At 47.3% G+C, this 50,989-nt stretch overlaps 1 protein-coding gene across 1 annotated transcript; it reads right to left on the bottom strand.

Annotated features, from left to right (window-relative positions):
* Positions 1 to 10,224: 10,224 nt before the first annotated feature.
* Positions 10,225 to 28,478, bottom strand: LOC142766797 (ixochymostatin-like). Its single transcript, XM_075868018.1, has 2 exons — positions 28,272 to 28,478; positions 10,225 to 10,658 (listed from the first exon to the last, which is right to left on the bottom strand). Exons 1-2 carry the CDS (start codon positions 28,351 to 28,353, stop codon positions 10,447 to 10,449), a joined length of 294 nt encoding a protein of 97 aa, XP_075724133.1. The 5' UTR covers positions 28,354 to 28,478; the 3' UTR covers positions 10,225 to 10,446.
* Positions 28,479 to 50,989: the final 22,511 nt, after the last annotated feature.

The raw sequence follows: 50,989 nt of genomic DNA, 5'->3' as shown, positions 1-50,989 counted from the left end.
GCAATACACCTTCACGCACCTAATATATATATATACATGTGCGTAATGCGCGCACGTAAGGTTGTGCGACTGCCTTCTCGACTAAAAAAATTACTGTAGGCTGAACACTGACGAAGCACCGAATGAAATGCAGCCGTGGTAGGTAAATCCCAGAATATATCAAGTCGCACCAGAAAGAAAAGGCAATTCAAAACAGCCTGCTTGTGGAATAAGGCGCAAGAGAATCTACAGATTTTCAAGGAAAACAGCTGCTTACATTTAGAAAAGTTGTAATGTTGACAATTTTTATTTCTAAACATGTTGTTCTACGAACTAGAAAGATAGCGCAGAACTCATTTGCACTATACAGTTTTAGTTCCGGGGCAAGCGGCTGCTGATCGTAAGCAGCTGCGTATTTCGTCCGCGTTCTTCGTGGACGTGGCTTCCAGCACAAAGGAATGCAAAAGTTCTTGGGTTCTCCGCGGGATCAATATTTCTAGGTGGTCCTTGACAATGCACACCACCACTCCCTGTGCGTGCTGTCCGAAGAAGTTATTCAGCAGCAAGGGCCCTCTCTTTCTTTTTTACTTTCTCCTTATACGCAGTTTTTTAGCCATTAGACATACAGCACACGTACGTGTTTAAAAGAACTGTCAGGCTGTTAGACAGCAGCTATTTGCCCTGAAAACACTTCAAATGCATTTGGAAAAATAAATAAAAATAGGAAATAGCTAGAAAAGAGAATGCGCGCTCGTCATTTTATGAGCGACCTCTCTTAATTGCGACGTCGTCGTCCGACGAGACCAAGGGCCAAGGGTGGTTAGTTCTCTCTGATTGCAGAACAGGTGCAGCATTGTTCTTCCATTTCTCTGATCGTTGCCAGTGCTTTATGCCTCCCGGTTTATGCCTATCATTAGCCGATTCTGCCGAATTTTCACTGAGTTTCAGCTTGTATTATCCACGAGCACGTACATACTTGCATTAAGTCGGGTAAGATTAGTTTTTTTTTTTGGTAGACGATCCTCCCTCTATCCTTGATTTATTGTATAATCATCCTCCCCCTCTTCGTCGAGAACTCTTATTGCATGGTTTTATATCGACTAGCTCCTTTGTGCCATGTGCGTGGCAGAGAAGAAGCAATGTCAGGGTCGCTGCGCACCTACCGCCGACGGGTGGCGAAACATACTCAGAAACTCTCCCATTGTGTTCGCGACGGTTGAGAAGACCGTAAGGAAAAAGCACACGCAGGTGCAGTCTAGCCCGGCGCGCTGCGTTGGCGGAGGTTTGGAAGATCAAATCGCGAGCCTGCGCTGCTTTCCGCGTACAGTGAATGTTATGGGATTCAACATCACTGCCGAATGCTATACGTACGTAAAATAAGGTGTGTTTCAACTGCAAAGGTCAGACGATAACATTCAAGTGTCCAACGTGGCTGCAGAGAATATGGCGAAGCTGATATGTGTACTGTGTGGGCTATAATCGAACTAGTGGAGGCAAAAATGTTGTAGGCCCATGTGCTCAGATTTGGGTGCACGTTAAAGAACCCCAGGTGGTCGAAATTTCCGGAGCCCTTTACTACGGCGTCTCTCATAATCATATGGTGGTTTTGGGACGTTAAACCCCACAAATCAAATATAATCGAACTAGACCACGTATTTTCACGAAAACTTCGCGTCTCGGAAGAATAAATCATATTTATGGCGTCACGTACGGTTCGGTATACTCCTTTATGCACGAAACATACGAAGTGATTTGTGTTCGTTTCTTGCTGAAGCGTTAACATGAGACAGCCGAACAGAGCAGAGTCTGCCTACTGATCATCCTCGACAGGACGCTCCTGAATTACGCTAGGCGGCGCGACAGTCTATATCCGTCACGTGGCACCGCTCGGAGTGTTCGTTTGTTCACAATCGCTTGCGGCAATCATCTTTACTCTCGATACAGTGGCTACTCTCGAAGCGCGGACTCCTTGGAGCACAGGGCATCCGTTTCGACTGATAAGAAATAGTCCTTCTGTGCGCGCTGTGGCAGTGAACAACTTTGTTCAAACCAGCAGATTGAGTCGTGGGCCTAAGTAGCGCCAGGGGTGTTGGAGAGACTATGTCTTTCAGCTGCCTCCCGTGCTCGCTAGATGGCCCACATTTGATGTTCCTTATTTGAGCTGCTCTCCACCGTGCCTGAAGCTGTTATGAGAAGACTGCATGTGCGTCCTGTATCTGTGCACATTCCCATAAAATATGCTCATGCTACATAACTTACACGAGTCATCTGGATAAAGGTCGGGGTAGACGCGATATCGGTGCACTGGTTTGGGAAATGTTCTGATTTGAAGTCGCCTCCAGTCAATCTCTTGAGATCTCTCTAATTTGGAGCTAGGAGGTGGAAATCTGCGCCTCGACTTTTAGTAGAGTTTGATAATGTCACAGAACCTAAACATTCTATCTATCTCCCACTCCTTCTCCTGCCCGGTATCTCGTGGGAAGCTCCATCGCGAGCGCGGTAAGTGAGACCTCGCGCGGTGCGGTGAGCTTCCTCGTTGAGATAGGAAACGGTGGACTCCCATGGGGTGTGGGCTGGGAAACCTTTTTTCTCGATTTCCTCGCATGATATGAGCTTAGCCTTCCGGGGGAGTATGTTAGTTGCCTCGGGAGATATTCTACCTCGCGCGCATAGTCGCGGATGGCTGACTGAATGATGATGATGAGTGTGGCTGTGCTTCCGAGGGCGTTATCGGTAAACATTCAATCGTCCGTCTGCTGAACGCGTCTGTCTGTCCGTCTGTCTAGTGAACACTCGAAGTACCTCCTCTAGCGGACATTCCAAGTACTAAACGAGAAATGGCTACCTCCAACTATATACATCGAGGACACTCAACCCACGGCTTAAGGAGCTTCGCCCCTAAATAAATTGACTGCTTGCGCTGCACAACTGTTTACTGGCCAGGCCATCCCGTATATGTAGGCACTGGATCGCGCGTTCGAAATTCTGTGAAGGGCTTTTTTACTTGACGCTTTGCTTGACTCGAGTAGATGCGACGGAAGCAACATTGACTTCAGCCAGTAGTGGGGCGCGAACCAGCATCAACGTCCCTCCACGCGCTGAAAGCAACGCTTTTCCTTCATTCAATAACTAAGAATAATATAGATGAAATAACAATTAAGCATTCCCAAGTCATACCCATCACTCATCCGAAACCCTATACCACTCTGTGACGCATTTACTCGAGTTTCTGCCGCGGGAAGATGAGAGCAGCTTTTTTTTTTTTTTCATTCGGTGCGATTTTTTCGTAATGTTGAACGAATGGTACCACTGGATACGCACGCAGTGCTTTCCCTGTATTTGAGTGTATTCCCTTTCTTCGAGTTTCTCCTATACTACTTTCCTTATATCCATCAGTAATAAACTGCGCAAACCTTTATTCCCTTATATTTTAGCTATCCTAACCGCCATCCATTTACATCCCGGCTATTGTTGCCTAAACATCTGGAAAAAGGTTACTTGCGGATGCACTGTTAATGTCCGCGAAGTATCGCCTCTAAATAGTAGTTCACAGTCACAATTCAGGGACCGTGCTCACAAAAATGCCTTGCGTAATATTTTCATAAGAGAAGATTTTATCCAATCTGGATGCCGGACATGTTATTAGTGTGTATAGGGTTTCCACGCTGAGGCTAGCCCGAGAACCTTTCAGGGAACAAGCGGAGACCGACAGGTACCTCGTTTATTCCTTTAAGCCTCGGCCGCAACTGCCACCCGCGTCATTGTCCTGTTCTTTCTGATGTCGGCGCGCTCCCACGAATGAAACCTCTTGATCAATAGGAAAGCTCACTCACTAAAGCTAATTTTCATGAATTCTGGTCTAGAATTTATACGTTGAGACCGTTTGCCACTTCCTTTAGCTAAAACATGTACTTGTCTGTCTTCACAACTACTTTGCTAGCGGATATCCTGTACGAAATAATGAAAGCCATCAAGTTATGCGAAAATTGCCTAATTATTTTTTTGCGGCACCAGTATATGCACTCAATATTTACTGCGTTAATTTTTCATTTACGTTGAGTGCTTTTATTTCACTAACTTTGTTTAAGCAGCACGGCAGGTGTCTCGGCGGACGCGCAATTAGAGTACTGAATAGTGATTACAGAGCACAATTAATGCAGAGTGCTTGCATTCATTTTAGGCTGAGAAGATGCCTACCCACTCTTTAGCTCACAAGGTGGCGGCATCGCGACGTCTAGTGCATCGTCTCGAAATAGTGAGCGGCGTGACACGCTGTGAATCATTCACGGCCGAGCCGTGACCCACTCGACAGGTTTCTCTGAAAGCTCAACGTGCTTTCGGCACGGACTTGGGTCTCCTTCTTAACAAGAAATAACGTCTAGCACTTCGAAAGAACATAAAAAGCTGTTTTTATTTTTTTTCATCTACCCTGTCGTATACGCTTGAAACAGCTGTGGTAGACGCAAAGAAAACTCATTACTGGCCGCAAGCGACGTCTTTCAGCCTTCCCGGGCTCTGAATGTGCAAGCGTGCACCTAGATTACCATATTCACCGCTTCCAGATTACACACAAAAAAGAATAAAGATAATCACCGCCATATCTACAACTTGAATGATGTCACGGGAGCTTGCTCGGATGTGCACCAGAGGTTTCTTGGCGAGACCATTTCTGTAGGAAAGCTTATTGACGAGCAGCCGCATGATTTGTACGTTGAAGGCAGCTTTGTTGGGCTACTTCCGTGGCCCGCACTGCACAGTGTTGGTCAAGTCGATCAGCACGTTAGCCATCTTCCCCTTTATGCCATACTGACCGCTGCCATGAGTTGAATGCATCATAAATTGCAGACGTGAAGCTATCACGTGTTTTTTGAAGCGATTGCGACCGGGCAGAGGAGTGGGCTTTCATTTCATTTCATTTATTTATACTGTTAGCCCAGAAGTGGGCCGTTACAGGGTGGAAGTACAAACAATTATTTGCGAAAAAGAAGTACCGTACAGGTCTCGAGATAATTTCTCGGTATTATTGTGACCAGCAACTCGAAGTTATACATAACAAGAAATGGAACACACATGCGATGCAATACATACGCGCAGAACAGCACATGACGCATTTGAGGCGGCACTTTTGCACCGCGCTGAAGATTTGAAAGACAACTACTGCAGAATCATGCAGCAAAAAAAAACATTTGTCACTGCTATTCAGAAAATAAACGTTTTAGATTCTGTTCAAATGATGTAAGCGAGGAACAACCAATTATAGACTCTGGCAGCATATTCCAATCTTCAATAGCACGTGGAAAGTAACTGAACTTAAAGCAATCGTTACGTGGGACTAGGGGTGGTATGTACATATTATGGCGATGTCTGGAGTGTTCTTGTGTGTTGACCTGGAAGTAATCTGAATAGTTTAGTTTAAAATGATTATGAATTAACTGGAAGAGGAATTTCAGACGCTCAATCCTCGTCCTAAGTTCAGGACTATCCAGTCCAGCTTTTTTACAGAGTTCAGTAGGAGGATGATGTCGGCGATATTTATTAAAAATAAATATCGCACCAAGTCGCTGTATTTTTGTTATTTTATTGCAGTTTGTCTTTGTGTAAGGGTCCCAGACAATTTTAGAATATTCGATAATAGGTCTGACAAGGGTTTTGTAAGCAAGACACTTTATATCAGATGGGGCGGTATAAAGGCTACGTCTAAGGCTATACAATGCCTTGGTAGTCCTGGAGCATACATTATCGATATGAGTGTTCCACCGGAGGTCGGGCGTGAACCATAACCCAAGATATTTATAGTTTTGTACACGCTTGAGGAAAGCATTGCCAATCTGGTAGTTGTAATCTAGAGGTGCTTTCTTTCTAGTTATAGTCATAAAGACTGTTTTTTCTGTGTTCAAACTCATTTGCCATTCTTCGCACCAATCCTTTATTCTTTGAAGATTGTTGTTTAGATTAACTTGGTCATGTTCAGTCTCGATTCTGCTATAAACAACACAGTCATCGGCAAACAACCTTATCGGGACCGTAACGCGGTTTGGTAGGTCATTTATATATAACAAAAATAAAAGGGGACCCAGCACGCTCCCCTGGGGAACTCCGGAATTCACTGCAACTGCTCTAGACTGTTTATTTTTTATTTGAACAAACTGCTGACGGCAGCTGAGATAGGATGAAAACCATTTTGTCAAGTGATTATTTTGAAACGTTTTGTCAATTTTAAACAGGAGCTTTGAGTGCGACACTTTATCAAATGCCTTTGCGAAATCCAAATAAACCACATCAGTTTGACCACGCAAATTGATTGTTTTTGAAAGATCATGAACAAATTCGATTAACTGTGTTGTTGTAGATAAGCCTCGGCGGAAGCCATGCTGCTTCGAAAATAATAGATTGTGCGTATCAAGATAGGACATCAGGCTTGAGTGGAAATCGGTGCCCGTGCGTATACTCTTCGTAACAACTTGTCACGTGCAGCTGTGCCTACGAAGCGACGAGAACGAAGTGGACGCAGTCGCGAGTAGGCGAGCGCACGGGCCATAAAAAACCAGTGCCTTGGGTGGCGGCGTGCCATCTTGTGAGAATCGTTGGAATCGTCGGATAGGCGACCAGAACAGCCAACTTGAGCGATGACCGGAGAAGTGCGCACTAGCGACACTAGTGCACACGCCGGCCGCCGATGCCGGACAAGGCGCGAGCAATAGAAGCTTGTCGACCGAGCTCCTAAAAAGCGGATGAAAAGGGACGAGGACCGGTAAACTTTACTCGTCTAAAAGCATGTGCGAAATGCAGGGGTCGCGAGTTGCAACCTGATTGTTGAAATATGCTCACATGCTCGTGTTCCAGCTTTCTTGATTCCTGATAAGGCACTGCAATGTCAAGTTTGGATATATTGTTACAATGGAAGATGTTTATTTGAAAATGAGCTGATGAAAAGGGGCTGAACGGCTGCCACCCGGCATTCGATCCACACGCAAGACAAGCGCTCTCCGTCCTCCTGTTCTATTCGTCCTCCCTGTCGTGTTAGCGAGCAGTATTAGGATTTACATTGGCTTTAGTGCTCATCGTCACTGTAGCAATACATCTGCGCACTGCCGGAACTCTCAAGTCTCTGTCGGTGCAACATATACTTACGTCCATGGACATCGGTAAAATTTTGTCTAGGAGTGCTGCCACTCCACTTAGACGTTTATAGTTAACAGTGCCTCTCGCTAAGTCATTCTCCTTTCGAATCGAATTGGCTGACGACCCTTTTGTGGTAACTGCAGTGGTAGCGAGGAGACATGCCAGCACATCTTCTTCGACTCTCGCCGCTGTAACGCGCTTAAGAAACCACTTGCAGTCACTCTAGCTCGCATGTATGACAGACCAAGAACTGCAGAAGCCACTCCGGAATTTCGCTCTGAGAGGTTATCACGGACGAATGCCACTAACGTAGTGATCAACTTCTTTAAGACATCGGACTTGCACCCGCGAATTTATTTATAACCTGATTCACTGTGAGGTGTTTCACATTGCCGCTCCCCTTCTTTCTTTCTTTTAATTCTCCTAATCACCATTGTGGGACAGTCCTTCTAACTAGTTAACTTGTCTTTACTTGTCTGTGCAAACCCGTGTTGATTCAAGGTGGTAGAGGGGGAGTGCTGGTGTAGCGCGGCATGGTGGGGGCAGGTGTATTTTTTGCACCCTCCTGATGACGCCCATGTTTGCATCACTTCTTTTCCCGCATACAGTTGCTACGCCACTATTCATAGCTTAGCTTACAGTTGATATGCATGACGAGGCGCTGCCGATTCATGTACTATTTGCGGCTAGTGGCATGCAAATTATATGAATAACACGAATGAGTGAGTTGTGCAATATTGAACCGTAAGCAGCAGCTAAGCTTTCGGGAGTTATGAGAATATAAACCTGTCGCAACTCACCCGAAATGCAAATATGATTTTCCAGTGATTGATCAATTAATCTGACCACTATGTGGGAGCTAGCGGTTGTATGCATGATTTCATCAGGTTTACCCAAAAAGAAAGCACCAAAATTAATCTTTCGCAGTTGTTTCGTGCAGAAACGTGTAGACGTTTGTTGTCCGCCGGGTATTGTAGCGACTACTCTGCTTGGCTTCTGACCGGAAGATCGCGAGTTCGATCCCAGCCGTTCTAGTCGCAACTTGATGGTGCTGAAATCGTAGAAATCCGTGAGTCGGGTGATGTCAGTGCACGTTAAAGAATATTGGTAGAAATTTTCGGAGCCCTCCAGTACGGCATCTCTCATAATTATATGGTTGTTTGGGATGTTGTATTCTGGACATTTGTAGATGTAGTTTATTTCCCTTCATTAACCTTGCTCTAAAATACTGGCTTGATGACAACTGATCCGCCGATTTGAAACCATATGCAGAAATTCTAGTAATCATACACAGGGCAGTTCGATTTCACACGAATGACATATCGAGTCCGTGCCCCATAGTTTGTGTTTTAGAAAAGTGTTACGAGGCGAGCCCCGGCTTTGGGTGAACTGAGTAGTCCTACTAGGCACGTCGACTACACCGTCATGGCTAAAGAATAATTTCTCCTCTAGCATAATTACTGCACTTCTGTTCCAGCGATGTCATGCGGAGGTGCCAGCTACAGTGCCGTCACGTGCATGTCATACGGCAGCTTTTGTTGGAACGCACGTAGAGTACGTTATTTTGGCGTGTCCTGCAGTAGCACACTTTGTTCATACTATGCGTGTATAGAACAAAGCTTTAATGGCGTAGGAAGCTTCGTGTTCTCTAATAATAAAACTTAGCCGCGTATCTGTTTGGTTCACTGCAAAAAACTTCGAAAGGCGATAATTTTCTGTCTGCCGGCGCTGCGTTAGAGTACGCCGATGTCCCACCTCGAGGCGGGCGAGGAGGACCTCTAGGCACTACGCTGGTGAGATATGGGTGCAATCTGGCAATAATGCCATGAAACGAAAGTATTTTAGAACGAAGAGCAACTGTTAAGTAGCCACAACGCGTATTGTTTCAACGATGAAACACTAGCTTTTTTGCTCATACCGTCGCATCGTCGGCGCATTGTATTGTCAGCTCTGTCGTTTTTATAATTACGTATATATGCATTTTATAAATACTAACGTACTGATTTCGCACCTCAAATGTGCGTACTATTTGTTTTTAATGAAAATATTCACTAGTATGAAAGCAGATAGAATAAGATGATTGTGCATTTAGCAAGGGGTTAATCTTTCGTCGGATGGCTGAATCTTGTGACATATAAAATGGCCGAATCTTGTGGCAACATAAAGGTGGACCGACCGACCGACCTATAGACGGATAGATAGATAGATAGATAGATAGATAGATAGATAGATAGATAGATAGATAGATAGATAGATAGATAGATAGATAGATAGATAGATAGATAGATAGATAGATAGATAGACAGACAGACAGACAGACAGACAGACAGACAGACAGACAGACAGACAGACAGGTAGGTAGATAGATAGATAGATAGAAAGATAGATAGATAGATAGATAGATAGATAGATAGATAGATAGATAGATAGATAGATAGATAGATAGATAGATAGATAGATAGATAGATAGATAGATAGATAGACAGACAGACAGACAGACAGACAGACAGACAGACAGACCAATAGATAGATAGATAGATAGATAGATAGATAGATAGATAGATAGATAGATAGATAGATAGATAGATAGATAGATAGATAGATAGATAGATAGATAGATAGATAGATAGATAGATAGATAGATAGACAGACAGACAGACAGATAGATAGATAGATAGATAGATAGATAGATAGATAGATAGATAGATAGATAGATAGATAGATAGATAGATAGATAGATAGATAGATAGATAGATAGATAGATAGATAGATAGATAGATAGATAGATAGATAGATAGATAGATAGATAGATAGATAGATAGATAGATAGATAGATAGATAGATAGATAGATAGATAGATAGATAGATAGATAGATAGATAGATAGATAGATAGTCGCCGAAGTTAGCTAGGAAATGCTTCGTATTCAAAATGATTTTGGCGCATCTAGGCAGAGGGGACCTTTCTGAATTATGCAAATATCCCACTGGTTTTAATGCTGCAATGAACACAATGAAACCAAGGTGCACTGTACAACTAACGCAAGAGAGCGGTGTTTTTCGCAGTATGTTCACTGGGAGCTTCAAAAGAAAGGAAGCCAAACACAAATGCTCAGTAGAGCGGAGACGAAGTGGAAAATGTGTATTTTCGTACAATGTAATTATGACAATACAGATGTGGCCGTTTCGTTTAAAAATGAGCTGCATCATGTTTAATGAGAACATAGTTTAACAATCAGTAGTTTTCATGCAGCTCAGAGCTCTAGCGTACAAAACGTCAGCCAACGAGGAAGTGTTGAGGTGTTTACAAGCGACGCTGCATAGCGTAACTGTAAAGGAGGCGTAGCTTATTCTCTTTGGCAGTGGTCCCAGTTGACGCAGTTTCCGTTGCCGTTCCTGAAGTATCCTTCTCCACAGTAGCAGCCGCTCGTACAGTGATTGCACTCGCCGCCTGAAATGGGGTCCTCGCAGCTGAGCTCGCGGCAGTCGTTGCCCGAGCAGTCCTGCCACACCTCCCAACCAGGACAGGCCTTCGGATTAACCGTGGTTTCTCGGTCCTCTGCGGAGAGAGAGAAAAGACAGTGTGTATTCATGGATTCATTGTCATTGTAAAAATTGTACAGTGGTAAGGGCCAAGAAAAACGCTGCTCTAGGCAGCTTGAGCAGCTCTTGGCCCTCGTTTTCTACGGTGGTAGCAGGGTGGTGAAGGTAGCAAAAGTAACGTGCTTGAGTTAACATACAGGCTTACGTCAGCAATGAATAACAATTACGCTATAGAATTAAAACGAACAAGAAAAAATAAAACATAATGTACAGCACTTAAGTATAGGTGCGCGTCAAGAAACTATCACTTTCGGACAATGCAAACTGATTACATGATTAAGCACACTCTTCACAAAGGCAGTGGTAACTTTTAGCAAGAACAATAAATAAATAAATAGGCTGAGAGGGTGACTGAATAAACGAAGCTCGTTGACACGGCGTAATATTTGATGTATTAAAACCAGCAATTTCAAGTGCATTAAGCAATATTGGTAATCAGTTTTTTAACATTTTCATGCCATAATGTATCCTAAAAACATGTTGGATGAGTGGGTGGAATGACGGTAAAGTGATTATATTTAAAGTTTGTAGCACTTTCGGGGCTCTGGCTGCCGTATGATGTCATCGCGTGGCGCTACACAAATGAAATGTATGGTAAAGCAAGGCCGTAGCCAAAAAGTAGCGCACTGCCCCCCCCCCCCCCCCACCGGAAAAAAATTTTTGCTACGCGTGATTGCTTACCACTTATGTGCATGATGAAATGATGTATCCTAGGTATACACGTTGGAGGTGATGCATAAGTGACACGAAATTCACTATTTCCGGATGTCATTAAAACTTCTCATCAATATTTGTTTTATTGGTGCTATAGAGTGTTGAAAATTCTAGAAGCGCGTCACCATTACTGTATGGACATTTAATTACGTTTTCAGCATATTCGGAACATCACGAGAGAGGGGGATTGAAAAGTTCGATTCCCTCTGAAAATGGTGACTGTAGTGTAGTTTATGATCACGATATCGAGTCACCTCCAGCGTGTAACTGTATATAAACAGCTCGGCCATGAACTGACTGGGAAGATTAAACGGATCGTTGCCGAGACCCGCGGGGAACTTTTCCTAAATGGGTGCATAAGCAAAGAGACGATGGAATCACTCATACTGCTAAGTTCTGTTGCAGGGAGGTGCACACACCAAATAACACCAGTCGTTAAATAGTTTCGGATATTGGCACGGCTATTGAACATCTTTCAGGCTGCGTTAACCTTCTTACCAAAGGAATTCCCACCTCCTTTTCCTCGTATCTCCGATACACTAGGCAATTTTTCAGAGAAACTGTTGATCTTTACGTCTCCAACAAAGCGCTATTAGTTACTCCAGGCTTAGCTTCTCTCTACACTAATATACCGCATTATAACGACATTCAGTCCGTAGTACGTGCATATGACGAATCTTCAATAGACAAGCCTATTGACAGCTAAACTCTGGCATCCCTTTTAAAACTAATTCTGCAACTAAATAACCTCGAATTTAATCAAACCCACCATGTACAGACGAGTGGTACCTTGATGGGCACCAAGATAGAACCGAATTACGACAATATATTTATGGGCACGCTGGAAGACAGCTTTCTTGCCACATGTGCCCTAATACCGTTTTACTATTAGCGCTTTATTGACAATATTGTGTAGTATGGAGTCACGGGGAACTGAACTTTTGTGTTTTTAGGTAAGATTTAACGATTTTTAACCATCAATATCCTTCTCGCTCGTCTACTCAGCCTCAAACAAACTTTCCGGACGTCAGAGTATGCATATCAGGTGATAGACCGACGAAAAAGATTTACTGAAAACCAACTGACAGACACCGCTACGTTCACTTTGAAAATAGCCATGGACGGCACCTACTGTATACCCAGGCGCTCCGTTTGTAAAGATTGTGCTCCGCTCAATATGACTTCGGAGATATTTGTGACAAACACAAGGATGCGCAAATAAAACCAAAGTACCCGTCTCGGATAGCTGACGATGTCATTAAACGTGCAAGTGCAATGGACAGGAGTGAGCTCTTTTTCTCCAACAAGCCTGCTAAAGAGTGTCCATCTAGAAACCTAATATGAACGCATTCTGCATCAGCAGCAAACGTTAACCACATCCTACATAGGCGCCACAACATTCTCATGCAGAGCGACCGTCTCAAAAACAAATTTTTGGAATAGCCACGTGTAGTCGGTCGATAAACTTGCACAATATGCTGACTTCCACTGCACTAACTCTCCTGCCAATTTAGGTTGCCAACCATGTGGAAAACCACGTTGCAAGGTGTACGTGCCCATAATCACCTGTATTTCAGCCCAGACTTCAGGGTCAAATTTCAGCATTTAAATTAAATGGGACTATGATAGCGATACAAGTAACCGTGTGTACCTACTTGAGTGCTCAGCCTGTAAGCTTCAGCACACAGACTAGACAGCGACACCATTAAAACTGGGGTTTAATGATCACAATGCACATGTCATAACATTTCCTAACCTACCCATATCTAAGCACCTGAATACGACCGGTCACTCTCTCGATGACCTAACAGCAACCATATTAGAATCTGGTTTTCAATCTCCCCACTAACTAGAAGCACGCGAATTTTTATTACTTTATTTATTTCTTTATTTAGAAATACCCTGCTTTGCCCAAAGGCGTGTAAGCGGGGGGGTTACAGCTTTGAAAAAACAAGTATTCGTTATGACAGCACACTTGGTCACAAGACAATTGATTCCACTCTTGTACAGTACGAACAAAAAGAGAATTAGCATAAAGGTTCGTTCTAGTCCGGTATTCTTGAATCTTAAGGTCATGATCAGACCTTCTAGACAGATAATGCGGTGGTTTAAGTTAAGTGTCTTTATTGATGCCAATCTTCTTATGGTATATCTGAAATAACAATTTCAAACGCAGTTTTCTTCTGCGAGAGGAGAGCGCTTCCCATCCCAGCTCGTATTTCATTTCAGTACAGCTGTCACCTCGCTTCTACCGACTGAGAACGAACCTTGCCGCTCTGTTCTGTATTTTCTCGATCAGATCAATCAAGGACTTTTGGCGCGGATCCCACACACAACATGCATATTCCAAAATTGGGCGGGCAAATGAAATATACGCAGTACTTTTTAGGACAGCAGGGGAGGATCTCAGTTTTCGTTGAATGAAATTTAGGGCTCTGGCAGCTTTTGCAACTACAGCATGCACATGCGCATTCCATGAACAGTCGCTCGTAAGTGTTATACCCAAGTATTTATACATTGATTGCTGATCAATGACGTCACCGTTCAAAAAGTAACGCGCTTCATCTTTTTTTTAGTAAAAGACACGTGCACACATTTTTTCACATTAAGTTGCATTTTCCACTTATCACACCATTGCACAATTCGGTTAAGGTCAGCCTGCAATTCAATGCGATCCTGTTCATTTTTTATTTTTCTGTACACAACTGAGTCGTCAGCAAATAAACGTATTCGAGAAGTAATGCCATCAGGAATATCATTAATGTAAACTAAAAACAGTAGCGGCACTAAAACGGACCCTTGAGGGACACCCGATGTTACTTCCACCGTAGAAGAAGTACTACCATTGAGAAAGACACATTGTCGACGCTGTGATAGATAACAGGCTATCCAATTCAGTACTTTCTTATCAATATTTGCCCTTTCGAGTTTGCGAAGAAGCAAGGGATGGCACACGGTGTCAAACGCCTTTATGAAATCTAAGAAAACACAGTCTGTTTGACCGTTGTCATCAACCTCGGACAATTTATGGTAGAACTCAATGAGCTGTGTTGTGCAAGAGAAGCCTCTGCGGAAACCATGTTGATCATCAACTAATAATTTATGTTGAATTAAGTGTTTCATTATGTTTTTATAGAATCGTTCCTCATATACAGATTTAAGGCATTTTCATGTGGCATTAATCGAAGTGCAAGAAGTTTGACGTTCCTGGGCACAAGTTAAGCTATGGGAGGACGATGTCACGCACAAGGCTCAATTCTGTTTGATTGATTGATTGATTGATTGATTGATTGATATGTGGGGTTTAACGTCTGAAAACTACCATTAGATTGTGAGAGACGCCTTAGTTGAGGGCTCCAGAAATTTTAACTACCTGGGGCTCTTTAACGTGCACCCAAATATCTGAGCACACGGGCGTACAGCTTTTTCGCCTCCATCGAAAATGCAGCCGCCGCAGCCGGGATTCAATCCCGTGACCGGCCAAGGCTCAATTCTATATCACATGTTTGCTGCGTTCATCAGCTATCAGCCTGTCACCTACGTTTTTAATATATATCATTCTCATCAGTGCCACGTATCCCAGTCTCACTTAGGTGTTGGTTTTATTCAATGTTTCATTATCACCATTGCCACCCAATTAAGTTATGTTTTCTTTATATTGCTGTTCTCCTTGTCTTACACCTGTTTCTTGTTAGCTCATTGAGTTGCTTTAACACATTGATGTTAAACGTCTTTGCTGTACATAATCACTCATCTTATTACGTTGTTCTTTCCGTGACTGTGAAAAAATACCCTTTATTGCTGCGCTGACTTCGCCGTACATTATCATTTTGTGATATAGTCCCGTTAATATCACATCGTGCGGTTGCTCGTGTTGATTTGTGTGCCACGTTGATATAAGTGCTATATTAGATAATAAATAGACACGTGATGGGGGCCCCCAGTGAATATAAGCAGTAAATTTCATGTCTGCCTTGTATTCCCTAACGATGGCCATACACGAGCCGAAACGTAGAAAGTTTTCGTACATTTGTCCGTTCAAGCCAATTTTTATTACTGAATACACAAGAGACACTGCCCGTAAAAAGTTATCTTTTTCATACACTTTTGCGCCTTAACATTCAAATTACTTCAGATATTCTCCCCTATGCTCTCCTTGGCACAATTGTCTCAGTTCTTACTAAAATTGTTTCCGAGAAAGAAAACGAGCCTCTAAACATACACTTCTTTCCTTAATTAATAGCCATGGTCTTGTTCTGGCAGACTTAGTGTCTTCAGGTGGTATGCCAGGGATCGTTGATCAGCTGCCAGCTCGTAATAAGATGTAATAGGGACTGTAATTTTCACATTCTGTTTTACTATTTTTGTAAATCGGCACTACTTTTGCTACTTTCCAGTCAGAGGGAAGCATACCAGACAACAAAGACTGCCTGGAGATGTGAAACAGAGTGATCCTTGAAATAGAAACGGTATTTTTAATATCTTGGCATTTATTTCGTCATTGCATATGTTTCAGCGCTATTTAGACGAAGACCATAGGAGACACACAGAACATGGACGAGTGTCTCCAATGGTCTTCGTCTAAATTGCGCTGAAGCATATCTAATTATGTACCAACTTGCCCAGGTCAAAGTGTTAGTCCATCAACTCCGCATGATGAAGATATTTTCAGATTGTTTATTTGTGAAGCAATGCCCTTGATCGTAATGTCATTTGGTGCCATGTAGCTTTAATCGAAATCTGGTACAAAGGGTACTGTTTGATATCTTTATTTGGGAATACCGACGTGAAAAAAATTGAAAATTGTAGGACACTTTCTCTCAGAAAGAGCGACTGCATTATCCTTGTGCAAGACAATTTGGCAATTTGGCAAGGCAATGGGCCTTTTCCGGCTAAGTAGTCTGTGCATGCGCGCCGGCCTCGAGGAGGCACGCGCACTGCACGCGCCATAATTTTTGGGGCGTGTGGACCAAGTGGACCAAGTGACATACGTGTGGACCAAGTGACATCTGGTGCCGCAAGCATGCAAGTGTTTTTCCCAAAGAGAGGTGTGAACGCGGGCCTCAGAGAGTGCCAGCCGGCATGCGGAGGGCAATTTCGGAGTCCAAGAGCCACCAGTTTTGATTTCGGTTATCTCCACTTGGGGTCTGTTCGTACTAGGGAAAGGCCCATTCGTGTCCATCGGTTACGCCACCGATGGCGGCGGAGGTGGCTATGCCGCCCTACAGGCACGAAAGAACTGCTCTCTAAAACAAATACAGGACGGTTGGCGTCAACTATACTAACTGGTTTTAATGTGCTAGTATTAGTCTTGTTCAGTGCGCAACAAGAAAAATAAAACTCAACTAACCCAACTATTCCCTCGCTCAAGTAAGTTTTTGTGGTTTGACTCAGAGCAAGTTTGGTGGTATTCGTTGAACGCAATCCGTGCACCTTTGGATCTTTTCATTGTGTCTATCAAATACAGTCCGGAGTCATGTAAGGAAACTACGAAATAGACGTGGCAGTAAACACATAGGCCGGATGGAGGGGAGGGGGAAAGTTGTAGCACCTTTTAGAGGTCCTTTCTAACCTGTGTGAGCCAAGGCCCCCACTGCCTCCCCCCTCCCGGTTCCGGAGCCCCTGCTTCCGTACGTGCGTCCGTGAATCTGTCCGTCCATTCTGTCTGTCATTTATACATGTCGGGGATTTCAGTGTAGGCATTGTGGACGTTAAGAACTACCTTCCCTTGAACATCAACATTCACTTTATGGATCTGCAGTAATCTTTTACGTCGAAACCGACTATATAGACCTTGAAAAAGCAATCACGTAAGCGCGTTAAAGATATGTTCCAGCCTGATACAGTTATTTCTAACTGACTTGAACCTTTCTCGGATTTTAGGAAGTGCGGACGCAACGAGGAAGAGAAAGAATTCCGCAGCAGCACCTGTGCAGAGACCACTTGCCTGAAGCCTATTATAGAGTCAGCATGGACTTTTGACTGCCACTTATCGTGAGTGTGCCGCAAGGGCTTCTTTTGGAATAGCCAGGATGTTTGCGTAACCAGGAACGAGTGCCCAGGGGCTTCACAGAACGAACATTGGCTCATCGTCTAAACACTGGCCTGTGGATGGACACTTATGTGCTTAAATATTCTTCATTCTGAATGTTCTCCTATTTCTTCTGATGATGATGATGAAAAACATTTCTTATAAAAGAGAGAGGTACGGGGCCAAAGCATGACCCCGCTACATGGTCGGCGTCCTTAGTCCGGGACACCGCATGACGAGGCCCCTACTCGCGCCCGTCTCACCAGAGCCCGTTGAGACTCTAGTGATGAGCAGTTGAGGAGAGCAGTCTCCCATGCCTCTCGGGAAGGGGTAGGGGAAGGGGGTAGGTGGGGATTTTTCGGACATGCCCACACCATGTGGAAGATATCACACGTCTCCCCACAGTGTGGGCACCGCCCATCTGTGTTCACATCGAAATGTTTTAGGATTGCAGGACAGAGTAGAGTACCTGTCTGCAGGCGCCTTAGAGTTCACTCTTCCGCCTTACTCAGCCCCCTTGTAGGAGCCAGGTAAAGGCGGTGAGTGTCGCGATAATAGGTCAGAATTTCTTTGAACCGCAGCAGCGGTGTATTGGCCTCCGAGTCATAAGAGCCAAGGTGAGGAGCCCGGTGGGTAAGCGCTCGGGCGGCCGCGTCAGCGGCCTCATTACCTCGTAAGCCCTGATGGCCAGGAGCCCATACGATGCGTTTCGGGGCTGGATCAGCGAGAGCCCGTTTTAGAATTTGGCTGGCTAGGGGGGGATATCTCTCCTACCAAGTAAGGAGCACATGCTTTCCGGGAGTCCATGAAGATAACTTTCGAGTCTGGGTCCGCAGCAGCAAGCGCTATCGCGACTTCCTCAGCGCGCTCTGGATTTTGTGCTCGGAACGAGAGCCCATTGACATGTTTTTCCCGGTGAACTACACAGGCCGTGTAAAATCCCGTGGGCGAAGGCCCTGCTGTATCTACGTAGAATACACCAGGTCGGGAGCCGTGTTGCCTCTCAAGCGTCCGAGCCCGCGCCTGTCTTCTGCTTTCGTGCGTGTGCTTATCCATGTTACTGGGGAGTGTAGAGACCGAGAGCATATGCCGCCACAGTTCCGGAATACGCTCCGCCTCCTCTGCAGTACAAGTGTGCTGTATATGTAAGCGGTTCAGCAGGTGGCGCCCGGGAGCCGTCTGCATGAACCGCGTATATTGATTCATAAGGTGGGCCTCCCGCAACTCCTGGTAGGAGTTGAGCACACCTAACGCCCTCAGTTTGGCGTTGGAAGTGGCCACCGGGAGATACAAAGCTCGTTTAGTAGCCTTACGAATGATGGCATCTATTCTTTCGTCTTCTTGCTTGTTAGTGCGAAGGTATGGGATGGCGTAGAGGATCCGGCTAGTCACGAAGACATGGGCGAGCCGAAGCGCGTCCCTGCCCCGCAGACCACCCCGCTTGTTGGAAACGCGGTGGATCATGCGCCCTACCTGTTCGCCTATTCTCTTGAGTTTCGCTATAGTGGAGTCCGGTCTGAGTCTGTGGTGAATGAACAGGCCCAGAATCCGGAGCTTCTCCACCTCTCTGATGGGAACCCCAGAAAGGGAGATGTGTATGGCTGACTTATCTCTTGGTTTCGCTCTAACGTGCAGAAGCTCTGATTTGTTTGGAGCACATTGGAGTCCACAATCGTTGGTATACGCCTCGACTATGGATTCGGCCTGCTGAAGGCGTTCCTGCATTTCACCAAGGCTCCCTTCAGTGGTCCAGATTGTAATATCATCGGCATATACTGCGTGATGTGTGCCTTCCACCCTGGCCAATTCGCTTGGAAGGCGCATCATAGCAATGTAGAAAAGGAGCGGTGATAACACTGCTCCCTGAGGGGTGCCCCGTGTTCTCATAATGTACGGGCCATATTCCTAGTCCTCGATCCGAAGAAGTGCTTGGCGTTTAGAGAGAAAATCTTTGACATATGCAAAGGCCTTAGCCCCGCAATCGGTGGAACTCAAGTTAGCCAGGATGCTGCTGTGTTTAAAATTGTCGAAAGCCCCCTTCAGATCAAGGGCGAGGATGGCTTTATCCTTGTGTTGCATAGTTATGGGCTGTATGACTGTTCTGTGGAGCTGGAGAAGGACGTCCTGTGCAGACATGTGTGGGCGGAACCCAAACATGGTGTCTGCAAAGAAGCCCTTGCCCTCAAGGTATGGGGAGAGGCGATCCCATACCATCGTCTTCATAAGCTTGCCCGCGCACGAAGTCAGTGATATGGGCCTCAGATTTTCCGTATTCATGGCCTTGCCTGCTTTGAGGATAAAAGTCACAAGTGACATTTTCCATTCGGAAGGGAGCGCACGGCCGTCCCAGATCTCGTTCATGTATTCCAATAAATGGAGGTAGGCTGTTTCAGGGAGGTTCGCCAACAGCTTTACTGTTATGCGGTCCAGCCCCGGAGCCGTACCTCTGCGCATTTTAGCTAAAGCCGCTTTAAGGTCATGCAACTCAAAACGGGCATCGAGTTGGTGATTAGGCTTACCAGAGTACGTGTACGCCGGCCCAGGCGGGTCCTCCGTACGACAGAGATACCTATCGCACAGAGCATCCGCAAGCTTTGCCGGAGTGCCTTGGTACCCCTGCAGAGCTCGCCGGAGCTGCTTCTGCGCCTCCCCTCTCGTTTGAGAGGGGTCTATGAGACTGCGAAAGAGACGCCATGTCCCCTTCGAGCTCATCTGACGAGCTGCGGCGTCGCAGCGGGCTATCCAATTTGAATCTGAGAGTTGGGCAGCATACGCTGCAGCCTGTTCCGTGAGTTGGGCTATGCGGATACGTAATTTGCGATTAGTCTTCTGCTTTTTCCAACGTTTTGTTAAGCTTCGGCGCGCCTCCCAAAAGTGTAGGAGATGAGTGTCAACTGCGGGGATTTCTTCGTTGGTTTGGAGGGTGGTAACAAGTCTTTTCTGAATGTTGTTTACGTGTTGAGCCCATTCTGCATAGCCTCCAGAAAATAGTACGGGAGGGATAGTCTGATTGCGAAATTGGGTCCAATCGGTCAACTTGGCTTGACCGCATTTTTTATGAGCTGACTTTTCCAGGAGTGTGACCCGGAGAAGGCAGTGATCACTGCCTAGAGAATCACCCAAATTCTCCCAGGTGGCATCCTTAGCATTTCTTACGAGAGAAAGGTCCGGACACGTGTCACGGGTTACCGAGTTCCCCACTCGAGTGGGGTACCCCGGATCCGTGAGCAGCGTGAGGCAAAGGCTGGAGATAAGCTCCGCCAGCTTACGTCCTCTGGTCTTCTCGTAGTGATAGCCCCAGTGAAGGCTGGGAGCATTGAAGTCTCCCACGATCACTAAGGGGTCCTTGTCTGCCAACTTGATCGCCCGGAGGAAGATTTCGCTAAAAGTTACGCGTAACTTATGCGGGGGGTTGTATATATTTAGGATGTGTATTGACTGGTCGCGACGTCTGAGAGGCAGTACTCTGACCTTTGTGTATTCTTGTTCAGTACTTAAGTTTAAATCGACCTGAATCGCGGTATACGCTTGTTCACCAGGATGCATGACGAGGGCCCCCCCTTGAAAGTGCTATAGCCAGAGAATTTAACGTCCAAACCGGGCTCCTGCAAAGCAAGCAAGGCGGGCATGTTTCCGAGGGACTGCAAGTAGAGCTGGAGGTGCGACTGTTTTTTCCAGGCTCTAAAACCCCTGCAGTTCCATTGTATAATCTCAAATTTTTGTAGATATTTAGCTTGTTTGTTAGATCGGCTAGCCATCTTTTAGTATTTATTTACGGTGCAGAGGACCGGTCCGGACCTGGAGCCGGCCCCGGAAAGCCTTCTTCTGCTGCCTGACGGGAGGCCGGCTTGCGTTTAACCTGCGGGGAGTCGCTATGAGTGGTGTTTTTAATTTGGGCGATAACCCAGGGCTGCACGGCTTTAAGGACTGAGTTAGAGACCTGCGCCACAATTTCGGGAAGTGCTTGCGTTAAGGCTGCCGTGAAAATGTCCTAAAAGGACTCGCGGACCGCCGACATGATTTGAGTGGGGAGGGCTGCCACGCTCGCCTCTAATTGCTCGGTTTTACGCTCTAGGGATTCGATGCGACCGATGGATTCGGTAATGGAAGCTGGTCCAACTACCGTATCCGCGTCCTGCCGCAAGACGCTAGTGAGGCGGGATGTGACGGAAGAGCCGTCATCCCCGTCCTCTGCCTCGGCTTCCTGCATTGGCTCGGATGACCCGACCTGCTTGGCTTCTAATTCTTGAATTTCGCATTTCTTCTGAAGCTTCTCGTATCTATTCTAGATGGCGTCTGAAACAAACAAACAAAAAAACGCCAGGCCTGCGGGGTAGGCGCAGCACAGTAACAGTGAAAGCTAGAAAAGCGACCTTTCAGAGCCTTTTCAAAACACTCATTGGGTAACTACTGCAAGCAAACTTGCTTCGTACCCACTAGGGCATCTATAATAAACTTTTGGGTAGTAGGCCGGCATTTGCTATGCTATTTTTCGTGATTGTTCTGAGAAGCGTGGTATGCGCTAAACACGCACTTGCCAGGAATTTTGTGCCAATTGTTCGTGCAGTGGCTGACGACGATGAGGAATTATTACTTAAGTGCATATGCGCCACATTTGACAGGGAAACAAGAACAAGCTTTTGTAATGGGCTGGAGCATTGGACGGCCCCCTCGTTACGCTATTCGCATTGTGCCACGACTGGTTGTTCGTGCGCTGTTGTAAAACGCTTTATAAGTCGCATTAACGCGATTGCTTTTTCGACATCAAGCCTGCCTAAGGCAAGTTTGACAGTAAGCCACAAGCACCGGCGTAACTCACTGGTAGAATATTGGCCTGGCACCCAGCGGACCCGGTTTCAAGCCAGACTGTGTCATTAATGCAAAGTTTTTTTTTTATTTCACGCGATGTGGTTACGGACTCCGGCAGCAGCGGCGGACAACATGCAACAGCGCGTGACCTGAAAAGTGGTCTCATAACTCCTTTCGCTGTAAAAAAAGTCGCAGCTTTGCCGCAAAGGTGCATGAAGCAATGAACGTGATAGCAACGAAGTACAAAGTCATACGCAGAATGGCAAGCACATCGAAATGTGCCCCACGTTTCTTATGCACAAATAACACACGAAACGTTTTTACAGGTACAGATGAATGCAAATAAGCGTCCCGGTTGTTACGTCGCTGTGTTTGAAAAGCACGCTCTATTCGCAAACGGAGACTGCGCGACGATTGCAGTGACTTTTGTGCACCCGGTAGCTACAGCAGAATAATTCCGGTGGAAGCTTAAGGACAGCCAAGAAATAAGATGCTCCCAACCGCGAGATAAGGGCGCACGAATGTGCGTTCAGGGGCTTTAAGACCTCCCACCCACTCCTCTCCGCGAGGCAAAATATGTGGGGGAGATGAGGGCACGCGCTGCTGCGCGCTCAATGCGCCATCTTGTTGTTAATGCTGAAAACACAATAGTTCTCCTCCACGATGCCCATCACCAGCGGTAGGCGGTAGATATAAATAGCTTCCCATTTGCATGTTGAAGGACGTGCTCCGTTGTGGCTCGGTGGTTAACGCCTCTCACTCACGACGTAGAGGTTCCGAGTTTGATTCCGCGTGCCGGAGTATTTATCTAGACTTTTTTTTCTTTCTTGAGTTTTCATAAATATATATTCATATCGAAAAGTTAATTCGAGCACGAAAACTTGACACGATCACTCACACACGCAAACACCCATGCATCAAACACACAAAGCGCCCACTTCCAACTGATTTATTCATAGCTCGAAGGCTTGAACATATACAGGACACATTGTGCGCGCACACACCATATAAGGCCAACAGCATACATTATAAAACATACAGTGCGTGTGTGAGTGATCGTATCAAGTTTTCGCGCTCGAATTAACTTTTCGAAATGCTCTACGAACTAGCCCAACAACAAGTTATTTTATATATACATATACGGTGAATGATGTCGACACCGACGCCGGTGGCAAAATCCCGTCGAGAGTGTCGACCAACCAACCATCGTACTCGCACTGTAGACTGCAATAGCTTCAATTTTCTTTCACGTTCCTCGTAGTGGGTCAGGGGTAACGATACTCTACCGCTTTCGTGACGGTCGAAGGTTTGATCTTGGCCGTCGTGATCGCATTTAGGAGGACGCGAAACGGTCAAAAAGTAAAACATGAAACTACGCTTAAAATTCACTAGGGGAGACTCTGATGCTGCGGTCGCTCAGTGACCGCAGCATCAGAGGTCACTCTGATGAATTACAGGTATGATATAGATTTGTCTAGTTTTTAAAGTTGCGGGCGGTGAACCGTTCTTGTGGCATTGTTTATAGCTGTGTTTTTATTTAGTTTTGAATCAAGAAACAAACCGTTTTGAGCTTCATGAGCTGATTTGAGATGGTGACCCTAAAAAGTGGAGGTGATGAAGCCCAACAGCCGAACATGTGGCGATTGTTGTTTCCTGGCCAAGCAGCTTCGAGCCACGCGAAGCCTGAAGGAACGTAAAGTACGAAAACCAGGCAAATCCATGAACTACCCATAATTTTAATGCTCACTGAAGCGCCATGCGTTGCAGCTTCAATAGACACTAGTGCCAGAGTTGCCTCTAGTGTATGATGTTACGGGGAAATAACTTTACTTTATAAAACGAGGAATAAACTCGGTGGTGGACAAGATGGCGCCCAGTTGGCTCACAGATCTGACAACATCGTCCTCCTCTTTGTCTTCTTCGTCGTTCTCATCCTACCGTTACATGATTTCCCCGGCGGCTGGAGCACCGACCCGGTGCGAATCAGGAGGCACTGGAGTAATACGGTTTGAGTCGCGTAACATGCACTACGTCAGTGTGAGGGTGAATGATGGCGGGGTCCGTAGGGGTGATTTCGTATGTGACGTCAGTTACTTGGCGTAAGATACGGTAGGGACCTGAATAGCGTGGGAGTAACTTCTCCGAAAGTCCAACGCGGCGTGAGGGGAACCATAACAGAACGAGATCTCCGGGTGTGAAGTGGACGTCACGATGGCGGGCGTCGTATACGCTCTTCTGATTGTCCTGAGAGTCCAGTAAGCGTCGTCGAGCAACTTGGCGTGCCGCTTGGGCCTTCATTATTGCATCACGAGCGTACTGAGACTTGTCATTTAGTCCGGCCGGCAGGAGGGTGTCGAAAGGTAGCGCAGGGTCACGGCCGAACAACAGAAAAAAAGGAGAGAACCCAGCGGTGTCGTGTCTGGAAGAATTGTACGCGAATGTTACAAACGGTAACGTAGTGTCCCAGTCGCGGTGATCGGTGGAGACATACATGGAGAGCATGTCGGTGAGAGTGCGATTGAGGCGCTCCGTTAGACCATTTGTTTGTGGATGGTAAGCAGTCGAGAGCTTGTGTTTAGTGGCGCAGGAGCGGAGGAGGTCATCAACCACTTTGGAAAGGAAGTAGCTGCCTCGGTCGGTAAGGAGTTGTCGAGGGGCGCCATGATGTAAGATGACGTCCTCCAAAAGGAAATCGGCCACGTCAGTTGCACAGCTGGTTGGAAGGGCCCGTGTGATCGCGTATCGGGTAGCATAATCGGTTGCTACTGCAATCCACCGATTACCCGCAGCTGACGTAGGAAAAGGGCCAAGCAGGTCCACGCCAACACGGTAGAATGGGTCTCGTGGGATGTGCAGTGGCTGAAGACGTCCGGCCGGAGGGACATTTGGTTTTTTCCGTCGTTGACAAGGGTCGCAGGCTGCAATATAACGGCAGACGTCGCGGTACATGCCAGGCCAGAAGAAGCGCCGGCGAACTCTGTCGTAGGTCCGTGACACGTCGAGGTGACCCGCTGTAGGTGCATCATGAAGCTGGGCGAGAACAGTGTGACGCAATTGAATGGGAACGACGAGTAGTCTTTCGGGGCCGTCAGGACGCATATTGCAACGGTACAATACACCATCATGTATTTCAAACATTCGAAGGGAAGGGTCGGGCCTCACCGATGTGAGCCTTCGGATAATACCGTCCAAGAAAGTATCTCGTCGCTGCTCGATTCCAATGTCATGAAACGCGGATAGAGAGAAAACGTCGACAGGAAGGGTGGTTTTAGAGGAGTCGCCGTCTGGAGGGTCGACAGGATACCGGGACAAGCAGTCCGCATCTTGATGCAGGCGGCCGGTTTTATACAGGACTGAGTAATCAAATTCTTGAAGGCGCAGCGCCCAACGGCCAAGACGGCCTGAAGGGTCTTTAAGGGACGAAAGCCAGCACAAGGCGTGGTGATCTGTGATTACTGTGAATGGCCGGCCGTACAAATAGGGACGAAATTTACCGACTGCCCAAACAAGTGCCAAACATTCCCGTTCAGTTATTGAATATTTTCTTTCAGCAGGCGAAAGAAGGCGGCTGGCATAAGCAACAACACGGTCTCGTCCTTGTTGTTTCTGGGCGAGGACTGCACCGATGCCATAGCCACTTGCGTCTGTACGAACTTCTGTTGGAGATGAGATATCAAAGTGGGCGAGGATAGGCGGAGACGTAAGCAGACGTAAGCAGACGTAAGGAGACGTAAGCAGATATTTGGGAAACTCTATGACCAGTTTCCCTTGTGACAAGCAGGTTTAGCCTTTTTTTTTTCTTGAGTTGCTTATAAAATTTCACAGTGTTTGTAACTTTTTTTTTTGGTGTCAGTTCCTAGCAAATGCAGTTCTTTCAGTGGGAATCACGTTCCCGAATAGCGTGTTTCTCGACGACTCTGTGTAACTGAGTATCGAAATCAAGCTGGGGGAACAGGCAAGTGACGCCCATCATGGTAACGCCCATCATGCACTGGCATACGTGCGTTTTGCGGATAAACATCTGCTTTCTTTCGCTGTGAAGAACAAACAAAGTGATTTTGGGAATTCCTTTTTGTCGATAAGTGCCATTTTTATTATAAATTTCAATATGTTCAACAGTGGTGAAATTCATCAAATTACTCCCTTTTCTAGGCTTCTTGGATAATGTCGTTCTGCTTATCTTGTGCTTTATGGTGATGATTATAGTTATCTAGATAGAAATTCACTACTCTGGAGGCAATACACGTTTACATCTCGGATGCTATACAATTTTTCGTTATACCCAGCTGGTAATGCGGCAACCCTGTTGCCTTCACGGCAGCTGTCAGCCATGCCTATCAGACCCGGACTGGTGCAGAAATTATTTTTTTCTTTACTTTGTTGTTTCCGGTGATGTTCAGCATTCAGTGGCACTTAGGAACCTGCCAGTAACAGATGTAACTGCGTGGGAAGATATAGCATCCTGCATTTAGGGCAGCTCGCGTACACGTGTGGAACTTTTTGTGGCACTTTTTGGAGAATCGGCTTGTCGTTCATCCGTTGATCTCCAGTGGCAGTCGATACAGGCCTCAAAGAAGGCGGTGGATGGACGACGAGCCGTTCACCTAAAGGAATCTAGACTGAAAGGAATGATTGTTAAAAAATGCGCAAGTGAAGCTGACCCTATAGTACTTGAACTAGTACGCCTGGTGAGTTCAGGCATTTCCTACATAAGATATTCAATCATTAATTTTTGTTCAACAAAGCGACTTTTTGACAAGTAAATACAAATTCTAAACTGCAGTGCTCGTATTTTGGTCATTCATGTAGTTAGCTTTCGTTTCCCGCTTATTTCCCCACCTTCTGGTATCCACTCCGCGCTGCTAAATCACCGCATAGCGTTGCTCTAAACTGCCACCCCAGACAACGAAACGGTGAAGCAATGTGTGGTTTATATTCATTAATTATTAGACGACACTCTGAATTTATGCTGAAGTTAGATATATATACATTATTGCACTGTACCGAAATTAACAGACATTGACTACCGAATTACTCCTCACAATAGCAGCTGGCATAACGTCAACTCAGAAACACGCTTGCCTGCCGTAGTGGTCTACTGTTCATGGTGCTTGGCCGCTGATCTGAAGCTGTGGGATCGAATCTCTGCCCAGATCAATGCATTTCTATGGAGGCTGTAAGCTGGAGGCCCGTGCACTTATACGGTAAAAAACCCCAGGTGGCGCAAAATTTTTTAGCACTGCACAACCGCCTCACCCATATCCGTAAAGAATTCTTAGTGTTACCTTCCATGAGCATCCACTTCATTGTTCTGACCACCGCAAAATGCAGCCGAGAAATCAAGAAAGAAATTGAGTTCACGCTGTTTACAGGATATTCTTCCTTATGCTGAAGTGAACTAGATGTACTTCCCCTGAAGTAACGGATACGTGACCTTCTCATCGCACGTCACTACAAAAGCCTTCAATGACAAATCTCTCAAAAAGGCGAGAAGAATCACCCCATAGAAAATATTTCAAGTACATGCGATGAAAGATTATTGGAGTGGAACTCGTAATATTAAACTGTTAAAATGCAGTAAGACATATCTTTGTAGCGTTCAATCCCTGAGGTTTGGCGAGATAAATACAGCACTGCACCGACGAAAACAAAACTGTATTTACGTGAGGGTCACTGGAAAACGCAGATGACTTAGTGGAAAGTGTAAGCAGTGCTTTCGAACATGCAGTGCTGCTGAAGAGAAAAACAAACAAAAACAATCGAATCAGTCCATTGTCCACAACTGCGATTTTACTTCTTCATCGTGGCCTCCACATTGAAAGCCCAGTGAAACTCGCTATCTAGTAAATGCATCTCTGACCTACTTGTGAACAACGCAAGGTTACAGTGCAGCCACCCTGAATAAAGGAAGCTTATAATATTCAGTTTGATTCGTTTTCTCAAAGGGATTACAGTGGTGCAAAAAAGACGGGCGCACGTGTTCGAAAGCAAGAGTTATAAACAGTTGTCACTTACCTTTTGAAGCCTTGGGTGCGGCCAGGGTTATGGACACTATCGCGACCATCGCGAACAACACCGTCATCGTGAGATTGCTCATCGCTTCCTTGGTGGCGATAAACGCGCAAGCCGAACTCAATATGAGGAGCGGTGAAAAGACGCGTCGACAGTTGCTCCCCTTAGAAGAAGCTGTCTGCGAAAAACTGGCTCCCAACTTTTGCCGCGGTTTCTTCGATTAGACCCCTTGACCCATTTAAGGTCATGTAAGAGAGAAGACCGGCCCGATTGCGAAAAATCCGGACGTATTGCAGTTCTCTCCGTTACTTGTGAATTTCGGTTTCATATCCTGACCTCGCGTAGACAAAAAAACTTGTTTTGGGCATCTCGCAGCCCTCCCTTCCGCCATCATCCGACCGGTCTTCCCTAGCATCTGGGCGCCTCTTTGAGATGCAGCACGGAGCCAACTTTCGTTTGCTGCGTGCCACCCAGCAGGATAAACCTGCTTTCTTTGAGTGTCTGCGTAACGTCTCGAGCCGGAATAGGACGTGATGCTATGTGATCCATAGTCAGAGGCGTCCCAACACAAGCGAAGCGTGTTATGATACTTTGATAGCCGCGGTGTCACTGCACGCGAAAAACCTGGTGCTCGTGAACGTGAAGGAATGTGGCCCCACGTGCGTGTTTGTGTACGCCGTTTTCCTAGCTGATGCTCTTTTGATCGTGCGTCATTTCTGAAGTGACATTCCGCCTTTTTATCGAGGTTACTTGTGGTTACTCGTAGCCACATCTTATTGTTGCCTGGATGCACGACCATCGTTGTCGCCTCCATTAACTGAAGCACTGCGCTGCGGAGCGCGTTGATCACCACCTGTAGAAAGAGAAAAGTTACGGGGAACATTGCGCGGTGCGAAAAAAATAAAGAAGGTAGGTAGTAGGCAGACCCACAAAGTCCTCCTTTGGGCTAATCGTACAAGTTTAACATAATATTTCACGTCTGTGCGCACTTTCAATCGTTTAATTTTTTTTTTATTTCGTGGAGCAGCCTCAAGTTGCATCTCACTAAAGTTTTTACAGTTTATTGTTTCCGACCACCTGTTCTGGTTGTGTTGTCTTCTGTGCCTCCTTTAGTGTGCCCCGTGTTACGCCTATGCAGCGCAATCTTCCGCAGCCTGAGCAGATAAGGCACGCTTGCGGCAAGTGTCATTTGCCCACATTTTTCTGATGGGGCAACACCTTCTGGCTTATCCACGTTAAACCTTTAGTTAATGCTCTTGAGGGATTGCAAATGTTGCATTGCGTTTTGAAATAAATAAATATGACGACACGTGTACGTTATGTACTCACTTGCCACCCAATTTGCAAATTTCTAAATTATGCTGTGTAGCATATCGATCGAGAAAAGAGGATCGTCACGAAAATATATGTAAGTATATGTAAATATATGTAAATATATGTACGTCACGAAATATATCGTCTCAGCATATGTCTTTTAGGCGCAGGAAGAGAATAATTTCACATCTGAAGGAAATTCAAGAAGCGCCCATGCACAGTGATATTTCAATGATTACAGCGAGTAGCTAAAATTTTTTTTGTATGGGTAAGTTTTGTTTTTCCTGTCTTTAATAGGTGGCGTTCGAAAAAAAAAAGTGGCAGCAACTACAGCGTTTTATCGTTTTACACTTACCAATACACTTACTCACTCATTATAGACGTTCGCGAGTGCTTGATTATGAAGGCTAGTTCACCATAAAAATCGCCATAACGTTTTGGTCCTTGTGGCCCGTTTTCTATACTCGCTTATTCGACATGGGGTAATGAAAAAACTTGCGCTTTACATCAGAAGCAAATGCAACTAATTCTGTCCATCTTAGAAAGTCTGAATATATTACAAAAACAGACATTATTTTTCGACAAATTCTTCATGAATGGCCGTGATCGATCCACGTACATTACAATAGGGGAAGTCGTTCTGTTATATTTTGGTTCTTGATCACAAAATTTGGTCATACAAAACTTCCATGACCCGCATACGTTATTCCGGCAGAAGTGAACATAGGAGTAAAAAACTATGATTATGAGTAATCACCATGTGCGTAACCGCTTCACCTTCACTCACTCATTGCTCGTCTGATCGCATCGTGCTTAACGCGACAGGACGTGTTCATTCGAGCCATCCTCGGCAAATATGCCGAGCGGATGCACAGTCTCCGAACGCAAACGTGACACTTGGCTTGACGCTGTTTGCTCTGCCAGAAGAGAAGAAAGAAAACTGGCTCTTCTCGAAAAACTAGCCGACGATTGATATCAACAATGTGAAACGAGTAACTGGCCCAGCATGTCTATTTTGTACTACAAAGATGACTCTCTGGCAGCGAAGCAATATTTTTTTTTTATCTATGAGCATCAGAATGTCAACTTCACGTTTAGGTGCTCTCGACGGCATTGCCACATTTTTTTTTTCACACGTGCCACCCACTGAATATAAAACGAAGAGCCAAATCTGAGAATTTTTGAAAATTCGAGGATCTAGTCTCGAGCTGATGTATGGGGGACACCTTGCACTGGCTCAGCTTCTTTTATTTAAAGGTACAGCAGTCAGCACCTTTAACTTAAACGCTATGACGCGTGGCCTCGACTCGCTTGAACTGAGGTCAGCGCCACCAAGCGTTGAAAGTGCTTTGCTTGCTGCAGTTAACAATAAATCGAGCGCATGTTGGTTTCACTAGTAAATTTCTGTTTCCAGTCTGCCTGACAGGCCGATCCCATGCACTCACGTGGCATCCACCACGTTTCGCTCGGGGCTTCATAATCGCCCATAGCGTTTGTTGTCGTACACTTATCTCGACAATGAACCATTTCGCGCGACAGCCTATGCACCTTTCGAGTGCTTTCGCAGCTGATTATCAAAAGAAATGACATGCATGAAAAGTAGAGCAAATGCACGTTAATGACGTTTGTAGAAGTTGCACAATAAATAAATCTGAAATGCGGTGACATTGTTCATGTTCGGATTCATTAATTTTGATTGATTTGTGGGGTTTAACGTCCCAAAACCACTTCTGATTATGAGAGACGCCGTAGTGGAAGGCTCCGGAAATTTTGACCACCTGGGGTTCTTTAACGTGCACCCAAATCTGAGTACACGGGCCTACAACATTTCCGCCTCCAAGGGATTCATTAATTTTGAAACAGCGTGAATTCAACTGTTCTCGCAATTTACAATGTGCCTTTTTGTTTGGTTCACGCTGCGCCGGAGATGTGGTTTTGGATCGCAATGTTTGTGCGTGTTCTCAGCAAGGAAAACGCGTGGATACAACGCTAAGAAAGCCATTTTCATGCGTAGTAATCAGATAAAAGCTTGAATTACCATCTTATAAAATAGGATACCGACTCTCTAAATAAACAAAAAAGCACTTATCATAAATTGAATATACTAACAATGAACCGAAGCAGCGTAAATGTGCACACAAAATAACTTGTCGCCCCGTCACGTCTTCCTGAGGCTGTTGAACCAACACCGTGTCGATCCAAGAGGCTATTTTTGAAAATAAAAGTTTCAACAAGGGTAGCTATTTTTTTGATACTTGACCATATATTTGTTTAGTCCCGCCGTGGTGGTCTATGATACTCGGCTGCTGAAGCGCAGGTCGCGGGATCGAATCCCAGTTGTGGCGGCTGCATTTCTGGTGGAAGCGGAAATGATGTAGGCCCGTGTGCTCATATTTGGGTGAATGTTAAAGAACCCCAGGTGGTCCAACTTTTCGGAGCCCTTCACTACGGCGTCTCTCATAATTACGTGGTGGTTTTGGGAAGTTAAACACCACATATCGATCAATCGACCATATATTTAATGGCAACCCTAAATATTGTTACACGCGCAAATCTTGCGCTCCAAGACCACATCTTCCGTTCAGCGTGAACCGAGCAGGAAGGCACTCTTTAAATGGCGAGAGCGGTTCAATTCAAGCCGCCGGAGAAAATATGATTCTGAGCTTGTATAACGCCATCGCATATCAGATTTATTTGTTTGCAAATTTTACAAACGCCATGAACGTGCGTTTGCTGTGCTTCTTATACTTGTGATGATTTCTTTAGAGCAACAGCTGTGAATTCAAACTCAAAAGGTGCGTAAGCTGTCGCATCAATGGTTCATTTTGTAGATAAGTGTGCGACAACGAACGCCATGGGCGTGCACGATCACGTAGCCATGAGCGAAACGTGGCGAACGTGGGATGCCAAGTGAATGCATTCGACCCACCGGTAAGGCAGACTGGAAACAGAGTATTACTGGTGAAACCGACGCGCACTCCATCTATCGTTAACTGCACCAAACATAGTATTTTCAACACTTGGTGGCACTGACCTCACTTCAAGCGAGCTGAGGCCACGCGCCGGAGCGTTCGAGTTAAAGGCGCTGACAGCTGTGCGGTTGATAATAACATGCGTCGATTTCCACTAGGATTTCGCCCAACATAGACTTGTCTACTTCGAAAAACCAAGGGCTGCCGAAATATGCAGTTTACAATCGTTTCAAGTCACCTCGGAGGAAAGGAAGCAAACAGAAAGGCAGAAGGCAGGGATGTTAACCAGGAAGACTTCTGGTTGGCTACCGTATACACTAGGGGATTATATATATCGGCGTTCAAAGTTAAGCTTTATGGTTTTATTTTTCAAAATTAGGCGCTGGAATGCCCGTGAAAACCACTTGTGCAAATAAGTTAAGTGTCCAGGGGGCGGAAAGTTAGGTGATAATTATCGCTGTTAGCAGCCCAATTACCTTAAATTTAATAATTATTTTTTTACTGGCTGTGGTAGTTGGGATGTTTATATTGAAAAAAAGAAATGTGGACAGTGGTGTTTGTACACAGTTTCAGTTTGAAGATTTTTTCTAGCACGCCTGTGCTCCGAGATATCCGGCTCCAAAGTTTAATTGTCTGTCGCGTGAGTACACATGCAAGAGGGAGAGGGTCCGCACAAAGTTCCTCCTAAAGTGAGGCATCTGTTGCGTACGGTGTTTAGTGTGTGAAGAGAGTGGAAGAGTAGGCATACATGATAACAATTACTCTTGCCCTCTCGGCCAGCGAAATAAAAAGTTGAAAAACCCTTGCAACCAGTATCTTAACACGGAACTGCAAAGCATCTAAATGTAGTGGCAGATACTATGGTGGCTTCTAGCCACCATACATATACCATGCGAAGAGAATGGTGTGAGCGTAGAATTTGGATGCCAGTGCGCGTGCGTAATAATGACTAGAGAAGCGTGCATGGTCATTGCCTGGGCTTCACGAATGGCGTGACTGCTGATGTCCGAGTACTGTAACTTTTATAAAAACAAGTGCAACAAGTTCACCAATAATACCTGTTGTGTTCCAAGCACCCCTGTGTCACGAGCGAGCCTCCGAACCCGCGAAGGACCGGATGCTGAAACTGCTTCCAGATGTTGACTCCTCCCCATTCCCCGCTCGGCGCAAACGAGCCACCGTTCGTTTCCCCCGGCAGTTCGGCCGCCGCCTCCATCCGAATAGGAATAAACTTGTTTTTAACCGTTCCAGGCTGTCTGAGCTTTTTGGACTAGCGCGACCAACGCGTACGTCTATGGGCCGACGACAACACCGGACATAACAGTGGCGACGAGGAAGTGAATTTGGACCAACGCTACGCAACGATATTGACAAGCTACAAGCTATGCCTACGCACGGGCTCCCAAATCGGCTACCCGAATTGAACAGCTCATCATGGTCATCGTGGTTTGGACACCTGCAATTTTACTTCGAGGCTAACAACATCACTGATGCAGCAATGAAGAGGGACTTGCCATCGTTTACGCAGCAGATCACTTTCGGCAGTACATTACCGACAGGAAAGTGACTTTCATAACAGATCACCGGCCCTTATTGGGTATTATGGGTCCCCAGAAGTCAATGCCACAGACATTGTCGCCGCGAATGACACGATGGTGCATCAAGATGTCGGCGTATGATTACGAACTCGTACATCGAACTGGGAAGAAACACCAAAACGCCGACGCACTAAGCCGCCTGCTGCTAGACACCACAATAGATGAACCACCCCCGCCGGGTGATATACTCATGTTCGAGGCGCTGCCAAACCCTCCGCTAACAGCTGACACGGTAGCAGCATCAACGCAGGAGTGCACTGTCTTGAAGGAAGTCTACGCAGCTATACAAGAAGGCAACGTGCAGAAGCTAAAGGGTGAACACTTCAACGCTTACCGCAAGCAAACTGCGGAGTTGAGCACTCATCGCGGTTGCGTCACCTTGGGATCAAGAGTTGTAATTCCAGCGACACTTCGCGAACAGGCCATGTCGCTTGTCCACGCAAGTCGTCGAGGCATTGCTGCCATGAAACGTGCGCCAGAAGTTATATGTGGTGGCCTGGTATCGACCATGATATAGAATTAACAGTTTACGATTGCCAGCTTTGCCAAGGCAACCACAGAAGCCCGCCAAGAGCCCCTATTCCTGAATGGGAAAGACCAGACACGCCTTGGCACACCCTGCACATTGATTTTGCTGGACCTATCGAAGGGTGTTTGTTCCTGGTGGTTGTAGACGCATACACCAAGTGGCTGGAGGTAAAACAAATGGCTACAACGACATCGGCAGCAGTTATCGACACTCTGCGGTCGTTGTTTGCAACGTTTGGCCTACCGCGCAAGGTGGTCTCGGACAACGGCACTCCGTTTGTGTCCACGGAGACTCTCAAGTTTTACAGCGACAACGGCGTCTCGTCTGTTACATCAGCTCCTTACCACCCGGCTACGAACGGACAAGCCGAGCGCTACGTGGCTGAGCTAAAGCCCGCCCTTAATAAAGACCAGACTGGGACAATGCAACGCCGCATCGCGCGCTTTCTCTTCAGACAGCACAACACTGTTCAAAGCACTACTGATCAAACGCCAGCGAAATTGATGTTCGGACGAGAAATGAGAACCCAGCTGACAGCAATTGTCCCGGAGCCCTCAGCGAAAGCACCGTTGGAGGAAGAAAAGCTCCCGCATAGCAGGAAAATTGAAAGTGGACAGCGCATATACGCCCGCCAGTTCCACAGAAAGCCCGGCTGGGTTGAAGCGACGGCACTCAAACGCATAGGTTTGCGGTCATGGCTCGTCGATATTGGTGGACAGGCCACACGCCGCCACCTTAATCAGCTACGCCGTTCAGGTAATTTGCCAAGGGAACCTCCCATTCAAGCAGCCACTTCGACGGAAGCTTCGTTCCACTTAGCCTGGCATCTCGCACCAGATGAATCGGCGCCGCCGCTCGCCGGCCCTGAACACAAGGGAAACGACACCCAGCGAGCGGAGGCTTCTCTTCCTAGTGCGTCCAGAGCAGTGGTGGTGGTGGTAGTGGTTAGAAGAAAGAGGAAAAAGGCACCTAATTTCTGTCTGCCTTCAGGCGACACGGCGCAGTGCCTTATAGGGGTGGGGGGAAGGAGTGATGAAAAGAATAGAAGGAAAATAGACGAAGAAGAAGACAGGGAAGCAACAGAAAAAGAAGGAGATAGGAAAGTGGGGATCCGGTCGAAGCAGTCCAAGGGCGGGGTGCCACAATGCGAGAGCTACACGGTGTCAGGAGACCGCGGAGGGCGAACCAGTCGGCGGGAGCTTCGCTGGCGTCGGATATCGCGAGGGCACAACCGTCCAGCTTGAAATCCTGCGAGCGAATCCCCAGAGCGTCCACGCGCCCACGGCGGCCCCCAGATCGCTTCCAAGTGACAATCTAAGGAGGGAGGAGATGTTGTCTTCCAAGCAACCCTGTGTCACGAGCGAGCCTCCGAACCCGCGAAGGACCGGATGCTGAAACTGCTTCCAGATGTTGACTCCTCCCCTTCCCCCCGCTCGGCGCAAACGAGCCACCGTTTGTTTCCCCCGGCAGTTCGGCCGCCGCCTCCATCCGAATAGGAATAAACTTGTTTATAACCGTTCGAGGCTGTCTGAGCTTTTTGGACTACCGCGACCAACGCGTACGTCTATGGGCCGACGACTACACCGGACATAACAATACCTTAAACAGATTTTTCCTTGCTAACGCTTACTTCCTGCTGCTACATAAGCCTATTTCGGTCATGAGCAAATCTCATCGAAACTCTTCACATCTCAAGACGTCAATGCCCCAAAAAGTGTTCGAAATGCCTGCCCGGCAGGCATTTTGAACGCAAAGAAAGAATCACCTTCGCGTCGACTCGATGACTCGGTGCACTACTTTAGCAGGATTACTCGCACAGGCAGATGTTATTCTGTCTTTCATGTCATTAACATCACTGGGCTCTGTTACGTAAACTCGATATTTAACGTAGCCCTAAAGAAAAAAGTCCAGTGGGGAAAGGTCAAAAGATCTCAGTGGCCAAAACGTCGCTCCTGTGGTGGTGCTGTGGTGGTGCTCTATCGTGCTGTGGTGGTGCTCTATCGTGCTGAAACCATACATGGTGCAGGTTATTCAGAAAAAGACTGCAGGCAAGGTCATCAAAGGCAGCACCTAATATTTCTTCTGTGTACATCTTCCCGTTCAAGTTGTACTAAAAAAAGTGAGATCCGATGAACCTGTTCCCAACTATTGCGCGCCACACATTCACACTCAGACGAACTTGATGCTTGTGCTGCCTTAGCCAGTGTGAGTTTTCTTGTGCCCAATAATGGATGTTGTGAAGATTAACACTTACATTTCGGCAAAACCGAGCTTCATCAGTTCGAATTATTCTGTGCAAAGAGTCATTTTCTTGGTCAGTTTAGATGAGGCCTGTTGTGACTCGCGTCCGTAGGCGCCTTGCTGTCCCTGAAAAGCAGAGCCGAGCAGCGTTCACACGCCCGGAACCCCCGTTTTCTCGGAACGAGCGTCCAGCAGCGGGGAGCGACAAAAAGATTGGAAGACGGTCCGTGATCCAACGTCCCTACAAGCATTTCCTCCTATGGCTTGTTAGCGAGACGGCAAAGCAGACCGACCGCGCAGGTCGTGTTTAAGAAATTGAAATCTCTACTCCTTGGCTGCCCTTTCATGGAAAAACAGCAGCAGCCACCCAACCGCTGATTCGTTCCGGGAACGAACCCATCTACGCTCTCCTCAGTGAACCTAGGCTCGGATGAGCATTGCGTTGGGAGATGCGATAACTATTCGGCGGACCGTGTGTTGTGATGATGGCCTGTGGGTGGTGTTTTGTGTGTGGGTGATTAATGTTCCAATCAAGGAGGAGGAGCTCGACAGGGCTTTAAACGACGTTGTGGAGTGCTGGACGTCGCTCTGAATCATGTAACGGTTCAACCACCACGCTCGTAGTTTCTGAATCTCCTAACCTCTCTATGCTGTAAATAGATGTAAATAGTGCCATAACCTGTTTGTTTTTCGTATCCCCATTTTGTCAGCTTTTGTTTCCTCCAACCGAAGTTACGCCACGCTACCACATGAGACCGGGTAGACCCCGGTCCGAAACAACTGGTGATCAGCGCTGAGATTCGAAGCGACCACTGGTGAACAGCACTGGGATTCGCAACAGGCCCCAATTTCATAAGTCAACTCGCCGTTCAAAGTCCGCCTCATTGAGGTCACGATGAAAGTAAACGTGATATGGGTGTAACTTGTGCTTTCTTAGAACATTTGTGACTGTTCAGTCGGCGTAATCATTCTAAAGACAATTCAACTTTGGATCCGGATATCTCGAAGCACAGGCGCGCTAGAAGAAATCTTGATTAATTGATGTGTGTGGTTTAACGTCCCAAAACAACCATATGGTTATGAGAGACGCCGTAGTGGAGTACTCCAGAAATTTCGACCACCTGGGGTTCTTTAACATGCACCCAAATCTGACCACATGGACCTACAACATTTTTGCCTCCGCCGGAAATGCAGACGCCGCAGTCGGGATTTGATCCCGCGACCTTGCGGACTAGAAGAAATCTTCCAACTTTGGAGTTAATTGGGTTTACGTGCACTAGATGGAAACTTACTGAAGATGAACTACCAACAAGCCTGCATCGCATCTCTTCCAACTGAAACTGCATACAAACACTGCATCCTACATTTTTTTTTTCATTGTAAACATGCCAACTTACCACAACCAGTTAAAATTTAATTATTAAATATTAGTTGTGTTGCTGGCAGCGATAATTATAATCTAACCTTCTGTTTTTCTGGCCGCTTAACTGATTTGCACAAGTGGTTCTCACGTGCCTTCGAGCGCCTAATTAAAAAAAGCTATAAAGTTTAACTGTGAACACCCGGTATAGGGAAGGTGACTACAAAGATCAGAAAACAAAAGGAGCGAGGATGATGAAAGGAGAGAGAGAGATACCGTAAATTCATCGCAGCATGTAGAACTCCACCTCAAGTCAGTCACAGACGTTCACACGAACCCGTGGTCATCAAAAATCACAAGAAGGCTTTCTCTGTCTTGTGGGCTGTCGAGAGATGTAGATAGTAGTGTAATAGCACCTACACTTAAAGTGGCCGATCATCCAGTCACCGCAATGCGTTGGCAAGTTCTTGCCTCTCTGAAGCAAATCGAGCACAGTGACACAGCAGGTGTTCAATGTTCGTTGGTGCCGCAAATATCGCATGTCGCACTGTCAGTCATTCCGATTAACGTGATATGTGCTTTCGCGAAGGCAGCTCCCAGCCAAAGGCAAACAGAGCAGTGAAGCTTCGCGTCGATGTAGGCCGGATGGAGGCCGGAGTCGTACTGAAGGGTTAAGTTCATGTAGTCTGGTACGTCGTACGTTTGGTGCGTTCCACTCAGTCAAGGTAAGATTGCAGCACCATTGACGAATCTGCCACGCGGCGTTTGTTCTTCAAAGCGGAATGGGAACGTTACTTTGTGTCTGATGTAACGCGCGAGCAACATTATCTGCGGAATCATTTCCGCTTATACTACAATGCGCAGGTAACCTATGAAATACGTCGTGGGCTATGTTTTCTGACTCGAATCTGGCGTTACAGTGCATGAGGTCAGTTCTCTGACGCAGATCCCACGAACAGCTTACATTAAGAACCGTGAAACTTCCCCACCTTTTAGAGCAAGTCACTTTGGAATGTTAGATATACACTTTAAGAAAAAAAAGGACTAAAAGGGGTAGGGAGCTAGGTTAGTCCTTTTGGGTATCAACTGCTTTGCTATAACTATTCGTCCTTTTGGGGACTAACTGCAGGCGGATAAACAGTTAGTCCTTGAAGGATAAACTGCAAGAGGACTAAGGATTGCTCCTGAGAGGACTAATATTTACTCCTGTAAGAACTAACAGCTGATTTTTGGAAATGGTCCCTAACAGAGCAAATGTTACTCTCGTAAGGACTAACCGTAGATCCCGAGAAATCATACCTTGGAAAGTGAACGTTACTCCTTCGGGATAAATCATTCATCCATTTGAACAGTTTTTTTGGGGGACTAGTGATTATTCCACTATTCAATAACCTGGCCACCTTCCCCAGACTGACATGATAGCTCACGCCAGCTGCGCCTTACTAATAACTACATTCGTCATTGTGTGTTGAAACAAAAAATTGCAGAGATCAATTCAAAGCTAGAAACGTTTATTTTCCACAAATAGTGCGTCATGCACAGCAGTGGTCTTCACCGTCACAGCTGCTGTGCCCTCTTACCTGCGAGAAATAGAACGAAAAATTTTTATGGAAATAAACTAGCTAGAAGACCACGACTTATTTGTTTAAGCCCCAATAAAACGCATTCGCAAGCTGATGAAACATGCTAAAACTTGCCGCGCGCAGTGCTTTTTCACCTTTCGCACTATTTAATTTGTAATGTGCCAAAGTGACGAAAATGAAAAACTTACCTTGAAAATTAACAGGCGCACGTAATTTCTAGAGCCAGTTAATCCAGAAAATGCTGACCACATTTCAAGGTGACGGCGTCCATTCTTGAAGCTTTGCAGAAAAGAAGCCGTGAAGGAGCCCTGCATTTAAGTTGGGGTGTCCAGTTCTCCGCAGGAAACTTGTGTTGTTCAGTACCTTGAACAGCCGTTTCACAGAAACACAAATGCACGCACGTCCACAATTCCAGCACATGCGATAAAGTATATTTTTCACTGCTACGTTAATAGCCTGTGAAGCGGCACACCCCTTCCATGGAACCACATCAAAAAAGATCACCACGAGTGACAAACACGATCCACACTCTTGAATACAGTGACTGTGAACGATTCCGGAGAAGTCTTGCGCGGATTGATACACGCTCGATTGTCCGTCAGTCTTGCCTGATTGTCACCGCTATTGAATGGTGTAAAGTTTATTTAACTACGTTTCAAATCATTATAATGGTCGGCGCAGTATTCTTCCCCGACAATTTATTCTTTTGTCGTGTTATTTTGTTGTTGTTGTTGTAACTGTAAGTGGGCTGACGAGCGTTGTAATCAGTTCTCGGAACCCCTGGACGCGCATTTGCCACATTATTCACCTCTCAGTCCTCCGCCTCGCGCTACCACCACCTCGACAGAGTAGAAGGGTGAGTTTCAGAAAAATAGGGTGAACATGACTGAGAACCAGACCTTAAAAAGGCTGCTGACCCGTTCACACAACAAAGGCTGTAGAAAAGGCGTCTTTTCATCTTTTCAGCCCCTACCCGGGGGAGTGTGTGAGCCATTCGTCCTCTTGTTAGTCCTCCAAATTGGCACACGACATGCTCCTCACCACACTTGGTCTTTTGGTTGACTAAAGATACGATTTGAGCACTAAGGTTGACTTTATTTCTCCATTCAGCTGGATTTTTTTCTTAGAGTGTAGTGTTCCGTGCACTTGACCGAGCCACGAAAAAACAGCTAGCAAAAGAGAAAAAAATCTCTCAGGGTCTAAAAAGATTCGAAGGCGAAATCTATCTTTTCTTTCTTCTTGGCCGTTGCACGTTGGGGTCTCGCCATGGAGAGCACTGCTCTCATAGCGAAATGACCCAGCAGATGAGGTCGAAATGAACCAAACAACACACATATATTTAACTATTTTTAGATCGGTGATATCGCCTGCCGAATTAACACATCAGTTGTGATCAACACGCTGAAACTCATTACACAATATTCCACAACGTTCAAATGCCCCGCCGTGGTGGCCTAGTGGCTAAGGTACTCGGCTGCAGACCCGCAGGTCGTGGGATCGAATCCCGACTATGGCGGCTGCATTTCCGATGGAGGCGGAAATGTTGCAGGCCCGTGTTCTCAGATTTGGGTGCACGTTAAAGAACCCCAGGTGGTCGAAATTTCCGGAGCCCTCCACTACGGCGTCTCTCATAATCATGTGATGGTTTTGGGACGTTAAACCCCACATATCAATCAATTATCAATCCACAACGTTCAATAACATAACAAACACAAGGCGACGGCGCCCACGCTCGACTCATCACGAGTATCCATGGCCAGCGCTTCCTCTGTTAGGGGCGAATCTCTTTAAGCCGTGGTTTGTGCGTCCGCGGCGAATGTTGTAGTAGTAGTAGTATTAGTAGTAGTAGTAGGCAGTGGTAGTGGGTAGGCATCTCTACGGCCGGACTAAAGGAGTGGCACGCGCGCAGTTCTTTGAATTGAGGAGGAAACCCGCTCACATTAATCAAAAATGAAAATCGAAGCATATCCACGGAATGAATCATTATGAGTAGGGCGAAACGTTCGTCAATCCGTGCGTGCGTCCGTCCGTCCGTACGTGCACCCGTTCGTGCGTTGTCTGTCCATGCGTCCATCCGTCCATCTAGTGAACACTTCAAGTACCGCCGTCTCGCTTTTTTATCACATATTCATCATATACAAACACCGTCATACAGCGGACAATTGAAGGATTAAACGAGAGTATGTACCACATTTCTGCTGTTGTGCTTTGTTAAAACGGAGAGCGTAATAACGATGTCATGCTACGTTTTTCGTAACAAGTGGACATGCGGATATGTGGCCGAGGGTGGGTATGTGCCACTAGTATGCGGGTATGTGCCACAGGTTACGCACTGCGACAACAAGGCACGCACAAGCCATGCCATAAGGAGCTTCGCCCATAAAGAGATGGTTGTTTCTGATGAAATAACCTACAAAGACGATTGTAGGTGTCTTAATCTTCAATAAAATTTGCTTTGAGTTTGATGGTCACTAAAAAGATGGCAGCATATCCACGGAGTGAATGATGGAGAGTGGGGCGAAGCATTCGTCCGTCCATGCGTCCATCTGTGTGACCGTCCATGCGTCTGTTTGTGCGCCCGTCCCTGCGTTCTTTCGTGCATCCGCCCCTGCGTCCGTTCATGCGTCCATCCATGCATCTGTTTGTGTGTCCGTTCGTTCATCTATTCAACACTCCAAGTCCCACCATCTCGCATCTTTTTATCATATATTCCCCATATAGAAGCACCGCCATCCAGCGGACATTCCAAGGACTAAACGAGAGTTGGCACACGCACACTTTCTTACGGCCTGCGCTTTGGGTCCACTTCCCACCTTTAACCACCTCGAGTTCATGGTATATTCTAGTTCACTGTATTCATGGCACTGCGACCAAACGCTCGCTAAACCTTTCGAAAACCAAGGAGGTTACGCCCAGCGAGTATAACGTAGCAACCTTTCCCTGTCAGATAGGGGTCAATTTACATGCCAATGGCTGCTAATGAGAAATTAGAGACAGGAGAATTCGGCTTTTACTTTCTTACGGCTTGCGCTTCGTATCTACTTCTCATTTTTAACCACCTTGAGTTCATTCATGGTATATACAAGTTCATTGTATTCATGGCACTGCGGCTCAACGCTCGCTAAACCTTTCTAAAGCTAAGGAGGTTACACCCAGCGAGTATAATGTAGCATCCCTTTCTTGTCCGATAGTGCTCAATGTACATGTCAATGGCTGCTAATGGGGATCGCAGCGTGCGCGTTGACTATAAGCCGAATGCTCATGTCTCTCATTCCCCATTAGCAGCCATTGGCATGTACATTGAGCACTATTTTTTATTGTTAAACAACGCACAGAAGAAATCTCTCACTGGCACCACCTTGGAGGTCAAGTGTTATACCTATTTTGGGTATGTGCCACTGGTGGTTACATACGAGGGACGCCCAAACCACGCCATAAGGAGCTTCGCCCCTAAAAACTAGCAACAGAAGGACGCACTTTGAGCCCTATCTGACCAGAAAAGGTCGCCATGCCAAACTCGCCGGGCGTAACCTCCTTGGTTCTAGCAAGGTGTAGCGAGGGTTTGGCTGCAGTGCCATGAACCAGCGGCGGTTAAAGGTGGGGACAAGACAGGAAGCGCAGGCCGTAAAGCGGGAGACACGTGGTGTGAATTCAGATGCGATTAGCCGTACGGCTGTTCGTGCCAACAGCCGCGTCCGACAGGCGTCCGACAGTATGCGGCGACGATTCACACGCTGCGCGTGCATCCAACTTGCTGAATGTAGCCGCACGGCAGCCGCACCGGTTTGGCGGCCGTAGCCATTGGCAGCGCTGGAATGTGACAAGGGGTGTTACAGGTGGGCGCCGTCGCAAAATTCTGCCTCGCCATTCCGATCGTCCTCGTATTTGTGGATATCGTCATTGTCAGTGGCATCAAAAACATTGGATAGACTCTTTCTGACGTGAAATAACTCATGATTAAATAAAGTGATGCTTGAAGTGTACTATTTCTGCAAGGCAACGCCGGTTTTCAAACCAACGACGAGATGTCGAGCCGTTATGGAAGTCCATTTCGCAGGTAAACAAACAGTGGTACCGGAGGTCTCGGCGAACGGGCCCGCTTCGTTCCGACGTTTGCTTTTTACATCGACGCCTTTGATTAAACCAGTTGCACGGGCGAAAGCGTCATATAAGTGCACGAGGTTTTATTGTGTTGGTAAAAAGAAGCGCTGGACAATGAGCTCAAGTCAAAGAGCGGCACTATCGAGAACGTCGGCCTTGCTAGGCCTACGCTCGGAGTATATAATGAATGTGGGCTATGTCGATGTTTGTCGCTTGCGAAGGCGTAGCTTTGTTAGCGATGTTATCAGACAACAAAGCATGGCTGCGTGAGCTTCTTTATTTCGCGCCTAATAAAAAAGATACGATGTCTTCCGAGCGTGCGAGCTGAGGGGTCGTATGTGGGCGGAGCCTGAGCGCTGATGGCTGTTCGCCCCATGTGACTTGAACCGTCGTACGCGGCGTGCGGTGTCGCGCGCCGCATCGGATGCCAAATCGCACCATGTGTCTCCCGCTTAAGAGAGTGCACGCGTTCCGCTCTCTAGTGGGACCTTGCCACATCTCGTTTAGTCATTGGAATGTCCGCTGGAAGGTGGTACTTCTTTATGATGAATAAGATGTGAGATAGCGGTACTTGTGTTAACGAGATGGACGGACGCATGGACAGACACACGAACAGACGCACCGACGGGCGGATGAATGGACAGACAGACGCAGTTTTCTGGCCTCCTTGAAGAACGAAGGTAATATTTATGTGCTGGAAAGACCAAGCCTTGTAATTATTTTGAAGTTCTCTAGAGTTGAATGAGTTTCCGCTAGGGGGCCATGAAGTGCAGCTGCACTTCACGTGGGCTCCTGCTTTCCATGCTAGTTTTTGTGGTTCAACACTGTGCTAGTTCTGGGTTTTGGTGCGGGCCAATTCACCAGGGGAGGCGGGCGCTAAGGGGAGGCGGGCGCTTCGCGAAGTGATCGGACGCGACGCTCATCGGCTCCGTCGATTTTCGGCTGGAACCGTGCTCTTTTCAATGTGGCTGCTATAAAACTTGTGCGACTGCATCTGCAAAGTCAGCAAGATTCTGGAGACACCGATCTTACCCAGCTGCGCCCAATTTTGGGCCACTTCGAGCAACTTTGCATCACAACGTAGCGAACGAGCTAAGCCTCACGGCTGCGGCTCCGCCGCTGCTGGATGCGGAGACGCCGCTCGGTCAACTCCTCAACATGGCGCTGCCTGAACAACGTGGCTACGACCCTACGACTCTGTCGTGGTCATATATCCCGACAAATCCATCAGACGATGGCCCATCCACTATTTCGGTGGAGCAAGCCAACATTTTTCAACTCGTCGAGGGTCGGCGTCGCCGCCGAAAAAACGCGGAAGGAGCATCTGCACTGAAAACTCCTCTCAACAATCCAACCACTGGAGACGCTCACGCTCCATCTCCTGAAGCTCCACAAAAGATTTCACCAGTCTCCAAGTGGACACCGAAACCAACGGTCAGGATGAATCCTGGCGACTACGTGATCGTGCTCAAGCCACGCATCACAGTAGCCCTCAAGGCAGCGTTTCAACAAGGTGAGCTCGGAGCTGCCATTTCCCAACTCATCGGAAGACAGCACATGAATGACATCACCATTTCTCCCAATTGGGAGCAAAACATCATCATCTGTGGCACGCAGAATAACGAGGTGGTTCAGAAACTGCTGTCGGACTTTCAAATCGACACCAGCAAAGGACCGCTGCCGCTTCGCGGTCACCTCAAGCTCACCGGTGATGTGTGTCGCGGCGTGATTTCTGTGCACAACCTCGAAACCAGTGCGTCCCTGAAACATAGTGTGCAGTGGCGTGTTGGTGAACTAGTCTATGCGCGCAAGCTGGGGAACTCCAACGTAGCTGTATTGACTTTCGCGGGAAGGAACGTTCCGCGTTTCGTTCACTATAACGCAGAACTGACTCCCGTCAGAGAGTACAAGAAGACAGTGCCAGCGTGCTACCGCTGTGGCGCACTGGGGCACCGGGCGGATATCTGTCCCAACCCGGTCACCGAAAGATGCAGCCTTTGTGGCCAAAACGTGGGCGCTGGTCCTGAGGGGATGGCCCCCCACGAATGCAACCCAACGTGCATAGTTTGCGAGGGTCCGCACCTCACCAGCTCCAGCGAATGCACTGAAAAAATTCATCAGGCTTCAGCAACCAGGGTCCAGGACATCGGGGACCCCAACAAAACCAAAGCGCCGGTCAACAGGCAAAGCGCCAATTCCTGGCAAAGCAGCAACGGCAACGCTACCACCTGGCGCGGCAGAATCCCCAGCTCTCGGCGCTCCATCTGGCAACGCTGCACGCAACCAACCCAAGGTAGACAGTTGGGTGGAGGTCGCCTCCTCTCCCTTATTTCTCCCCTCTCCACCTGCTTCTGCCACAAGCACTACCGAAACACAAAAACTCAGGCACGAGCTCGCACTTTTGCGATCTCAGAATGAAAAACTAGCCAGCGAACTTGACTCGCTCAGAACCAATCTCACTACTCAGCCATCGTTGAGCGACGAAGAGGAAAATATAACAGACAGGGAGATTCCTACTACTATAGAGAGTCGCGTCGCGGCCCTGGAGACCCAGGTGAATGCAATAGAAACACAATTGGCTGACCTCCCCAAAATTATCCACGACACCATCGCGCGTCATATGGAGACTGTCATCGCACAGGTGACACAAACAGTAACTCACATTATCCAAAAGTGAATACAAGACAATCCACGCGTCCTTAAGCGCGTAGAGCCCATTAGGGACGTTAATCGCTCCTCAAAATTTAACAGAGTAACTCCAGATTAGTCTGACTTTTCTGAAGACTACAGCACGTCAGCACAGGGTGCTAGTGAACTGAGTAATCTTAACAACACAACCCCACCCTCCATCTCCGAACATGGTCCCCAACCCTAGGTCGCGAGCCAGAGCAACTCAGCCATTGTTACTAACACAGTGGGACCTGCAGAGGTCTCAAGAACCACAAGAAGCGGACTCATCTCCACCTCTATCTTGAGACCTTTGAGTTCCTCGTAGCCGTGATTGCCCTTCAAGAACCCGGCACGGACGTCAAACTCACAAATTACACTACATTTCAACACAACCCGGAGACATGTATACTTGTTCACAAGCAATATACCGCCCAGGAAGTCACACTCCCCACAACACCGCCTTTCCCATACACGATGGTGTCGGTGCTGCCTATAAGGCGATCTGACCCACCTGTTCATATTTTAAACATTTACTGTCCCCCAAAGCTTAAGAACGTCACGTTCAGTGCAACTTTCACACAAGCTATGCAGGTGGCAGGAAGGGACCCCCTCCTGATCGTCGCCAACTTCAATGCCCCAAGCAGGTTATATGGGGTTACCCGTGAGAGGACACGCGTGGAAGGAAGCTTGTGGAACTTCTTTCTACACTTGGACTCACCCTCCACACTGATCCCGCCAGCCGAACACGTGTAGGCAACTCTGTTCAACGAGATACTTGCCCGGACCTCACATTTACACGCAACATACGCCATGCCGACTGGCTGAACACACAGGACACTCTCGGTAGGGATCATTGTGTATTAAACACAACGGTGTACATGCGTCCCTTAAAACGCCCACTTACACAAGCTCATGTCCCAGACTGGACAACTTTCCACACCACTCTACCTATCGTAGACCCTCTCCAGTCGGGATACGACACCTGGTCTAAATTGCTGACGTCTACACTGAAACAACACGGACGGCTGATACAGCTCACGGAAACTCAAACGGACGTAGATAACCACCTCCTCCATCTTTGGCAGGCCCGCCGCAGCCTCACCAAACAATGGAAAAAACAGAAACATAACAGACGCCTCAAGAAACTCATCCTAGAACTCACGGAGCAAGCTGCGGAATATGCTGCTCAGCTAGCCGACACTAACTGTGTGGACAGGTGCAACACGGCTGCACGCCAGATGTCTGGTCGCAACACGTGGCGCCTGTTTCGCGCTCTCATCGATCCAACACAAACATGCACGGAAACTCAACGTCACTTACATAAGGTCATGCACAACTTTACGGGAACGACAACACAGCTGGCACACACGCTCAGGGACCGATACCTGTGCACCACCAAGGACCCCCGGACGGCCGCATACTCTTACGCAGGCAAAAAGAACACGCAGTTGGACACTCCGTTCCAGCTCCACGACCTACAGGCGGCCTTACGCAAGATGAAGCGTGGCACTGTACCCGGGCGTGACCAGGTTACGGTCAAACTGTTGGCCAATCTTCCCGACGCAGCCTACGCCACGCTCCTCAAATACATCAATAGCATTTGGGACGAAGAAACTCCTCTCATTCTTGAACGGAAATCAGCTCTCGTGACCTTCATCCCGAAGGCAGGTAAACCTATTGACGTGGAGAACCTTCGCCTCATCTCCCTAACGTCTTGTGTCGGCAAACTGATGGAAACGATGGTGCGCGACAGACTCTCCGAGTTTCTAGAAACACGGCACACTTTTGCGGACACCATGTTTGGTTTCCGCCCTCAAAAGTCAGCCCAGGATATACTTCTACAGCTCCACCATGACATATTAGATCATGTTGAATGCCCCCACAATGGCAAGGCAGTCCTGGCCTTGGATCTCAAAAGGGGCATTCGACAACGTGAAGCATGAGGTAATCCTTGACCACCTCAGTCAGACCAACTGTGGTTATAAAACATTCAATTATGTTAGACAGTTTCTTACAGACCGTCAAGCCTACATACGCATACAAGATGAGGAACATGGGCCTTACGTCATCGGCTCGAGGGGAACTCTTCAAGGCGCGGTCCTCTTTCTCCTCCTATTTAATATAGCCATGCTTCATCTTCCCCCCAAATTGGCTTCTCTACCAGGGATACATCACGCTCTTTACGCGGATGATATCACGATCTGGGCCACGCAAGGTAACCTGGGTCACATGGAGTCATGCCTGCAAGCAGCAGCGACTGTAGTCGACGACTACGCAACCTACTGTGGACTCCAGTGTGCCCTGGCTAAGTCAGAATTTGTGCACGTACGTCCCTCCCCTCAGGACACAACTCAGCTCCATATCAGTCTTCCCTCGGGACCGATCCGTGAGGCCAAGGAGATCCGCGTCCTTGGCCTCTTCATACACCACCAACGCAAGGCCGACACCACAATAGCCAAACTTCGCACGGTGGGAGACCAGGTGGGCCGTATGGTCCGCCGGGTCTCCAACAAACGGGGCGGATTACGAAGCAGGGATGCAATGCGGCTTGCCCATGCTTTCGTAACGAGTAGACTACTCTACTCGACTCCCTACTTGCACCTACGCAAACACGAGGATGATCAACTCGAGGTCATCCACTGTAAAGTTATCAAGCGGGCTCTCGACCTCCCTATCACCACGTCCAACCAGAGACTTCTGGCCCTATAGGCGTGGTGAATACCTACCGGGAACTTCGGGAAGCCCACCTCGTTAACCAATACACGCGCCTTGCACAGACCCATTCCGGTCGCCGCCTCTTGGACCGAATACACATCAAACACGATTACTATATTGAGGAAAGGGTGAGAGTGCCAGAACCTTGGAGACGCACCCTCCGGGTCCGACCCTTTCCCCGAAACATGTCCAAAAAAACCACAGTGGTCGCCGCCAGGCGCGCGCGGAAGCCTTGCAGCGACACTTTGGTTAAGAGGAACACGTGTGCTACGTGGACGTTGCCGGCCCGCACCATAGGGAGGGGGGGTATACGGCCGCAGTCATACACAACGCAAACACCGTAAACGGGCTCACTTTCAAAGCCTACAGCGCAACACACGCGGAGGAGATTGCCATCGCTCTGGCTCTCACCTATCCCTCTTCTAAACATATAATCACCGACTCACAAGGAGCCTGTCGGAACTATCAGCTAGGGTGGGCTTCGCCGCTTGCTCAGCGCGTACTGGAACCTAGCTGCCGATACATTAATCCAACTCCGCGAAATCTGGTTTGGGCATCCGGTCACCAAGGACTCAGGGGTAACGAACAGGCCGATCAGGCCGCCCGCGCACTCTCTTCCCGGGCTATCTCCCTGTCTTTGGAAGCCTACTCGCAATCAGACAATTCGGCCCTTTCATACAAAGATATTACCAATTACTACAAGGAGGAGCACCGGAACTTTCCAGACCCTTGTAAGGGACTGCATCGTGACGACGAGCGCCTCCTTTTAAAACTGTTTACCAATACTGTACTGTGTCCGGCGGTGCTAAAACATTTCAATTCATCCTTTTATGGCACGTGCCAGTTCTGTGGTGAGGTGGCTGACACCTTCCACATCGTCTGGGCGTACCAGTCTAATCCATCTATCCCCCCAACCCCAATCCCACGAGGGAGGACTGGGAGGCGGCCCTGCTCGGCTGTCAAGATCTGAAGGCCCAAGAGGCTCTGGTTCAACGGGCGCGGGCGGCGTTGCTTGCCAATGGAGCCCCGGAATAGGGGTTCCACCCAGTGCTGTGAGGGTAGGAGGCCAATAAGGCCCCAACCCAATCACCTCTCTGAAACCATTTAATGGTTATTAAATGTTTTACCACCACCACCACCACCACCAATTCACCAAATTGCAAGGAAAGGACTGACACTTTCCATTAAGTGATGAGTGATCATCCACACCGAACTCTTAACATCTCGACGACACGGTCCTCCCCGCTAACCCTTATGCCGTGGACCGGACCCGCGAGCGCGTCTCGCACTTGGAGCTTGCATTACATGTACACCCGGCGAACGCGCGGGATGGGAGGGAGCTTCGCGTTCCTCCACCTCCTTGTTAATCACTGAAAGAAAAAATGTACCCTGACATGTCCGCTTTCGCTGCGTCTACTCGCTAGGCGACCCATGGGTAGGCCCGGTTTTGCGGTGTCTATTCGCTAGGCAGTGTGTTTCGGCGCTACCATCGGTTCATGCAAACTGCATTGCCGGGTGCCATTGGACGACATTGAAATTGTCTACAGGCCACAAGCCAGACTTATCAAAATAGAGTCTGACATCAATCACGCATGCTATCGGTCGATCAAGCGGCCTCACGCAACAGGATTTATACGA

Source organism: Rhipicephalus microplus, chromosome 7 (assembly GCF_043290135.1).
Source record: "Rhipicephalus microplus isolate Deutch F79 chromosome 7, USDA_Rmic, whole genome shotgun sequence".
Lineage (NCBI taxonomy): Eukaryota > Metazoa > Arthropoda > Arachnida > Ixodida > Ixodidae > Rhipicephalus > Rhipicephalus microplus.
Note: the sequence above shows the minus strand (reverse complement) of the source record. Positions and strands in the feature narration are given on the sequence as shown.

Coding starts and splice junctions, on each gene's coding strand:
- LOC142766797 (XM_075868018.1), bottom strand. CDS start 28,353: ATGAGCAATCTCACGATGACGGTGTTGTTCGCGATGGTCGCGATAGTG. Junction 10,659..28,271: donor CGCACCCAAGGCTTCAAAAG/GTAAGTGACAAC, acceptor CTCTCTCCGCAG/AGGACCGAGAAACCACGGTT.